This window comes from Mytilus trossulus, unplaced genomic scaffold (genome assembly GCF_036588685.1).
Source record: "Mytilus trossulus isolate FHL-02 unplaced genomic scaffold, PNRI_Mtr1.1.1.hap1 h1tg000146l___fragment_2___debris__unscaffolded, whole genome shotgun sequence".
NCBI classification, from domain to species: domain Eukaryota; kingdom Metazoa; phylum Mollusca; class Bivalvia; order Mytilida; family Mytilidae; genus Mytilus; species Mytilus trossulus.
This window is the reverse complement of record NW_026963303.1, coordinates 143,046-215,134: the sequence shown is the minus strand read 5'-3', so window position 1 is coordinate 215,134 and position 72,089 is coordinate 143,046. Positions and strand designations below refer to the sequence as shown.

Below are 72,089 nucleotides of genomic sequence, written 5' to 3'. Positions count from 1 at the left end.
AATGATAACAATTGTAACCATTTATATAACAATTAAAAACTTCAAAATACATACGTTATATATAATTCGAAAGATTTATAAATGTTTGGGGGTTTTTCATGATGCATTACATTTCTCAAGTTATGACCAAATATCAATCATCAACTCTATGAATTATCGAAGCAGGAAATATATGCAATGTGAAAATTAAGAGGAAAACAAACTATCTGTCTGTATGACACAATCTTAGTTTTTTTCTTAATGTTTTCCAGCCATAGTTATGTATTATTATTTATTTAGAAATTATGAGTCTAGTTGTAAATTTAGTTGTTCAAACGGATTATCGCGGTAAACACACCATAGAAACGTTTTATATAGAAAAAGAATTACCTAGTTGTATGTTAATTATTTCTGTCTAAAACCAAGCACTTGCAAATGGTTGACTATACATGTGCATTATGGCTGTACCGCATTTATAACCTGGCAATTGGTAACATATTTCGGGTTTCGGTGTTTTCGACGATAGATGTTAGATCTATCCCTTGTATTAATTTCTTGTTTTATAATGACACAAGTCAGCTTATGAAGGTTTCAATTGTAATGACTTCTAAAGAAGTAAATATTTCTACAAATTACCTGACTACACAGATTTCCGTTATGAAGTGTCGATCTTTATTTCAAGTTTGCTTCACTTAACTGAGAAAGTCTTCAAAACAAAAAACAAACAAAACAGTTTACAATAAATTTGGTAAAATGTGATACAAATAATAGGATATTTGGAATATAGCTGATATTGAGAATTGTACGTAGTCTATATTGGTTTCTATGTTTACCACCTACGAGTATAGAAATAAAACAATAAATGAAATAACTATGGGATTTTTACTGTTATGTTAACACGTTTAAAGTGTAATATCACACATGATACAATTCCTTTCAAGTATGATTGAGTTTAATTCCCAAATTTAAATAATCTTATTTTCCTCCTAAAGTCCATATACTTTTGAAAGATGAGCTCACGATTGATAAACCTATATGTGGTCCTGATATGTGTATCCTTTTGTTACATTTGGTCTTCTTTTTGCAGTTTTTGTTGTTGTTAGACCTGTAACAGTATGGCGACGGTAAATGTTTTGGATCAAGAACGCATTTTCAAGGGAACACCATATAAAGGGACAGCTGCTGCTGATGATGATTGTGATAATATACAAGTTAGAAATTAAATGTTATGCTTTTTACACCAGGTTGCAAATTAGAAAAAGGAAAAACAGATAGTTTTAAATGTTAGGACATAATAATAGCCAGAATTACACTCAAATGATATTTATAGAAAAATATTCTGTCCGGATATACTCAGAGACTCCAGTTTGTTTTTCGAAAAATCAAAGGATGAAGTAATTTCATCTCTTTGGTTGAATGTGATTTCTTTTGCTTTTGTTTGTGTCTCGTTTTTATTTACTGTTTCGATATTTCGTATACCTGTCTGGTCGTTCATTATTTTGAAGAAGAGTCTATTCCAAACTTTTTGGATTCGAGCGTCACTGATGAGTTTTTTTTAGACGAAACGCGCTTCTAACGTATATACTAAATTTAGTCCTGTTATCTATGATGAATTTATTTGACGAGGTATTGATACGTAGAGCAATGTCAATAGTTTGTTTGTGCATTAAAAGAAAACACATACATGTGCGACACATTTAGCTAATGGGCTTTCGTTTATCAACATTACGAGAATTGTGATCGTTATGGAACATCTGTCTCAAAAAATATTTTCCAATTTTATGAGAGGAATTAAGTGTGAGTGAGAAACGATAATCATACAAGATATATTTCAAATATTTTTTCAGAAGTTTGTTTTTACACCAGAAACATTTCAATCTGTATTCATATCACAACAATCTATCAAACAGTTTGAAGATTACCACGAGCTAATTGATCCAGGCGAAGAACATTTCAAAGAATGGGACGCAGTTGGAAGCTTGGTCGAGTCAATATTAATGGATCCGCACTTAATTGTAGCCAGCCGCGGCCGACATTTTGACGACATTGAATTCATCAAAGACAAACGATGTAATTTTTTGCCTATTGACAAAGACTATTTGGTATTTCAAAAGCTTTCTCACAGACCATATGCAGTAGTCATTCTTATTCCGATTTTGAAATTAGGAGGAGAGATTCGTATAAGTCAGCAGGTAAACAAAACACAATGAATTTTTTTTTATGACTCTAGAATATTGCGATTAAAATATCTACAAGTATGAATTAACTCATCAAAGATACTATTGTAGAAGTGACAAACTTATACAGTTTGAGGTTGTTCAAGTTAATTTGAAGATGTGGCATTACTTATGTGAAGCACTCCTTCCTTTAAGAAGCCTGATTTACTACACGAAATGTTTTATCTTTTACATATAACAATTACCCTCGACATGGTCAACAATTTCACTGAATACGTTTACAAATATTCATATTGATATTCATGTTCTGTGACAAGTAATCAGTATTATAGAGTATAAGTTTGACTCGAAAATCAAAAGCAATAAATCACTAGTAATGGTTTAGTACGCCCACAACTTACTCAATTAATCCCGACCTTAACAGTGAGGAAGTATTGTTTGGCATGTGCCTTGATTTTTTTTAAAGTAAAGTGAATTATCAAATCAGGTATAAAACAACAAAATGGTTGATTCGTGTTGCCTATCTTGTCTTTGATTTTCTGTGAAAATGTATTGTTGTGATTCCTGCTCTGCTAACTTTGTTCAAGTATGGGGTAGAAACACATTTTTATAGACTGTTTTATTATAGCAAATGATCGCATCAATTTCATTTTAATGTCGTAACATTGATATTTTGATATTAGGTTGGTCAACACTCAAATAGGAACTAGTGGTTTCATTTACTGAATTGCTTTAAAATACCAGTAGTCAATTTCATCATACAACCTCATCAACCATTCGCATAGCTAAACAGTTGAGGAATCAATTCAAATACACAGATGACAAGAGCACTGGAAACCAAATGTATTGACAAATTCGAGTCTAAAATTCATTACAATGTATAGCTATCTTTATGGTCTTTTAGAAATATTATTACTGTGTAAAATGGACAATAAACGAATCAATAAACATATAAGATTATTCGTTAGATTTCTTTTCGTATATTTCTTTCTATTCAACAGGACGCAAATTTAATGGAGGCATTAAAAAAACTCCAACCAGCATATGATTCGGTTGTATATGTGATACAAAACTCGCAACATCAGTATGATTATACCACGAATGACTTGTTGACCATTAGTACTGAAATAGAAAAGGTTTTTAAATTAGAAAAGAATAGCGCCTATAAAAGTATTTTCTTCGAGACGGATGTTGAATGGTTCATTCGTGTGGGATTGATCATGCAAAACAACATCCTGACAGGAATGAAATCCTTACAAGATGTCTTAAAAAAAGTAAATAATCAACACGAATATAGTCATCCCCATTTTATGCAGACCAGAGCTAGCAAAAAACTCAAAAACGGAAAGACCCGTCATGTAGAAAGTCTACCATGTCCTAATCAGAAAACAGCTTTACAAAATCTTTTGTTAGAAGAAATGAACACGATAACATTCAATGTTACACTTCACGTTTGGAAGATTCTATCTTTCAGGTACTATAATTAAAATTTAGATAGCTGATTTTCATTATAGTTATACGGTTAAACTATTAAAATGATCGTCATATACAATTGCCCACCCAGCTGGTACAACGAGCAATTTGGTGACTGTATGCCAGTTCTTTCATCTCATCTCTCTGATTGTCCAAAACACAACAATACTAAAAGACTATTGAAAACAGTTGCATACTAGGTTGGCTTTTTTGTCATCATATGCTGTTTTATCATATTAAAGGAAAATTGACTATTTTTTTCTAATATGAAATCTTTGAATTAAACTCCTTATTAATTCGTTAAAACTGAAACTTTGACATTTGTAACGGTCTCAAAAGGATATTTTTTGAATGTTGAAAGATGGCACTGACTAATTTCTTGACTAGTATTTTTTATTGACATGGTGTTTGTCATTGTTGTGGATTGTACGGTGACCTTTAGTTGCTAACTTCTTCGTCATCTTGTCTTTGGTAAAGAGTTGTCTCAGTGGCAATCATGTCACATCGTCTTATATTTATAGAAAACTATAGATATATAGTTTTTTTCAGTCTCTTTTATTTGCCCGATCCAACCTTGCAATCTACTCTCCTAGCAACTGTAGTGTTGAACATGCAAAAACGACGACATTACTAAGCAAATCTAGACAAGAAGGTTTAAGACAAAAGCACGGACGGACTTTTATAAAATTCTGTCGTATAAAAACTATTCTGTATTTTTCGTTATTCTTTATTTCTAAAAATTAAGAGTATAAGAAACTTGAAATGATAGACAGAATTTTGTTGTAACAATAAACTGGTACATCTTTATGGGATATCAAAAAGTACAAATAAGCAAGCTATATGTATGCTTAGACATTAAGAATTTTCATTCAAGCAGTAAGTAAAATCTGGAAAATGAAAACGTATAAAAAAAGCTTGCATTAACCATTAGATTGTGTTTTCAAAAAGTAAGCATGGTCGGTTTTTAATATTCGGCCATTTGGTTTCTGACAAAATCATTCAGAAATTTTTTAGTTATATAGATCGCATTACCTTTTATTCACACATTCAAGTATCGGTTGTTTTAATTTGGATAATCATGGAAGAATAATATAAATCATAGAAATTTTTTCCCTCAAAGGCAATTTTGATAACAATGACATCATTTTATCTGTTTTCTAATAAGATTTCTAATTCGTTGATTTATTCCTTCTAACATATTATTTTTTCAGGTAGCAACAATATATGCTAAGAATGAGATGGTCAACGTGTTGGTACCTTGCTTACTCCCTTTTCTCTTAAGCTACATGTATCAAATTATAATTGAAAACGGCAATTATTGCGGGGGAAAAGTCTTAAATCTTCTTGTCTAGATTTGCTTCGTAATGTCGTCGTCTAATACAGATATTAACACGTTGTTTTTTTTTCGTTCTAGCGACACTTAAACTTTGTTTTCTGTACAACATTTTACAATATATAATACTAAGTGGCCAAATACAAATGTTTGCTGTACATTTAAATTGATGTAACGGAAAACGGACTTACTATATCTGTTAAATATGGAATCATCAGTGGTATACCACTTAAATTATTCTCAATAAATGGACATTCACCAGCAGTGTTAAGTGCATTACATTGAATTCGAACACACACACGAACTATGAATGTATGCCTTAAAATTCCCATTATCAAATGCGTGTAAACAACAAATCGGATCACAAAGAATAAGAAAACCGTGATAAAACAAATAAGGCTTCTTTGTAAAACAAGTTAGTTTACCTATAGTTACCAAATGTTCCAACGCTATAATATGTTACGTTTGATAAATATTCCTTGTAAGTATATTATTTTTTACTACAGCTGCAATAGTGTTAATGCAATATTTACTCCTATTTACTAATAGAAAATGACTACTACTAATTATTAGAGACTGAAGTGTAGTTCCCTGCCAACACCGGTTGACATTGTGTTATATGTTTATATTGCAGAAATACCTCTATTCGTGCCTTTGGTTTTGTAAAAGGTGTTGTTCGAATCTACCTTAAAGACATATCACATGAAGCCGATGTAACGAAATATTTCAAGAAGTTTTTCAAGACAAACAGTCTCCACGTAACAATGCAAGTATGGCCTAGTAATCGTCAAATGACAAAATATTCGTTTGAACAAGGGAGTCGCATTGATGTTTCGAATGTGCCATTAGCAAAAAATAAAGAAATCAAATATGGTACTTTGGGAATGTTTCTTGAAAACAGAAATAAGGATTTATTTTTTACTACATGTGCTCATGTTATTGAAAAGGGTAAGTATGCATTTTGTCCAAAAGATCATTCGATTCTTGGAGAAAGTGTTTTCACCTGCGAAGGACCATCGTCAACCTCCAAACAGTGGCTCGATTTGTCATTGGTAAAAGTCCATAATAGGAACATTCACGAATGCAGATTTGGTCTTAAAGGTGAAAGTGACTGTTCTCATTTATCAGAATACACAATATTTCCGGGATTCCTAGATGATATTCGTTTAAGACCAGTTTATAAGTGGGGAGCGCGTACAAATTACACAAAAGGAACGATAGATGACTTTGTCATCTCAAAAGATGAGTCAGACCAGAAATACTTTCTTGAGATACGAGTGTCAGGTTGCGGTAAATTTGCGTTGCCTGCTGACAGTGGGTCCTTAATATGTATGAACTATCCATCACGTAATGATAATGATCCGACTGCAGCCTTTGTGATTATAGGTGCCGAACAAATACCAGTTGAAGATCAAAAGATCACTATGCTTTGCTGTTACAGCATTTCTGATGCTATTGAAGAAATAAGAACATGTGGAACCATTGGAGAAGGCATACAACCTCGTGCTGTAATAAGACAATCACGTCGAATCGCCTCAGTATCTGGATGTAATCCAGATTCAAAGTCATCTGTGAAAAGACAAAAGGTGTTACCACCGCGAGAGTAGTGGAAACGTATGCATGTTATGAGAATCAGTAATTTTCTTAATTTAGCTTATTATATCAAATTATGATCACTTTCCTGTAAATTCATTATTATATGTTATTGAACTATTTAAGCAACTTGTAGATTAAATAATGCAAACAAATATCACAAAAAATAAAACTCCATGTTTGATTGATATTTGATATTGGTTTTCATTTCATGTCCATATCTGACGATGTGCAGAAGTGAGGAAGTACGATCATATGATTTTCTGTCATTTTTTTAGCGTAGATTTTTGGGTAATTTGGATAACATGAGATGTCATTTTTATATAGATCAGTCAATGAAAATGATATAAACAAGGTGAGTCAATGAATCAAAATAAAACTTGCAGATACCATACATACAATAAAAAAAAATATAATAGCACTCATTTAAGGAACATATGTAACTGAATTTTATATGTTTTGTAAGTAAGTAAAGGTATTATTTTATTTGACCAAATATCCCCAAATTTCATTGTTCAAGAAATGTAAATAGTACTACCATTGAAACAAATTCACGACAATTGTACTTCAAGCATGGAGATGGATTCAGTTACTGCTACTGGTCCTTTGTTATTTATGTTTATTATTGCTATTTGCGCAGTTTCTTCTGTTACCTGTTCTAACATAGGACTCGGACTTCTTTTAAATTGAGTTTCTCCTGTTTATGTAGTTATGGTTATGTATTCCTCATTTGCTACAGAAATAGGGGCAGGTTGAGATCCTGTCAGTCATAAATTTTATAGCCTGTCCTAAAGCAGATAAATTTATTCTTTGTTTATATCCCGTGTGCTTTTGTGGTGTTTTTTTTTTTAATTTAAGTTCAAAAGCGTATTATGGTGTTCAGTGTATATAGATACCATTTCATTATTGTAAAGTGACAAAAAGAGGCCCGAACCATGTGCGGGATTTTCTTTCTAAGTAGAGGAGTCATTTTGAACTTATCAGGGCACCTGCATTCAACCCTGTTGTTTAACTGAGACAAGACCGTAACACCATCTAAAACCAAAAAGTGTGAAAAAACCAGAAGCAACATCAAACAACACGTCATGGTGTTTGGGCTAAGAATACCACCAGCTCTTTATTTAAAGAAATTGCAAAACGGAAATATGCGTCCGTACGGTGACCTATAATAGTTGGTTATGTCTGTGTCATTTTGGTCTTTTGTGGATAGTTGTCTTATTGGTAATCATACCACATCTTTTTTTTAATATGTCCAACAGGTATATCCAATACACTACAATTACTTTAACAAAAACCTTTAAAAATCGTTTATAAGTGTTTTTTTGGTATTATTAAGTATAGGTAGCATTCCATGAATATTTATTTAAGGTGGAAATGTCTGAATAGTTTTGCCAGTTACTACATTTTTCCGATTTTGTCTTCAATATGCATGTACTATATGCCAATGAAAATTTACATTAACTTACAATAATAAATTCTCCAACCATAATAACTCAAATATTATGAATTTAAAAACAAGATGTTCTTAAGAGAGTGTGTTTTTCGCCTAGGTCTATGTGTATCTCCGACAACATACACACGAGCACGTTAGACAAGAATAGCACTCGTGACTAAAACTTTTTTTAAAATTATTATTGCTGATTATTTCACAAAAAATGTATGTACTTGTTGATCATTATAATTTAGTTTATACAGATAGAAAGTTACTATTATACATAGCCACAATTTAAAATATATGTTGAATATAAAAGAAAGAAAATAATCATATAATTCGCATACATTTAACATATGTCTGTACATAATAGTACGGGATACGAAATTTTAAATATTGTAAGGGTAAATACACAAATAATTTGGTTTATAGATATAACGATAATGAATTATACACACATATTATAGGAATAACGTCTTGTCAACTATAGCATTAATTTTCTTTATTAGTTGAATAGTGGAATCAGTCATTTAAGAATGACATTGTTTAATGGGAGAGTCACTTTATGATTTCAACTTTTCTGAAATAAAAAGCCTGTTTCCAAAGGGGAATTAAAAAAACACATCTGTATCGAAAGTAGCAGTTAAAAACGTAAATTTACAAATAAAAATAGTTCCCGGGTGTAATTTAAATTAAAAATAATTTACTTCTTAAATGGAGTAAGATTTCTAACATTTATCCGACATAGGACACATCATCAAAGATGACTGGTGATGCTTTACAAACGTGATAATTTCTGCGACATGGTATATTCTGTATATGTAGTGATTTACTCTGACATGTTCGGGTATTCAGCGGAGGTACATGTATATTACCTATATAAAGTAAGCTACTCTCCAATGAAGTTCCACGTATATAATAGTTATTATTTATTTTGGTGTTAAGTTACTATTCGAGATAATAAGGTTCATTACATTCACCATTTTGAATGTTCTGTATTCCAATCACAATTTATTTTCAGACCAAATGTGAAAGAGGATATGTAATTTTTGAAGGAAACAATTTTGACTATCAAATTGAATTCGGTGTTGTTTAATACTTTGTATTAATTCATTGAAATAAAAAAAAAATGGCTTGTCCACTAAGAACTGAAGCCGATATTAAGGAGTATTCTATGAATTTCATTAATGTAATAAAAAAAATCAGTTCAGCGATATAAGTTCAGACCCCTCGTAAATCTTGAATGGTCATGCTTTAAAATCGGGAGACTTTCTTTGACATGGTACATTCGGTATAAGTAGTGATTCACTTTGATATTTCACATTTGTAGGTTGTTACAAAATATACAGAGCTACAAACATGTGTATTCCTATAATATAAAACTTTGCAGGTTCATATCATGCACATTCAACGTTGTAAATAAATGATAAATAATTTTCCAATTTAAAAATCTTCAGAAGAAATATTTTTTTCTATTTATTACAATGTGTATTTTTCAAAAGAAGAAATAAACTTGGAAACACCAACAATCAAGTTTTTCTGTTTACACGAGAGAAAAATAACTTAATGATTAAAAAAAGAAGATTTAAACTATTAATCTGAACTTCTATACAGCAGACCTCATGGGACGACATTTTATCCTCTACGGGTAACATATCTGTCTATAATATAAGACTGCAGGTTCATATCATTTTTTACTATCAATGCTGAACATCAGAGTCTTATAACAATCATTCTTTTTCTCGTAGCAAATTTTAAATTTAATAAGCCACTAAAAAAAAACTATTAAGACCAACCTGAATATTAATGAAAGTAACTACTTACCTCATTTAAAAAATAGTTTAAAATAACGTTCCTAATCGATCACTTTTATCCTGAGGTTCAACATTGAAAAAAACAAAACAACGATAAATAACGTTGAATGTACATGATATGACATGCAGAATCTTATATTATAGGACTAAACATGTTTGTAGCTCTGTACATTTTGTAACAACCTCCTAATGTGAAATATCAAAAACCTTCTATCTAATGGTCTATTATAAATGACAGTCAAACCTCACATGAGTGCCCTAGAGAAACGGCCAGAGAATAATACACACATCGCATTGTTAAAGATAGTAAACGGCCAATAAACGTACATCTATTTAGTGTATTGACAGTTCTATGTATGTGGTATAACTACCAATGAGACACCAATCCACAAAACTTTAAATGATATAGATATGAGCAATTATAACATGTATAGGTAACCATACAGTCTTCGTCAATGAGAAAAAATGATACAAAGCAATTGAGGTATATCTAAATCGACCTTAAAGGCATAATACATGAGTGTCAGCACAGGATCAGAGTTGATCTTTGATGATTTTTTTAAATTCTATCTTTGCTGTCAGTGACTTTTTAGCAGAAGGGTCCCAAGTATTGTCATATTAAACTAGTATGTCTGTTTGAATTGCTCATCCCATTATGTTCCTATAAATGTTATTTTGTATAGATTTTGTTTTTTTGAATGTTTACCTTAGAGTTCAGTATTTTGATTTTTCTTGTTTTGTCATACAACTCTTCATTTGTGGCGATCTAATTCATCGTCAACTTACTATTAGGACTTATAAGGGCTTAAACATTCTTGGTGACAGTTCGAATTCAGAATTCAGAAAATCCTTTCAGACATCCGAAATCATATAAGTGTTGTGTGTATCTTCTTTGCCTACCACTAGAGTAAAACATGAACGTGTCAACTCCGATAACTGATCAATTGTTATGGTCATTAGTATTTTATTTTCGACAATTATATTAAACACACACGATTTTTTTACGAAAAAAAAACTACAATCACTCCTTGACATACCCCTCATTGCTCATAGGACCAAAAAAACCGTCCAGATCTGACACATCTAGCTTTACATGGATTTGACTTCAATGATAGAAAGTATCTACAATCTGTCCATGTCAAATTCAAGCCACACTCTCATTCATTTGGTAAATAAGTAGGCGGAAAAGTTGATATATATTTGAATCCCTTTTAGTTTTTAATGGTTATTGCGCATTGACGCAATATTATCTGGTTTTTACAAGTTTATTATAAAGTTAAATGTGTATCATTTGAAGATGATAGACAGAAAAGAACAACTAAATGCATTTGAAAAATAAGAAATATAAAGTTGAATTACACTTACCAGTTGACAGGCAATGTCTCAGTAAAAGTATTCGATAGCGTGAATTTTTTAAACGAAATACAATATTTGTTTTGAAATCTAATTCAATATGTGTGTCACGCAAAATGGTAATTAACCTTTCGAAAAATAGAACTTATTTCTACGAGCGACACGTTAATAAAAGCTGACCGTGAGTAACGCGCAATTGATGGTCAATTTTATCAAACACATCCGTAGAAATTATTTAATTTTGTGAATAGAAGCTTTTTTAAAAATGTTTGCATCAATGTAATATGATATTTGTAACATACCTTCTATCATAATTGCTAACTATAACTTCTATCAAATTATGATTGGTATTTAGTGTTTTGTATAATTCTGCATAATTATGAGGATAATGTGTTATTACTTGACACCAGATCACTAATACTTTTTGATATTTCAAAATTTCAAAATTCGGAATCACCTTGCGTTTTGAATTAAGTCATTTGGTGGGGACTAGAAAAACAGCTTTGTTTTCATCTTTAAGCTTATTTTGCAACTTTCAAAATTTAACCAGGATGTCATTCAAAATAAAGCAATAAACCAGCAGCCAAGACATTTTTATAATATAGCAAAAATTAAAACATAAGGTATCTTATGACCGCCATGACGGTCACCACTACCATCTTCTCTACTGAGAACAATTTGGTCAACATTACATCTTAGTCAACTACATTCTAAAAACATATTAAACAAATGTAAACACTGACTTCGAGATCACCATTCAAGACTTGGAAAGAAATGTCAACACAAAATCAGAGTCAATAATTGTTACACCATGAAAATGCTGAGTACTTTTTGATAGGTGCAAAGAAGAAAAACCTTGAAATATATTCGTTATTTTATACTTCGCTAGAGATGTCACTATAACTTACAAATGTATGGTCAATGTCATAAAGCTGCAAATCCTTTAGTATAAAATAACAGGCAGCTGTGTCGAAAGCTTTTTCAAAATCTTCCTGATTCTTTCCTATCAGATCATAAATAGGTTTAGTACAATAATACAATAATAAAAATAGTGCATTTTTTTTTATACACCTACGTTTAAGATAACCTGATAATATAAACCAGCAACTTTTTGAGTCTATTTGCTAGACATGTTTTTGCCATCTACCGATATGTGATAGGTCGCGAGTTCTTTAGAAAACATTTTAAACTGTTTTTGAGCTTGCTTCATTGTTAAATTACAGACTTGAGAAAACAAGAAATATTCATTTTTGTACTTTTTATCACTTAAAAATACTTTGAAACCATATATTTTGTAATTTTGATACACTAACTTATCACTGGAGACTAGAAGTGACTTTTGATAAAGCGAACTTTGCCAATTATCTCCTGTATTATAGGCAAACTTATATAGACACTAATATTGGAATTAGTGTGAAGGAAGTTGTCATGTGAGACCGATAGTGACATTTACTTCACCGAAAGTCATACTTTATCACCCTTAATTCACTTAAAAGTATCTATAAACAAATATTTTATCGCATCAGTATGAAAAAAAACATTATTGGATGTCAATTTTAACTTTGAGGAAACCGGAACTATCTTCGTTTCAATAATTTTGGAAATTGGTGTGGGAAGAATTCAATTGTTCTCTGAACAAATGGTTTTTAATTATTTTGTTTTCGCGTACAACATGTACAAGTTCTGCAATATGTCAACAAGGCTCTTCTTATATAGTATCACACAGTTTATGCACTTTAAAATTTTAACACTACTAAATCGAACAAGTTTCCTTTAAAAAGTTATCCCCTTATTTACTGTTTATCAAGTTTTTGCGTCTTTTTCTCAACAAAAAAAGATTTCGACAAAATGATTTTTATACAAATTGTTCATTACATTCTAAGAAAGTTTTGGACAATTTAGATTGAAGAGATTCGATGCAATTGTATAGATGTTATATACCTTTGCGAAAATATGTGTGGGTTATTTTTTTTTAACTTATTAACAGTTGACCGTATTATATATAAAAAAAAAGATATGGTATAATTGCCAATACGACAACTCTCCATAAGAAACCAAAATGGCACAGAAATTAACAATTATAGGTAACCGTACAGCCTTCAACAATGAGGAATGCCCATACCTCATATTAGTCAGCTATAAAAGGCCCCGAAATGACAATGTAAAACAATACAAACGGGAAAAATCAAGGGCTAATGTGTATAAAAAAATTACCCAGGATACTTGTTATTTAAGGCCACTTAATAAGTTCTTTATAAGAAAATGAGGTCAAGGTCAAGAGTCGAGGTCAACTTTTCAATTTGAACAACTTTTGCCGACATTTTTAATGATATATATATATATATATATATATAACAAGTGCAAAAAGTGTGTGTCATTATAATGAAGATATATTTCAATGAGATTAAAACGATTTAATGGCATCTTATATGACCTACATTTTGTAGTGCACCTTAATATATAATTTTAATTGATTATTACTTCATTTTGGTTCATTGATAAGCCATATGACCTTTAACAAAAGGTTGAGTGACTTATGATTTTGAAAAATATCAACATGATCAACAGGAAGAGACTTTTTTAAAACGGAAAAGCCATTTTTACACTTTTTTCATGAAAAAGTTCTCAGAATCCATATGTTTTGTAATATACATGCATAAATATATCACTTAAAACCAGAAATTACATTTGATGAACCGGAAATGTTCAAATATTCCATGTTTTATAGTGAAAAGTATATTGAAACAATATATTTCTTAAATCAATGTGAAGGAAGTTATCATAAATAACCAGCAGTGATGTTTTCTTCACCGAAATAGCACTTTATCTCCCTCATTTCACTGAAAACTTTATAGAAACCATTTATTCCATGTCTTAGTATGAAAGAAAAATTTTAGTAAACCGGAACTGGTTTTATTAATGACTTTGAAAATTGATATGAAAAGACCTTCTTTAATTTCTTTTTGAGTGCGATTTTCTGCAAATGATCAAATTGTAATAACTAGTGAGAACATTTGTGTTGACCGTTGGCCGAGTTGTCAAAAAAGTCAAGAAACACGCGGGATAGCGGCTTTAGACTTACTGTAATGTTAATTGTTTAGCACAGCACAACACTTCATCATGTTGTTGGGTTTTTGTTTCTCAGAAAAAAATATTTGTGCACTGATACATGATTCTGATAGTAATTATGAGTTTGTCAGTTGGTCTTGGATCAGATACAGAACCATTTCCCACTTACAAAACTTAGATGCTAAGAAACCAGCTACGGAGCTTTATCTTTTCGGGTTCAATTAATCAAGCTGTTTCATTTATCAATATATGAACATATAAAGTATAGTACATTCATTAACTAGTTATTATTATATATTGCCTCAAATAGAAACCGACTAAAATATTTAATAAATTTATTATTAACTATTTGTGAAGTGATATAATAGTGGATATAAGTTTTTTTATCGTGAGCTGGTTTTTTGCAGTCAATATCTAGTCAAAGTCATCGTTCCGAAACAATACTACATGCATACAAGTGTACGTTTATCCTAATATAACCTAAGTCATTCAATGTATTTATAGAGTCTACCTCATACGTTTCCAGTTCTTTATTTTGTCACTACGCAATCAACAAGGAAGTTTTTAAGTATAATCCGAAAAAGGAAGGAAGTAAACAAAAACAAATGAAAAAGCAATGATGTAAGTGATGTTTGTTTTATTATCCAGTAATACTTTTTTAAACGTTAAAATAGCTTAAAATATATTAACTTAGAATATAAAGATTTATAGTGTATGTTAATACACTAGCATGTTCCTCCGTGCGAAGAACAATTGTGTACAGTATATCATATATGGAAACCAAAACGCGTGTAATCCTTCCTGATGAATGATTTAAAAAAATTCAACATATTATTCGCAAATATTTTAGCTCTATCAGTTACATCAATCGTTATTAAACTATATATATAAATTTGTATTGTTTAGTGATGAAAATGTTTACTTTTATACTGCAAAAATCGCTATGATATTTTACTGAAAAGAGCATGATTATTATATTCTTCAAATTTGTATACTTATTTTGTTTTGTGTTTTGTATTTTAAGTGCAGATATATATGTAAATGAAATGTCACGATATCACAGTAGCATGGGTTCGAATCCCGGCGAGGGAAGAACACAGATCTAACATTGTTGGGTTGATGTTTAGACGAGTTGTATATATGTAAATGTATATATCATTTTTTATAGTCTCTCATAACTCTTTTGGGCTTTTGTTTTATATTGGAAATTGTAATATTATGTAAATGTTTTGTAATAGGGGAGACTAAAAAAACAGTGTCTTGCCTATATTTTATTCGGAAGAACCTGTGTTGATACAATGACATACAGAAACACTTTGGGATACATTTTTTTATTATAAGACATATTGTGAGGTAAAATTCAAGTTAGAGTCATCCAAATTGTGTAGATGTTTCCATTAAAATTAAAATGTCATAATCATTTTAAGCTCAAATATATCAACAGATTGTACATTCATTTTCAATGATCATATGTAACTAACTCTTTTTAGAGAACAAAGGCAGAAAAATCGATAAGAAGAAACTTTCAATTAAAGAGTGTCTTTTTTATTTACTGTTATTTCAGTTTTGTCTTTGCTTTTTTAACGGGGTTGGAATTTTCATTTTTCAGTATAATGACACATTTCCTAAACTTAAATATGAATAATATGTACAAAAAAAAACATATTTAAAGATTTTTCTCCTATATATTCAAAAAATTGTCAACAGTTTATTTGTGACATTTTGTTCTTTCATTTTATTTATTTTTTTATCTAATATTGCGTACACCTACATCCGAATGTGCAGGGCCACAACGTACAAGGCTTTGTCATTCTTTTATCGAAATGTCAACTAAAAAAAACTTGTGAAATGCAAATCAACGTGAATGTGACTAATTTATTTTAAACCTGGCTATTTTAGTGATACATCATGTACATAGAGGATAATATGAAACATTGATTCTCCGTACCTTGACCTAAAATAGTTTACCTTTATAAATTTGTGTTTGGATGGAGAGTTGTCTCATTGACACTCATACCACATCTTCCTATATCTACTTATAATTATAATGCCTAAAGACAAACTGCAATTCATCGTATTATGAAAACGTACATTTGAAGGGTACAAAAAATAAAGGCCGTCAAACATTAACTTTCGGTTAACCGGTTAATTGGTCGACCGATTTTTAGAGTAACCGGTTCGACAAAACTGTACGATTTGACAACACTAGTTTGTTCCAGTATTCTTTTCAACCCAGCCAAAACACAGTTACCTTTACAATACATGTGATTTTCTTTCACATGAAAACAATGCAAAAACACAGACACTTACTTACTTACTTACTAACTTAATCCTCTTCGTCCTTTGATGTACACAAGTCCGACACTAGCTCTCTCTATAACACTCTGTCTTGTGCTTTCTTCTCTACAAGATATCCCAACCTCCTTCATCTCGCTTTCTACTGTTCTTCTCCCTGTTCTTCTCCATGTTTTTAGGTCTCCCCCTTTTCCTCCTGCCAGTTGCAGTCCACCTCAGTGACACTTCAGCTATGTTTGCTGGTTCCTCTCTTAAGACATTGCCTATTCATTTCCATCTTCTTGTTTTTATTTATCCCTTATGTCTCTTTGTGCTGTCAGTTTGAATAGTTCCTGGTTGGATATTTTTCTTTCAAATGAAAACAATGCAAGAACACAGACACACATGTACATTTAAACTACACATATCATGTTTATTTTGCTCTTTTTTGTTCTCATACAAATATTGGATTTCAATAGGGTATATAGATAGGCAACAGTAGTATACCGCTGTTAGACAAAATCAAACGAAAATAACAAACATTACTTTAAAACTAAATACATGAATTTGGGATAGAAAAGTAACTTGACACGTCTTACAGTAATGGAATAAGAGGCAACAAACAATACAACAGAAACACAACGTTAAAATGTAACACACACAGAAACGAACTATAATATAACGATGGCCATATAACTGACTTTTTACAGGACATTTTTTAAAGAAAAACATAGTTGGTTGAACTTGGTTTTGTGGCATGTCAAACCTCCCTCTTTAATGACAATGTTAAATATAACATTACAAATACATCACATTACAGGACTACAATACAAATAAATAGAAGAACATATTGGACAAAGAAACACACGAATAATAGCTAACACAAGGCATTAGTTTTAAAATTTAATACGCCAGAAGTGTGTTTCGTCCACACATAACTTACCAGTGACACTCAGATACAAAGGTTCGAAGGCCAAAACAAGTTCAAAGTTGAACAATACTGAGGACCAAAAGTTCAAAAAAGTCGTGCCAAATACGGCTAGGGTTTCTGCTTGGGATAAGAACATCCTTATTATTTAGAATAATCTATACTTTTGTAAACAGTAAATTTTATAAAATAACTACTAGTATATGGGAATGAAGCTTTTTGGGAATTAATTGTAATATAACATAGGATTAAAATTATCATTACATATTATAATGGGAATAGAATAGTTTAACTAAATTAGGATTTTACCTTTTTCAATGCTTTTTTATAATGATACATTTGTAGTGACGTGCATAATTACAACATGTCAAATATAGTACATGGTTTTTTACAGTGTAAAAATAGTGAAAAGATGTGATCAGTCGATATCATTATATATATATAAAGAATTATGGTTATTCATAGTTGTATAAAACATTAATTATTCTCTATTTCTGATGTTCATGGTTTCCTTTCGTTTTCCAGAAACACAGGTGTGTAGTTTTACAGAGATTTGAACTAGAACAGGCAGTTTTCCATTTTAAGATTGGAGAATGGCATAGATTTATCCTATAGTTACAAAAGAAAGTGATCAAGTACATTTTGGAAAACTCAGCAATTTACGCCACTTTATATTTTACGCAAAAAAGCAGCAAAAGGTGAGATAAATGCATCATATCTTATATACTAACCATCAATTAATGTAACCACTTTTTATCCTGCTATATTAGAAGTAATATGACGCAACAGTCAGATATGAGATAGGCAAAAGATAGTAGGGGGACATTCAAACTCATAAGTCGAAAATAAACTAACAACGACATGGCTAAAAAACAAACAAAAGACACACTAATTCGCAAATTACAGCATACGAATCTGAGGTCTAAGCAGCAGCACGAACCCAACCAAAATCTTGGTGTGATATCAAATTATCAGAAAGGGAAATCAGAATATGCCCTACATGTTGCACTCGTCGTTTTTCTAATGTTAGTGAAACCAGGTGATAAGTCTAATTCGGTTGGTCAGATTCCTGAATATGAGGGATGGGATTGTTGAGACAACATTAATAACATAACCGCTATTATATGTGAAATGGATAATCAATAACGGTCAACTTATTCTTAATGGCATTCGTAAGATTAACAAAGGTTTAATTTCAACTTCACAACTTAAATCTTTTAGTTTAACAGCTTTCGTGATTAACCCTCATCAAGGAAATAATAATAGGAAGTACAAACCCAGGAAATGATATCAACTTGAAATATATATATTGTATGCAGGCGTTACTGCCATGTAGCTACATATAATTAAAAAGTTCACAATTGTGAAGCTGAAACAATCTCTGTTCTTAAGTTTTGTTTTTAATTAACTCTCATGGTCAATTTCTAGATGTAGGTTTAAAATAAAGATGAAATAGTCTTAGATTGAATGTACTTCTTAAAGTTCTATGGAACTTGTAAGTATCCACATCTTATATAAGCCATCTTTAGAATATGTAGTTTTCCAATAAATAAACTTTGATTGGTGCATCATAACATTGATGTTTATAATTGAAGAAGGTTTCGCGGATTACTTGCAAGACCCAGCAAAATATCATAGTTTGTAAGGACACTTTTTAGTTTAGGTATCAAACACAGTAACTGAAAATCCAGTTATCTTTCCATTTTGGAATTTCCAAATGAACATGCATTGTAGAACAGAACTATAACTATCAAGCATTTCCCCTTTTACTCATTGGGGTATTTGTGACCGTCCAATTCTCAAAATATTTCATGCTATCTCATGTAACCGGCGACTAATGAAAACAGCAAACAAATCCCAGTGTATTTGTAGGTTCAAACGCTGTATAAAACAAAACAAATATTATATTTTTATTGGCTTAATCAAAAAATGAAAACATATTTATCATTGTATATCCTGATTAAAAACCTTTGTTTTCACAGAATTCTTACTTTTGATGTGTTTAGCGCAAAGAAAATGACAGAAGAACAAGAAAATTTCTACAGACATTGTACTGTCATCGTCGATGTTTTAAAATACCTCTTTCTACAATTGATCGAATTTTATTTGAATGTTCAAGGCATCACATTCGAAGATTTCATACAAAGTTATCAACATGAAATATATCATCTATGCATTAATATGTACCCGTGTTGCAAGTGTCCTACTGGTACACCTCACGGTTATAGAGGTAGTAAAGTTTTACATGATCAACAAATGAATATATTACTGAATAAATCTGGTGCTAAACTTCCATGTCACAACCCGAGAAGTAGATCCAGTCCTAAATGTTGCTGTCCGGTAAAAGCTGGCATATCCGCGCAAAGTCTTGATGTAAGCCTTGCCCGCGTTCTGTTGATAAATTTTCTAGTCCCTCCAGCGTCGCAAGAAAGAAAAGCTATCGATGATCTTGTAAATATCAGAAATAATTCTTATGGCCATGCTACAACAGGGATTTTGAAAAACGATGAATATAGACGGTCCATCGACGAGATAAAAAAAAACCTTCTTATTATTGCTAAAATATGCAAAAAAGAAACAGAAATAAAACAAATGTTAAACGACGCTCTCGAGAAACCATTTAACATCGAAATGTGTATACAGCTCCAGGTTGTCCTATTACAGCAAATTGAGAGAGACGATAGAATCGAGCAGGTAAATAAGATAAAATTTATTACTGTTATCAATAAATGAAGATGCAAAATTATCGTCGATAAATCTGAATCTGATCAAAACAGAGTGAAAAACAGTTTGCAAGAGAGACGTGTGCAAACATACGTTAGTGAAATAATTGAAATAAGATTTTACCAAAATTAAAGTTGATTCTTAATGTTTTTTGTTTCGATTTGAGACCCAAATGATACCTTATCAAATAAAAGGAAAAGTCTGAGTAGGACTTTCCTAGCATTTTTTTAAAAGAGGCATATCAATACTTTTTACTTATTTTGTTCCTTTACCCATGATCTTAACATGCTTACAGTATCATATCAAACTTCTTTATCATTTGAATTTCACTTTAAAACAGGAGTACAGCAGTGAACATTCAGTTATAATCTTAATCACTATAAAATCAAACAAATATGTAACAAAGAAGCACATTTGAAATATAGGACAAGAATACAAAAATTTACATAAGCACCATAACACAATAACGGTACAATGCACGTCATGTGTATCAAAGAAACACAAAAAAAAGTGTGGAGATGATGCGCACTAGTAAATTTGAAAACTCCTTAAACTATTATATTTTGGTTCAACATAAATAAAAAAAAAGTATTTTACACATTGTGCAGCTCATTAACCTGGTTCAAAATTACATATGCAGTAATATTTCAAAGTTCTTATATGAGTATATATCTAAATTGTAAAAGGCTACAATTTAAAAAAAACTTGACAAAATTAAAGTAGTACTTAACCAAGAGCTATGTATTGACCATAAACAAGTCTTAACATACATGTTGCATTGATGGCAATACCAGAGTATGCAGAAATAAGAAGTTAGAACAAGTCTGAATGGCATGCAAGTTGTACGACAAAAAAAAGAGGCTACAATACCATTTTGTGTCATTTTGAGAGCGTAAATTCACCATAAATAGAATCATTCATCCAAAATTTTGAATAAAAGAATATATAATTCAACCGAATTAGTTATATGACGCCATCACACATGTTCCAACCTATTTCTGTATCGTGATTATAAGGAAAAAAGAGAAAATAACTGCCAATTGATTATACCAATATGACCAAAATGATCAAGGATTTTAATTTGTGTTTAAGTAAAACATCACTCGACTGATGTGTGTAAAGTAAAGAAGGAGGTGATGAAAAACTTCCATAGTGTTTACCGCATTTAATCAATATAATCTTTAATGTTTCAGGCAATAGAAAAACTCACAATTGCAATTGAAGACAAAAATTTGCAAACAGATCTACTCCTTTCTCTTGCAGGTAAGAGTTATTAATAATATTCAATGCTAGGGAAACGTTGTATATAATTTGTTTAAATAATATACAAAAAGGAAAAAGGTAAATACTCAGTCTCAAGTGTTTGTACATATTCTCATAATATCCGATTTCAATGTAACCATTTGCTTATTTCGACTTAGATAAATTGAAATGCAACAGACCAAAAACACATTTTGATCGTATGACCAAGAATGAATTCAACAAAGTTTGCTTTGTTTTGGTTGTTCTTAATAGGCAGAAAAAGACTGTATCACTAATTTATTGTGTAGACGTCTTACCAACTATTTTGTATGTCAAAAGTCGGCACATGACAATAACATGTAATTACACAAACACATTGAATTCGAATGTGTACATACTTATCAGCATTTACAAATGTAACCATTGTGACGGGTTGTACATTGTAGTTTTGGTTGAGGGGTTTCTTTTTTGTCGGTCTTGTTTATTCATCAGTTTGTTAACATTATTGTTTTTCTCCTTTGTTATTTGCATATGTTATTATGATTTTTTAAAGTTAAAAAGTTATTTTGAAGGGGTGCCTGTCTCTTAAAAAAATCCAGCGGGACTCGGAGTTACTTTTAATGATATATTTGTGACGAATCCGGCGAAAAAAATCATATTTGAAAAGAAGGCTGATACACTAAATCCATTGTATGTTGGATGTGTACAGATTGAGTGTTTAGTCTTAGAGGCATGATTTTTTTTATTAGTTGTTAGTGGTTTTGAATTAGCTGTCAGATAACTGCGAGTACTCTCAGATCGGTTCATTGTGTCTGTTTGTGTCGGGATGTATAAGTACCCGGCCACGTCCACTTATATTTTTTGTCTATCTGATAAGTTAAGCCTTTTTCAACTGATTTTTATAGTTCGTTCTTATGTTGTACTGTTATACCACTGTCCCAGGTTAGGGGGAGGGTTGGGATCCCGCTAACATGTTTAACCCCGCCACATTATTTATGTATGTGCCTGTCCCAAGTCAGGAGCCTGTAATTCAGTGGTTGTCGTGTGTTTATGTGTTCATTTTTGTTTTTCGTTAATTTTTTTTACATAAATGAGGCTGTTAGTTTTCTCGTTGGAATTGTTTGACATTGTCTTATCGGGGCCTTTTATAGCTGACTGTGCGGTTTGGGCTTTGCACATTGTTGAAGGCCGTACGGTGACCTATAGTTGTTAATGTTTGTGTCATTTTGGTCTTTTGTGGATAGTTGTCTCATTGGCAATCATACCACATCTTCTTTTTTATATGATAACCTTTTGAAATCTTTACATGAAATACTAAAGTAACGAGGTCCAATGTGTCATGCGTCATGGGGTAAAAACGACAAATCAAAGAATTCAACCTTATATATAGCTAATATAGGACAATGGTGTAGATTAAAATAACACCACTCCAGACCCTTTTGTTTCTCATATAATTAATATTGCCAATAATTAACAAGTTCCGGGTCCAATCCGATACTGATACCAATAGAAAATTCGACAGTTACCTATAACCTTATATGTACGTTCCCCATTTGACAGGCACACAACCTAACGGTAGATTTAGGATTTTGCTATATATACGGGTTATAATCACAGAGTTGACACTACTTAATTCGATCATTGTCAAATTGTTCCCTATTTTTATTATTTCAATAACTCAAGATAAGACTTTCTAAGACAACAAAACGAATAATAAATCTGAACTTACAATAATGCGTATAATAGATATAGGAAGATGTGGTGTGAGTGCCAATGATACAACTCTCCATCCAAATAACAATTTAAAAAGTTAACCATAATAGGTTAAAGTACGGCCTTCAACTTGGAGCCTTGGCTCACACCGAACAACAAGCTATAAAGGGCCCCAAAATTACTAGTATAAAACCATTCAAACGGGAAAACCAACGGTCTAATCTATATTAAACAAAACGAGAAACGTACAGTTTCCAATTTGTTGGCGGAGATGACGTTAAACAGCGAATGAAAGAATTCAACTCCATTTATAATTAGTATAGGATAATGCTGTTGATTAAAAAATACTCCATTTCAAGACCTTGTTCTCCAAATAATTAATAGTACCAACAATTGATAAGTTTTTGGTCGACGGGTTAAAACAGAAAGATTTGAAAGCATTTGTGTATCTTATACATTTTTGTAATCGGCATGACTTTATCACTGATTTGTAAATATTACTTCACATTTAGCTCGCTGAACATGAATTAAAGTGAAAAACACACGTTTTGATCATTTCTCAATTATATTAATGACTTAAATATGTTTTAATATAAATTATCTTTATAGAAAACTTATATCGGCAGAAATGTTGAAATTTGTCTTGCAATATTTAAATCTCGATTAAAGCACAGATTTTTTTTTTATAAAACATATATATGTTGTTAACGCAAAAATATCGTCCAGATTTCGCTTTTCGTAAAAATCCAATTACTATTTTCATATGACAGCTTTATTAACCGGATCCGCATTTATATGGTTTCTAAATACTGTTTCCTGTAGTGCATTCAAGAAAATGCAATTCTTGTATTCTGCCTTAAATGAACTGGTGGAGAAGAAAATGAAATTGAATTTGCAATCTTCTAGAAATGATTCTCTATGTTTATCTGTTCAAAATTTATATATTTAACTATAATATGCAATTACAACATGTCTTATATTTGTATTTTTGTATTTTTGTATTGAAATAAGCTATAAAAAATATTCCCAGTATTGCCGAGTATTACTCGATTCTGTGAGTAATTTCAGGCTCAGAAAAACTGGGTTTTCGGACTTGGGATTTAATCAGGCGGGTGATACTTTGTCCTTCCTGTTTATAAACATACAACTATAACAAATAGAAATAAGAAAACGTGATATAAATGCCAACGAGACAACTCTTCGTCGAAGTCACAATTTGTAAAAAGTAAATAATTAGAGAGCAAAATACGGCCATCAACTCGGAGCCAAGGCTCACACTACACAGGAACATATGAAAGGCCAAAGCATGACTAGTGTAAACAATTCAAACAGGAAAACAAACGGTCTATTATATATGCAAGTGTCAAATTGAGAATGGGAATGTGGAATGTGTCTAAGAGACACAAACAAAGCCAGACGAGACACGAACTTGGCCAAAGAGCAGAAAGCAGTCGAAGGCCAACAATGGGTCGTCAACACAGAGAGAAATCCCGCATCTGAAGACGTATATCAGAAATATGCTTTTTAAGATTATACAAACATGTCCCTCCATTTTTTCGACATATCAAGTAAGTTCAAGTTATAATAACGGTGCGGCAGATCTCATATCAACTGAGCATTGTCTCACTTTCTATTACAGAGACGTTTTCTAGACCATTAGATAATAAAACGGTATATGAAGGACACGATGTTCAGTTTGAATGTGAAGTTACAAGAAGTGATTTTGAAGGAAAATGGCTTAAAAAGGGCATTGAAATTCAAAATTCTCACAATATGAGTATTGAAAAAAATGGAAGAATACTTAGGCTTGACATTTATGGATCAAGTCTACAAGACAGGGGAGAATACTCTTGCATAGTAAATGATACCGAATCGAAAGCATTACTTGACGTCAGAGGTAATACTGTTTAGAGTAAAACATGTAGTAATATTGTGTTGCCTATTATGTCAAACAGTTAAATAAATCTCTACTGTGGATTCATTAATATTCGTTGGATATCAATTTTCGTGGATTTCGTGGGTGCAGGAGAACCACGAATTCAAATGTTCAACGAAAAACAATTTTTCTTAAGGAATGAGTGCAGACTTTGCCAAAACCACGAAAATAAATATCCACGAATATGTAAATTTTCCTCAAACCACGAAAATTGGTACCCAGGAAAATAAATGAATCCTCAGTATATGATATAATAACAGAAGAAATAAGTGATTGTAAAAAAAAATGAGAATGGAAATGAGGAATGTGTCAAAGTGACAAAAACCCGACGATGCAACAGACAATAGCAGAACGTCACCAACAGGTCGTCAATGCAGCGGGAAATTCCCGCAACCAAAAGCGTCCTTCAGCTTGTCCATAAAAAGATATTTACTAGTTTATACTAAACTCCAAATTGTACACAAGAAACTAAAATAAAAAATGATGAAAGACTAACAAAGGCTAGAACCTCCTGACTTGGGACAGGTGCAAAAATCCGGCGGGTTTAAACATGTTAATTAGATCTCAAACCTCTCCCCCCTTTATACCTCAAGCAATGTAGAGAAGTACAAATTGAGAAATACGCACAGTAAAATTCATTTCAAGGGAAGTCAGAGTCTGGTGTCAGAAAATGTATCCAAAGAAAATAAACCAAATAACATTAATACATAAATAACAACGGACTACTAGCAGTAACTGACATGCCAGCTCCAGACTTCAATTAAACTGATCATCATATTAATTTCAGGCACAATCCTTCCCGTTAGAGGTTTAGTATCATACCATCACAACATATATGCAGTACTCAAATATATGGCGGGTTCCAAATCTATGGCAGATTCCAAATCTATGGCAAATATAACGTCACATAGTTTACGTCAAATCTATAGTAGATTTTTGTTTTCACCTTATCTATGGCAGATTTATGATTTACGTATTTTTAAGTAAATAAGTAAATAAATAAGTAATACGACTAGCAAACTATTTGATATCAGAAAATGAAATTACAGGATACCACCAAGTTGATTCAAATCGTCACCAGTTAAAAAAGGTTGATTAACGCTTAGATAGATATTCTGCGAAAAGTCAAACTGTTTATTATTTTTTTAGACTGCTTTCTTGTTTGTTAATGGATTTTTGTTTCTACTAGTTGTTTTAATAAATGGATTAAACTGGTACAATACACAGATTAAGACATACTTATTTTGCCAGGAAAGATCAATTTACTCCTTATTTGGGTACTATGGTATATCACTTTTATACTTTTTTCTATGTTTGACATCACGATTTGGTTGACCATTATGTAATTTCTATTTCACAAATGATTTAGACATGCTCCTGTTGTTGTACATGTTAACTTATTTTAGTTAGTGATCGTATTGTATACACTGCCTTGTTCTTCATTTACACAACATTGGCCATAGATTTAAAAACAACAAAAATCCGCCATAGATTAGCAAAGTACAAAACTTGCCATAGATTAGGGTTGTAAAAAGCTGCCATAGATTTGGGTGGCATTACGTCACATTACCAAAGATTAGGAATCTGCCATAGATTTGTAACCCACCATAGATTTGAGTCCTGCATATATGAGAGGAAAATAACCCATGTCATGCCAACAACTGGTTTTTGAATAATTGTGTTAAGTTCCGATGCAAAGACACTATACGTGATTCAGTATTAATGCCAAAATATGCAATCTTTAATGACCTGACAATAGTATCTTAACTATATTCCTTCTTATTAAGTATATTCAAAGGTTTTCTGAGGTGACTACTGACATTTTTGTACTTTATAAAGAATATTTCAATAAAAAAATTGATGTGAAATACCTGAACGTATTAGAAGACCGCATGTTGAGCTATACAAACGAATGATGTTCTCATACCGAGGATCAAATTTAGTAAATATTTTGACAAGTTTGTGAGATCGAAAACAATGGTGAAATATTTTTTTTTCAGTAATACATAAAGGAGTGGGGCTATAATGGCCCAAAATGGCCCCAGATTTACAAGATAATACAAATTATAACAGAGATTTTTCTCTATAAATTATTAGATTATGAGTAAATTATTAAAACAAATCTGTTTTATTCAACAAAACATGGTTCAATGACGTCACAATGATAGGTGCTTATGGCGGCGTAATTGGGGAAATAAGCAAAAATACAGAAATTTTTATGGTTTTCTAAATTTTGACAACCACACCATGCTTGAACCAATTAGAAATTTTAACATTTTGTAATGTTCATACATATCAAACTTTGAATAACAAATCTTTTTTGTGCGAGGTTGGTGCGAAAGTTTATTTTATATTTTAAAAAGCCAAGCGGAGCAATAAAAAGCTGAAATTTGCCATCCAAATTGGACCTATTCATTTGACAAAGTTTAGTTTATACATTATCATGCCTATAGAAACTATATTTTTTGTTGATGAATGTAACGTGTATTCCAAACATTATTTCCGTCAGTATATCTAGTTAAACATCCTAAAAAAAATCCGAAGCCAATTAACTACATGTGTAAGGGAGTCAATAACAACTTTGAGGACATTTTGTTTTTAATTATGAAAATTAAGATAGACATGCACATGATGCAGAATAACAAAATCTGTGCATTTCTTATGTTCCGGCTAATCATCAATTCAAAATCTAGTGTTTTAAAGGGGCAATATTCTCTCTTTAGTATTAGAGTCAGATCCTCATGATGATTTATTTTAGGAAAAGGGGGGACGAAGTATACTGAATTTAAAAGATTATTTTGCTTTAATTTACATAGTTGGTGCATGTGGTGAGAAACCTGAAATTTGTTTTGAATATGAAACTACCTTTATTCCAAATGAATGTGTCTCTGTTGGAAATAAGCATTGAGAACAAGTTTTATAAAATTAAGTGGGAAGAGAACGAAATCGGCAAAAGGTAGACTCTCCATATATCCTTATATATATATATATTGATATTCGACCTCCCCATGCATAGAAACAAGTGCCTGAATTCTGTAAGCATCCTATACGTTTGTTAACTTTTTAAAGGTTATGTTTTGAAAAGTTTTTTAATCATGTGTAAAAAAAAAATCGGTTTTATTGTATAGTGGTTGATAAAGACATAACAGGAACACAAAACAAGTTGACAGTCGAAGAAGTAATGGGAACTTAATTGTCCTTACCATATATATCTGATTGTTTTTCGAACTTTTCACTTATTTTAAGCTTGAAAAGGTGACCTATTTCAGAGGCACGTCATATTACATTGTAAAATAGAAGTCATCCCTATTACCCCAACCCCTACCTGAAACATATTAAGTACTGTAATGGGAATACACCTATATTTAAAAAAAAGTTTTATGCATGTGTCTGTACCTATTTATGTTAGATAATTAATATTAAGATTTTTTTAGTGTTTTATATTATTCTTCCTTTAGCAGATAAGTGAGAACGCTCTCAGCATTAGATGCGTGACAATCTGTATATATAAGCAATACCCAGTGTTTTGTTTTGTTTGTTGATGTTTCAATATTGCTTTTCCACATAACATTTACTTTGAAGTTTGTAAGTTTTTACAATTTTCACCTTTAATTGCCTTTCTGTTGCAACATATTTTAAATTAAATTTGTAAAATAGAAAACAAATTGCCGTTGCCATGGGCGCAGATGTGTTGCTAGAGAAACAACAGTGAATATGGCAAAAATGTGCATTTAATTTTGTTATATTTAAATAGTGTACAAGTGTAAAGTTCATTACATGCAGATCAGGTTTAATTTCAAATATAGATATATTCAATATCTTTTTATGAGTTTAACTCCGCCTTTATATTCTTTTCTAGGCAACAGAAGAAACAAGCTAGACCTAAAATTCAATTATTTTCAGAAGGCCTATGGTATAGACTTACAACATGACAAATTAAATAAAATTTGGAGGTGGGGTCAAAAATGTTTCTTATAGCCCCTTGTCCTTTCTCTCGTTTAAATCTAAAACATTGTTACATATACGAGCTAATCGTACGAGTTGAGATATATAAACACAGTAAGATGGTGACAAGGGAAAAAATGTATAATTAACGATAGGAATTGAAAAATCATCTCTTTTGTTATACATCTTAGTATAAAGCTTTCCGATACTGACAAAGAAATCAAGATAGAAGAAAGGACAGTGGTAATTTTAGTATTAGCTTTATTTCAAATAGGTTCAACAGGATATATTCTTTTAGTACTGTTATGATATTGTAATTATTATGTTTATTTATGTTGGCCTAATTTGTGTTGTATGGCCTGATAGTTGTTTACCAAATAATCTTATAACTGTGCAGTTTAGGAATCACTGGAACATTCACAGAATGATTGGAACTTTCTAGAATGATCCTTATAAAAGATGCGTAATTTAAACTTCTACGTTATTCCAGAAACTTCCGTTGTAACTTTCCAGGATTTTCCACAATGTTCCATTATAGAGTGTTCTAGAATTTTCCATGACAACACTATATATACAGACACTAAAGTTAAACTCTCATAATTAAACTTGGACATAGACTTTGATAGACATTAGTATTCACAGCATTTGGATTGACACTTTTATTCTACAAACAACATCATACTGGATTGTGACATTAGTAGTGAACGTAATATTCAAATTGGATTCCGAAAGATTTCTGGATACAGATAAAGATAACAGATTGGACTCATATTTTGACAGTTAAGTTAACAGTAATATTTGTGTAATACCTTTTGTAAACTTTTGTATATTAAATATTGTTAAATTTTATTATTGATTTGTGTCTTTTGTTGGCTACAATTTAAAGGCGATTTCTGGCCGTAACAAGTACACATACTGAAGTCGTCATTATAGAGAGGCAAAATATCAGCCAAATGTCTCAAGTATTATTAGATTTGTGTATCAGATGTTGATTCGATGGGTATATAGTATACCTATATCATATATGCATGTGCACTCTATCTGTCTGTATGTTGTGTTGTACACATGCATCTGCTGTTGATACAAATATATAACATAGATATAGGAAGATGTGGTGTGAGTGCCAATGAGACAACTCTCCATCCAAATAACAATTTAAAAAGTAAACCATTATAGGTTAAAGTACGGCCTTCAACACGGAGCCTTGACTCACACCGAACAACAAGCTATAAAGGGCCCCAAAATTACTAGTGTAAAAACATTAGGTATAAGAAGATGTTTTGATTCTAAATAGAAGTGGTTTGTATATATTTTAAGGGCTCACATGCTTTGTTATTATGTAAATAAGCAATTATCCTTCAAATAAAGATACTTTACTGTACTTCACTTAGAGAATAATCGGCCTCGGCTGATTCCAGAAGAGTAAATATAGAAGAAAGTAAATATATAATATTACTTATCCTAAACAAAGCCAACAGTAATACCAATACAAGAGATTCAGTTGCATATCCTTAAAAGGTGCTGACGTATATCTGTATATTCTTTATCCGTTGCGTGTCCTCGAATCTCCATGCTGTTCCTCTTTTCCTGCTGCAGTAGTTTTGATTACTATAATTGTCTTCTGTACTATGTAAGAGTTGCCATACGTGTTGTTAAATTAGTGTTGATCGTGCTTGGATAGACTTGCGTAATTCTATATAGTTGCACCAAAGACAAAATTTAGAACTACTGAATTGGCACTGATTACTGTAATGAGTGTATGACGACATCTAGATTTTAAATAAAGTCATTGGGTTTGCTGCTTTTATAATTGTCTAAGTGCAATCGATTACTCAAATTTTAGTATGTAATCGATTACAATCGATTACTTTATCAAAAGTAATTACATTACTTTTCGATTACTGTCAATTACATGCTCAACATTTCACCAAACAAATAACATGAATAAACACAATTATATTGCTGAACATTTGTATAGTGGAAATTAAGAACTTTACCAAATGCATCATTTAAAGCATTGTTTCTAAATTATAAGTTAATAGCTTTTTTTTTTTAGTTCAAATCTCTTAATGTAGATTAGAAATATTTGAAAAATCTTTAACTTTCAACATAAATGAAAGATGTCATCGCATTGCAACAATCACATATTCATAACTAATTGTTTTTAAAAAAAGTTGCTTTCTTACAGACTTCAGTTAGTATTTTGTTTTTACTCTTTAAAAAAAATCATATTTTAGCATAGTTAATCATAATGTTTAAGGAAATATAAAAAAAAGTAGAATAATTAATTAGTTCAGCTAATTTTTAAGATCATAATTTATATTTTTGATGACATGCATAATTTAAACCTTTTGTTTGGATAACCACCCTACAATTTATAACCTGGGGCTAAATACTGTAAATTTCCTGCTTAATTAGACTTAAGATAATTGAAATAAAACAAGCTATGTTTGTTATTGATTAGTAGACTTTGATCATCTTATTAGGAAAGGCAAGAATGTTGTTAAGATTTGTTGACTTCTCCAACCAAATTATTTACAAAATATATTTATAGTGTCAAAGGGATACATGTATCTATTTCTAAAAAGAATTGCAATGCATTGCCATTGGTTCATTAATGTTAAAAGGATTTTTTATTCTTTTTTAATTCAATTTATATACATGTATATCATAACATTTAAGAAATCAACTGATTATCTATTCTAAGTTCTAATTTCAACTCTGATTGAAATGTTTTCAGGAAATATAATACAAATACACTTACTACTTTTTTTAAATGTAGTACAGAACTTAACGAAAGACAGACACATTTCTTATTTAAGATCTATTTTATTATTTCAAATCTATTTTATTATTTTAATATTAAAGCTCTTTAATTATTGACAAGCACATACATCCATTTGTTTTAAAAAGCTAGATATAAAGTAAATTTAGGTAGGAGATCTGGTTGCTCATAATGCAGCTTGAGACAATAGATAAAAATAAGGCAGTTGCTTAACTCTCAAGTATTGTTGATGCATTATAATTTATCTGTACTTCAAAGTGATAACATACATATTTTCCTCTGAAATTAGTTGTTTTTCATCAAATTATTTTACTAAAGTAATCGAAATGGAATCGAAAAGTAATCGATGATTACATCCAATTTTTTGCTGTAATCGATTAAATTACGATTACATGTAATTGAAAATGTCTTCGATTACAGATCACTGGCGACTACTTGAAAAAATGTAATTATTACAATCGATTACGATTACAGATTACGATTACCCCATTCCTGATAGCTGCAAGGTTAAATCATCTTTTTTTCCCTTTCCCTTCTTTCTTTAGGGCGATTAAACCCGGGACGAACACGTCATCAGAGCGAACTGATTCGATACCGTTAAAATTGGCGGTCTTAAAAAGGGTCGGACTTGTAATAATTGCCATTTTCTGTTAACATTGTTGACAACACAGTTGCTCATTATTCAAAGCTGTAGATTTAAACATTACATTGATTGTCTACTAAATTGCCTTCTTTCTCCGTATGTTGTTACTGCTTACATTATGCGGTGCATTGTGGGATCGAGCACTCGTCTCCTGTGATGTAACATCTAACAAGCTAAAATGGCCGCCGTTTACATCATCGACACACGAAGATTTTAAAAGTATCATACTAAAGCCAATAAGCAATTCTCCTTGCGTTAATAGTGAAATTAAAGTTTTACAGTCATAGATTTGAACAAAATCTAGTTTAATTCCAGTTTTCAAAATCCTGGATTAATTAAAAAAAAAGGTTCCGTTTACGACGTTATCGATGGCCGTCACCTGAAAATGAGATAATCAATATTCAATCAAATAAATCATATCAAATCACTTTTTTACAGAAATTTAGATCCAATTCAAATAATTGTTATCATAGGAAAGTAATTAAATTTCGAATATGGTTCGAAAACAGTTAATAATAGCGAATTAACATATTTATGATACACGTGTAGGTAAGTTTGTCAATCTGATTATGAGGTCATCAAAGCACATACCCCCTCTAGACGTAAATAGTAGCGAATCTAAAAAACGATTGACTGAGGTTTCTTAACTCTAAGATAGAAGATACATTGTATTGTGTATAAACAATAAATATAATATAATATAATTGTAAATCAACTTTCCTTTGAACGTTGTTTTCAATTGAGATGGCCAGGTGTTACCTTTCCGCGTCAGTTTTGATCTAGCATCGTTTTGCAATACCTTATCCATAAGTCATGAAGATGGTATTGTAATAGATGAGCTGTTTCAACTATTGTAAAATATCTTACATATAAATGACAGAAACAGTCACAGAAATAATAATGTTTATAAGTACGTCGCAACCCGTGACACATCTACAACAGATGTATCCATCGGATCACCAGCAGTGATGGTAAAACACGCTGTGTACATTTTTAGCTCACCTGGCCCACAGGGCCAAGTGAGCTTTTCTCATCACTTGGCGTCCGTCGTCCGCCGTCTGTAAACTTTTAGAAAAATCTTCTCCTCTGAACCTTCTAGGCCAAATTTAACCAAACTTAGCCAAAATCATCATTGGGGTATCTAATTTTAAAATTGTGTCCAGTGACCCGGCAAACTAACCAAGATGGCCGCCATGGCTAAAAATAGAACATTGGGGTAAAATGCAGTTTTTAGCTTGTTACTCAGAAACCAAAGCATTTAAAGCAAGGAAAAAGTGTTTATAAGGTCAAGATCTATCTGCCCTGAAATTTTCAGATGAATCAGACAACCCGTTTTTAGGTTGCTGCCCTTGAATTGATAATTTTAAGGAAATTTTGCTGTTTTGGGTTATTATCTTGAATATTATTATAGATATAGATAAACTGTAATCAGCAAAAATGTTCAGCAAAATAAGATATACAAATACATGTAAGTCAGCATGACTAAAATGGTCAATTGACCCTCTATGGAGTTAAAGCCCTTTTAAGTCAATTTTTAACAAATTTTAGTAAAATTTGTAAATTTTCACTTACATTTCCACTGAAGTTATTGGGCCAAGTTCATTATAGATAGAGATAATTGTAAGCAGCAAGAATGTTTAGAAAAGTACGATCTACAAACACATCTCCATCACCAAAACACAATTTTGTCATAAATCTATCAGTCTCTTTTGTTTAATATTCACCAAGACCAAGGTGAGCGACACAGGCTCTTTGGAGCCTCTAGTTTATATACAACTCGTCTAAACATCAGCACAACAATGCTAGATCTGTACATATGCTTTTGCAAATGTTTTGTTATTCCCTTGCCGGGATTCGAACTGATGCTACTGTGTGACACCAATTCGCATGCACAGTATCCGACAGTTTAATTTAGCGTCGTAATACAGTACATGATATATAAGACATGGAGTTGTCATTGTTACAGCTCATGTATATATCGGTTTTAACTATTCCTAACTGTAGGTCATTTAAAGAATGATACGCATAAGTTATGTGCGAGTTATGTCATTAATTACATTGTTTATCAATATATATATATATATATAGATGATTATGAACAGATTTTTTACATGCCTTTGATAACTATAAAACTGGCTTAACATTTTTGCAGATATAAAATCGTTGATTTAATTTCTGTCAACGATCTATGCGTGCTTTTATTATGTTTGGATATGTATTTTGTTTTTAAGTTTAACTTAATGTAAAACGGTACATGATTCCGTTGGTACTATTTCAGCTTATTTTACTAGAACTCTCAGGAATATCAGTTGCTATGAAGGTGACACTGTAAATTTGGTATGTGAGGTAACAGAAACGGATACATCAGCACAATGGTATAAGGACGGGGCTAACATCGAAATAAATAGATATATTATCAAGCAAACGGGAAAGACACATCAATTGACAATAGCATGTGCTAGTCCTAATGATAATGGTCTTTTCAAGGTTGATATCAACAGCAGAGTAAGAGAAGCGTCATTAAAAGTAAAAGGTAATGTTTAATGTTTAATGCACTGTAGAATCATATACAAATATCCGCTAGATGATCTGAAAAATGTCTTCAAATCATACCATCACGACATTTATACAATGCACGTCGAGCTTGACACCAGTAAAGATAAAGGTTTAGTCCGGTTACCTCTCTGTGAAGTGGCACTGAAATAGTATGTTTTACGTGCTTCGTTTCAAACTAAAATTTGGACCGCATTATACACTGCTGAATCCCCTATTATGTCGCCTTGTGCATCCGGTAAATGCTTCAATACAACATGTGTAGTTTAAAAGGCACATGTCAGCAGAATTCTTGCAGTATCTTGTGTTTTCATATAAAGGGAAATATCCATTTAGAAAGTCATGTGTTTGTTCACACCTAAATCTTACATGACTCCTGTATAGGGTCAGAATTATGTAGAAATTTCCAATTATGTTCCATGACAGATGAACCAGAAGATACTCCTGTCTTAATTCTGTTGTGTTGATCTCTTTGGTTTTATTTGAAAATTGTAATTGTTTTCTAGATATTGAGTGGTTTTAAATTTAAATGAATGAGTTTTTACAAAATATGCCTTCATGATAGAAGGATTCAGGTAAAACAAACATTTGCCATTTGTTGCTGAGGTTGAAAGTCAGCCAGTACGGTAACTACTGTAACTTTAACAGAATATGTGTAGATCTTGTATAATAAATAAGTTTTAAAAAAAGCCAATTTTCAAAATAACCGACTTTCTAATTCCTTGTTTTTAACATTTTCGAAAAATGTCTGTACGTAAATTAAATCTATATTGTTGCATATATCTTAAATTTTTGAAAATATGGCAGAAAAAAAAACAGAATTTGATCTTTGACCTTTGAGCAAAACTGTTTCTTTTTGACGACATCAGTATTTCAAAAGTACTCTTTTTTTAATCCACCGATAAATAATATAGCCATATATTATATTTGACGATTAAATCTAACAGAAAGTGTGTCTGGTCACCGTTCAAATGCGTTGATACTATGATCAGACCGTCTCATAGTTAAAATTTACTCAAACTCACCAATAGAGCGGAATGAATTTCATATTGGCTGAATTTTTATTGACAGTTGATTTTTTTATATTGAAATGAAGACACATGCAATGAACACCTACAATGTATGTGACATTTCATATTTTCAAATTGAATCACGGATAGGGAACGGTATGGACAGGGAAATACGGACTGCCAAATAAGGAAATGGCATATAAAAAAATACTAAAAACAATCAAAATGTTCATATAGACCCAATTAGAAGGCTATATTGTTCTTCCATTATCTAAAAATCAATTTCATTGTGAAAAAAACCCTTTAGTATTTGAAAAATTCACCATGGCCGTAATGCAAAACATAACGTTTAACTGTGTATTGCTACCTTAAGAATACTAATTTTTTTTCAATTCCACTTTCAATGGATGACTGTGTTCTGCTAGCTTAAACGAGTAAATTAGCCTGCAAGTTGTGAACATTTAATGCAAAAAACAGTGATTTGGTGAAACATGCCATGTCAAAGTATAAAATTCCTCTTTTATGGTCAATTTTATAAAGCTATACCTTCTGTGCTTGTCTTTTCTTATTTCAAAACTTAAATAAACCTGAATAGCAGACCGATTTTACAAGTTAAAGATAATCTAAAGCTCTAGAATGTCAATTTTGTTGTGTATTCGCATACCAATACCTTGGTTAAAATTTAGCAAGTACTTATAATTTATCTTATAGTTATACTTATAACAGCGGGAACAAATTTTGACTTAAATCTTGCTACCTTGTGAATTTATACTTACTAAAATGATAAATTTGATTTAGTCGCAAAAAAGATATATCCCTTTTAATGTTTCTACCTAACGTGCATTCTTTATTTTCATATGGGTAGCCAATAACGTATCCACTTATGATTAAACCAAGTCTTTGTGTCAAAATGTCTATATTGGTTGCTAAGGAAAATAAACAACAAAACGTACATATATTGTCGTACTAAAAGATGATTCTCCCTCAGAATTGGATCAATAATCTAATTAGCAATAAATTTGTGGTATGATTTGTCCAACAATAATCAATTCTGTATTTTGTCAAAAGCTATAAGGTAGCAATACACAGTAAAGGAAAAATCTTTAAATTGACACTAATAACTTTTTCTTCCTTTCTAATATAAATAAGGCTAACTATTTGTCTTATGTATCTGTATATTTCTAGAAAGAAAATTTTCCATAGATATCATTTTTAATAGTTAAAAAAGTAAAATATATAAACTTTTTGGTATAACCATGGCAACAATCTGCATTTTTTTTCAAACATATTGCAAAAAGTGTCTGTGTGTGAGGAGGGAGGTGTAATATGTCACAAATGTCACAAAAATTTGGTCCGAAGGAAAATTTCAAACAATTAGTGTAATGCTTTTCCTGCAATCCTAACTATCAAGATGTCCAAAATAATCATATGCATTTTTGGTTGTTGTTCCATAAAATTGAATAGAAAATATCGAGCGATAAATCTTTGATGAAAAACACTACAATAATTTCTAGATCTAGGGCTGATATTCGTAATTAGCATTTTTATGTCAATAATGTCTATGATATATCGAATAGTTTTCTAGTTACAATATTGTTTCATTCTTCAAAGAAGATAGAACACATTAAAAAATATAAAAATGTTGTATACATTTAAAACAATTTAAATTGTTGTGTCTATATCTTTTTTATTTGTAAATAATCAATTTTCTTTAGTCTAGAATTTTAGATTATTTAAGGATCTTTTGTCTGATTGTTAAGATATACTTTTCATTGTAAAATATTCGAATTAGCTCTCGCCGCGATAAAGCCTTTTTGTGCTAATGCGGCGTAAGGCAAACAATCAACTCATCAATCAAATCAGTTTAATCGTGCATTTCTCTTTGTTTGCGTTTAATTGTGCTGTACTTCTGTCCCGTAGTATTGTCGAGACCAAAACTTGCACCTTTTCCTTCGTTTTTAGTTGTTTATTTGGATTTGATTAATGAATTTCGAACAGCGATATACTACTGTTGCCGTTATGTATGGTTAAGAGTTGAGTATAATTCAGTTATAGGAGTCTTTTTTCTAGACTTATTACGGCAATGAAAAGGTTGACAAATCGATTATTACTAGTTAATTACAGGTCGATAAAAACATGTAATATCGAGTATAATCCCGATAAATCTAGAGCGGTCAAATTAAAATGTATACAGCCGAGTAGAAAAAGTGTCCATTTCAGACTTTTACTTGATTATAGTGATAATAAACATATATATACATTAACAGCTTTCCTTTAACATGGGATTAAAATAAAACACGTTTAAATATCTTAAAATCGTGAAATACTAAATATATATATTTGTTTTTTTTCAGCATGTTTCATAAAAGACATTAAACGCATTTCTTGCATAGAAGGCGAGCATGTCAATTTTTCTTGTGACGTTCATCAAGAAAATGCAGTTTTACGATGGTTCAAGGGAAATAAGGAAATCAAGTCTTCTGACAAATATGTTGTACAATCTCATAACAGGAGACACAAGCTCGAAATAAAAAATGTCAATATCGGTGATAGTGGCGAAATTACTGTTAAAGTTAAAAACTGCACAAGGACAAGTACACTGGAAGTTCGTAGTAAGTATTTGTCAAGCATGAAGCAAACTTAAATATTGTAAGAAATAAGTATCATCCAGATAATATGAGGCAGGCATTACATTGTACCTGTGAAATGGAACAAAGTCTGTATGATTTTTTTTTAATTCAAACAGGGAAAAAAAAGGATCGGAAATACCGTAACGTTTCCGATTTTGATTCTGTTGTTATGGACTTTAGTTGTGACGTCATTTTCAAAGTAAACAAAGAAACACTGTCATCAGGTAACGTTTTTTCATAATAAACAATTATTCAAAATCATCGAAATTGGTATTGAATTCCTACCTATAGTCGCCGTCAGCTGAAATTCGTAAGGGTTATCGGTAAAATAATCTAAAATATCAACCACGTTCACTCGTGATATAGTTTTTCACTATCCATTCATAAATTGCAAAATGAAAAACCACTACTGACCTACCTTTTAAGTGATTGCACTGTGATAATCCTGACCTTCACATTTTCCAAGACGATTTTAAATGGTGGAATCCGCCACTGTCTTTACCAGAAGTGATTTCGCGGAGTTCAATTTCATTAAATTTGCATAAAGGGCGGGAAACTTTATCCAATCAATGAAAAGAACATAACAGGAAACTCCAAAAGTGACACGGGTCATATGTTAACAAATGATCCTCATAGAAACAAATATTGCGGAATTACAATGGAAAACCTCCTGGAAAATGTGAAGGTCATGATTATAACGGTGCGATCACTTAAAAGGTAGGTCAGTAGTGGTTTTTCTTTTGACAATTTATGAATGGAATGTGAAAAACTATATCTCGAGTGAACGCTGTCGTTAAAAATACTCCATTAGAATATAAAAAAACACATTGTGGCTTCCGTCTCAAGCGTTGGATTTTAGAGTACATGAAGATTGTGTAACAGGAAAGAATTAACCCGAACATGATAATATTTAGTAAATTCACAGTTTTGTTTAATAAAAAAAGGTGAAGCAGTTTCAGTAATTCTAGCATCGAACAAATGTTCAGCTAATTTAGGTATATCCTTTTATTTATTTTTTTAGAACATTTGAAATTAGTTTAAAAATGTCCCCAAAATCAAGGTTTTTGATAAATTAGAGTATGACTAAAAGCATTAAATGAAACCTTGATGAATATATATATTGATAGATATATGGTTGTTATCTAATGGTATAAGTATTTCATTCACCAAAAAGATTTTTTTGTTTGGTAATGTCTTACATGCATACAGGGGGAAAATTTCAAACCTGATTTTTCTGTGTCTTAAACAATATATTTATAATACAAGATATTTTCAGAAAATTTTATCAATTCATTTTGTGAAGAAAGTACTAAAAGATCTATATAATTTAGAGAAGTGTAAAGCAGTAAGAAACAATAAACTTGAGAGTTTTAATAAAATTGTGGATTCAATTTACTCATTTTTTTATTGTAATTAAAGTCCTATTAAATTCATATGTGAAAAACATGATAGAATGTTAATTTTTGAACTATCAAAAAAATTACATCAAAAATATTCATCACAATATTATATTTTTTTTTTCTTATTTTAAATTTTGATTAATTTAACTTATTTTTTCCTCAAATTTTCCATTCTTAAAAAAAACTATAGAAACTTGAATATCTGTATGTTTGTTAAAATGATTATTCTAATATTGTGAATACATGTATTTGTGGTCCTTATTTTTTAAATTTTATTAAGTTATGTTTATGCCCCACCTACGATAGTAGAGGGGCATTATGTTTTCTGGTCTGTGCGTCCATTCATGCGTCGTACCGTCCGTCCGTCTGTCCGGTCGTCCGTCTGTCCCGTTAAAGTTAAAGTTTTTGTTCAAGGTAGTTTTTGATGAAGTTGAAGTCCAATCGACTTCAAACTTGGTACACATGTTCCCTATGATATGATCTTTCTAATTTTAATGCATAATTAGATATTTTACCCCAATTTCACGGTCCACTAAACATAGAAATTGATAGTGCGAGTGGGGAATTCGTGTACTGAGGACACATTCTTGTTTATTGCAAATTAAAAAATGTGGTATTATATTGTAATTAAAGCTGATATATTATTTTGTAAAATGAACTAACAAATACTAACACTTAATATTTGCATGATATATTGCTAACATTAATGAGGCCGGGATAAGGTACCGGTATTCGATGTTTTCATTACTAACAAATGTACAGATTTCAATAAAAATTAAAATTAAAAAAAAGAAACCTTGATGGAGTGATAATTCTTCTGAGACGCTTTGAGACTAACATTCCAGTTTTGTATATTGTTTTAAAAACTAAAAATTAAATAAAAAGAAAAGAACTATTTCTCATTTTTTTGTACTAACTATCTCCATAGTTATATGTGTCAGATTCTCGTAACCTTTTTATAAATGAAGTTTTTTGTACATATTTTTGAAACAAATGAGTACTTCACAAAAAGCAGAGTAAATAGTTTTGTCTCAGTCCGGGACGTTTTTTTCATACAGTGATTAAAACAACCATTAAGCGTATCATGCTAATAATAAATAAATATTTTAATTTCTAGAGTTTTTTTATTTCTTTAAATTCTTTCTTTTAAAATGTATAGTGTTTGAGAATATAGTTTGATGGGACACGTTGGGTCGTCTCAAAAGCACATATTATGATAACTTTAGGACACTGATTTATCAAAGAACGTTTTGTTAACCTTGAAATAAAGTCAAAATTCAATTGCTGGCTTTTGTTATTCGCACAAACAGCTTCCTTTAAGCTAAGCTCAACTGCAAATCGTCATAAAAGTCAATAAATTGCTACACGAGATAATAAAATAAAAGCGTTGCATGTTTCTTTCATTTTTTTTATAGCAAAATGTTGAGACATCTACATTTGGTACAAATATATATGCCAATGTGTTACGTCAAGGTTGTAACGAATTCTTGATCTCAGGTTTACAATTAAAGGTGACTTTTAGATTTCTGGATGCACAAGTATTGTATTACATAAGTAAAAATGCCTGTTAACCAAAATTGTCTCGATAATGAATAGTTATTTCTATCGTATTTCATCAAAAAAGCATTCTGAGAATGATTTATTTACCTACATTCTTAGGTTTGTATATTTTAAACATATTAAACACAATATATACTATCATTAATTGTTGAGTAATAGGATTTGCTGTTTTCCAATTAAAAAGTCATCAACTTTTTTTAGAATGCTTTAATCAACACTTACAAAGTCAACAAGTAATTGAAGGATACAGCGTTCAATTTGAATGCGAGCTAAGTTGTCCGGATGATGTTGGAGTATGGTACAAAGACGATTTGAAAATTGAAAGTTCTAATAAATCTATAATAACAAAGTCAGGAAAACAGAATCGGCTGGTTGTAAAAAACACATCTTTAGATGACAAAGGGGAGTATTCTTTCAAAGTTCAAAACATATCGACAAAAGCAACACTTATTGTTGAAGGTATGTATATAATGAGTAAGTTAAAGCTACTCTCATAAAATTGTCAGTACCCCAAGAAAGCGTTTCGTTCGAAATGCCGTATAATTTATTGTCAACTTGTTCTCGTTCTGAATATGCATGAAATATTTACCACTGGACGTTCAGCAAACAACAATCAATCAATATAATTAGTTATCAAAAGTACCAGGATTATAATTTTATACGCCAGACGCGCGTTTCATCTTCATAAGACTCATCAGTGACGCTCAGATCAAAATAGTTAAAAAGCCAAATAAATACAAAGTTGAAGAGCATTGAGGATCCAAAATTCCAAAAAGTTGTGCCAAATGGCTAAGGTAATCTACTCCTGGGGTAAGAAAATCCTTAGTTTTTCGAAAAATTCAAAGTTTTGTAAACAGAAAATTTATAAAAGTGACCATATAATTGATATTCATGTCAACACCGAAGTGCTGACTACTGGGCTGGTGATACCCTCGGGGACGAAACGTCCACCAGCAGTAGCATCGACCCAGTGGTGTAAATAGTTATCAAAAGTACCAGGATTATAATTTTATACGCCAGACGCGCGTTTCGTCTACATAAGACTCATCAGTGACGCTCAGATCAAAATAGTTAAAAATATAAACGACGAATTATGTTAATTTCATTAAATTTTTATTCCACTGTTTGTTATTATCGAAAAAAAGTATTGACACCTTATATATCAATGCCAATAACTCTTAAAACCCCAAAAAGCATACATCTCAAGCACGGGGAAACTTTCACACAGCACAAGAGACACACCAATTACAGACGATAAACAATTATATAATAGTTAATTATTTTTTTTGTTCAAACATCAAAAGAGGCAACCACAGTCAATGAAATATATCTAAAATTGTATCAGTATCGAAAAAATTATAAACACATCTTTTTAAGATTACTTTGAGATAAATCCCTTAAACACTACTTGTAAAGAAGGAGACACTGTTCATCTAACGTGTGAAGCTATCGAAAACAGCCTTCCAGCACAATGGCGTAAAGATGGTTTAGATATCGATACCAATGGTGGTAAATTTTCCAAACATCAAACCCAAAACGCATCCCAGCTGATTATACGATCAGTTAATCAGATGGATAGTGGATGCTACTCAGTAGATATCAGTGGTAGAATAAGGAACGCCTATGTTACCGTAACAGGTAAGAAAGATACCTAATAATACCTATATTAAACCAGATTTTTTCTCAAGTTCGCAAGTAACAGTTTTAAATGGAGTTTGGACAGTTACTGGGATTCTTCAAGCACTCCTAAGTTATTTTTTATCGTACTCGAGATATTTTGTTTGATTTTATTTTCATTTACGCCTAATTATCGTAGTTTCAATGTAAATACTCCCTTTCAAACGTGTATATTTTCATCGAATGTAATTGTCAACCAAATACTTTTCTAAAAATTGATTTATTGAAACAAAAGTATGAAAAGCTAAATAACATTAAGCTCTTCGAAGTTTGATCACAAAAGGCTTTATAAGAACAACAAACATGTTAGGGTTTAAATTTGCACGAGAAAGGTGCCATTTCAGTTTTTATACACTTGCATAATCAAAATAAACTCTTAATTCAAAAAATGTTCAGCATCTAAAATATGTCATCAGGGATTTGCAGTCTACTAACGGCATTACCTAGAATGTCTTGAAATCATGATTTCATTATTTTTGCACAGATACTGACATTTAAATTCCGACAAGAACTGTCCACTTCATTAAACTGTGTAAATATATTAACACCAAAAATAAGTTTACAAATGTGTATAGAGTATAGAATTGCATATAAACCGTTTCTTCTTTTATTTAACATGTTTAGAACTTTTTCGCAACGTTTGACGATTTTTTCGAGCATCTCCTCTGTAACACAAAACAAAGGAACTAACAGAATTCTATTATTTCTGAATTGTATGTCTAATCTCTAGTTATAACCGAACCGATCAGAATAATTCGTCCATTGTTGTGTTAAAATACTTAATCTTGCAGTTACTCCTTAATTATTAATCTACATGTAGATACTAATTTTAGGGAACTCATATTTGATTTTCTTGAATCAGAATAATAATATACGAGATCAACATGATCAACAGCAAAGGCCGTGGTCATGTTCTTTGTTTTAATATTTAAATAATTATGCTTCTTCTCAGAATTAAATAGTGGTATTGACAAGCATTTCGTTTATTAAGAAATTAAATCACAAAGGTCACCTTTAACAATTTTTTTCTCTCTGTGAAATCTGATTAATGTCAAACATTTTAAACAGACATCGACCCTGCAGAAACATGCTCTCATTCGTATATTTTCTGTAAATTTTACAATGAACGAAAGGATAAAACATCAGTGTATAGGTACGTGAACGAAAATAATAAATCAGTGAATAATGTTTTAACTCTTGTCTGGTTTTGACGACGTCATAAGGAAGACATTAAATACACAGTATTTTTTATTTAATCTACTACGTGATGTCACATTTAAATCATAATTAACGCGTGCTAATGCAAAAAAGATAGTGTACTCAATATTTAAATAGAATAAAAAATATTTTGAGTAAGAACTCATACAGTTGATGTTTTTGTTTTGTTTTGCAAAACAGTAAATTATTATATTCATCATCTCTTCTTACACGTATGATTTGGTTGGTGAAACATAGGACATAAAAGATATCGAGAGAAATCTTTTTTTATCCGATGGCTATTTAGAAAAAAATATTTTTCACTAACTCGAATCATCTTTTTAAGAATTACTGTAAATAATAAGGATCCACGATCTTTTATCAATAAATCCATTTATGGTGATTGGTCATCAATTGAAAATTAATGTTGTGTTTAAAAAAAAAAAAAAAAAATTCTACCACTACATCTGCTCATTGATATGCTTGAATTTCATGATTCCAAATAAAAATTGTGCTATACTGGATTAAAATAAAGCCATGCTTTTCTTTAACTAATAGTGAAGTTACATATAACCTTGACAAAATAATCTGTGGGGTACTGGTTTGCAGACCAGATTTTCTCTTTTTTGTATCAGTACTGACTTGACTTAAAAAATTGAAAAGTATTTAATAATCATACATTTTAGAATCGGTATATAGTAAATTTCAAATGACTTGGAGTGACCTTATGTAAAAAGGACAAAGAAACTGTGCATATTTTTCACAATAGCATACATGAATATTTTTTATGACCTTATAAACACATTTGAAACCGGGGGCATCTCCTTTTAGTGCAAGTAAAAGCACAAAAAACTTTTTTTTTTAATTTTTAATTGATGGTTATCTCATATGTTTTGTCACAAGTTAGGAATGTATTTATATCGTTTTATCTGTTTTACACCAAAACGCTTATTTCATCGTTAAATGAAGGCATGTACAGTTTGTCTTGTAATTATCTTCTTTTTTTCATATTGTTGTTTTTTTAATTAAATTACAGATTACTTTATTAAACCACTAAAAGATATTGAGTGTAGAGAAGGCGAAACTGCTGAGTTTAGATGCAAATCCATAGAATCTCCTTCGACGGTAGAGTGGAGCAAAAATGGGAATTTAATAGATCACAACAGATGCATAAAGAAACAAGTTAAACATACCAATAAGCTTAGAATTCAGTATGCACAACCTGGAGATAGTGGATGCTACCGCATAAGTGTCAACGCGAGGACTAGTGAAGCCTTCCTAAAAGTCAAAGGTAAGTTACTAAAGATTGGTTCGAAAAAGAACAGAAACACACACATTCGCTGTCAATTTTGGAAAATGATGTGCGTTTTAAATCTTTAATATATTTGTTGGCGAAAACTGTTATGAAATTTGTATAGACTAGACAATATACTTCCCTTTCCATTATACAATTTTCCTCATTGTAAACTTTCTTTCATACAAAATAAAGACATTATTGAATGCTAATATGTTATAATAAAGAAGGATAAATCCTACTGTGTGCATAACAACAACTCGATTCATAAAGAAAGTTCTCTGATCCTGAAATAATCAAGAGAATTTCCTTAAGATTGACAACATATTCTTAATGTTTTGAGCATGTGTTAACAACATTCAAGCGCATTAATAAATTTTTATTTTTTGGTTTCATTTTTTTGTGAGAAGACATGACACTATTAGTGTTACTATAGTATGAACAAAATGATGTGCACCTATCGGTTTCTATTGGTGTTTTTCAATTACAACACCTCATTTTTTAAATAATTATCGGTGTCTTAAAAATAATGTTAAAGGTAGTTAAAGTAATTTTTCTTTTTTTTTCTATTTCTTGTTAATTTTAAAGGTGTTAAAGGGAACAAATGAAATAAATGGCTAAAGTGTTGTTTATTTTGTATTGAAATGAGTTTTATATACAAAGAGAAATGAGGTTAGGTGCAAAAAGGTCATACGTAAAGATTTGGGAACATTGTGTGTCTTATGCGATATGCCTGTGCAGGCAGGCTAATACAGTTTAAAAAAAAAGAATTTCGGTGTTTGCATCGCAATTTGAATTTGACGCGTGATTGGCTAGAATGTTTCGTCGACGTCAATTTTGAGCTTGTCGTGAACAGCTGATCGGGAATTTGTTATGATAGAAGTCAGTGTAATCAGTTCGTCAAAAACACGTTAATATAGAGGCGTGTTGCTTATATTTTGAGGTATGTTTATTATAAATTAGTTTAGCCTTCTGCCGAGGATCGTGGATATTCATTTCATTCACAAAATTCAAAATGAATGTAGTCTGGAGAGAAAGCTGCATGTTTACTTTAAAAAGGGGTTGTTTACACGTTTCACTGTCAACATGATGTGGAAAAGTCTGTAGAAACTTCCTTTGGTCAGAATTAATTTTTCACGTTACAGTTCATCATAAGGAAATGAAACATATGGCCGAAAAACTAAGGATTTTCTTATCCCAGGCATAGATTACCTTAGCCGTATTTGGCACAACTTTTTGGAATTTTGGATCCTCAATGCTTTTCAACTTTGTACTTGTTTGGTTTTATAAATATTTTGATTTGAGCGTCACTGATGAGTCTTATGTAGACGAAACGCGCGTCTGGCGTACTAAATTATAATCCTGATACCTTTGATAACTATCTACACCTCAAACTTTACTATAAGTACAGGCAAACTGGTACATCTAGGGAAGTTTTAATGCATGGCAGGTACTAGATATATGAATTTTATATGTAATATACGTTTCAGAAAATTTAAAATATTCCTGGATTTTGATGTCCATTTTTTCCAATCTGTAGAAGATAAAAAAAAATTAAAAAAACACCCGAGTTTCATTTGATACGGTCCACTCATTTACACAGTGTAAATAACCTATCGTTTGCAGATGTCAATCCATCTATTGTCCATTTAAATCAATACTACTCACAACATGTTTAATACGAAGGGGAGATTCTCAAACTTCTTTCCAAACTTAGTGTATTTTGGCACCTTCTGCAGGAACGAATAAAACTGGATAGCAAAATTTAGAAAAGTTTATCATTTTCTAAAACATAAAATGCATTTAAATTTTATATGTATCTAGTTCCTGCTATCCCTTGAAACTTTTGCAGGTGCATAGGTTTGTATGTACTCACAGTAAAATTTGTGGTGTAAATACGTCCATTTTAGCCAGAAGGTTATGAGAAACCTTAACAGTATTTTACTTAAGAATTGAATGCTTTTTTTGTAACTTTATTGGGTTGTAAAAGCGTTGACCGAAGTACAATTGTATGAAGCGCAGAAGCGCTTCATTTGAAATATGTGCGCACGGTCACACTTTTACAACCCGATGAAGTGACAAAAAGAAGCATTCAATACTAATAATTGCATTTTTTAGCTAGGATAATGAAAACACGAATTTTATCAATGTTTTATTTAATTCACCTGTGCACTTTATTGTAAGATCTCGTGTTATCATGAACGTTTAATTGCACATGTGTAATGCAATTGCTTACGGACGTGATGTGCAGTTAGCCAGTCAGAATATCGTTTTATAATGATACATATCTCTAATGTTATTATTTGCTTATAAACAATCTGATCTACATTGACTGATGACTTAATAACTTTATGTCGACATTTTGCCGACTGACCAGGGATGCACATATGCGAGTCAAATATAAAATAAACAATCATGAATCGTAATGAGAATAATTTGTTACAATGTCCGACAACCATGCCCGCCTGAGGCCCGCCACCTTTCCCCTAGGTCTTAATTATCTTTCCCCTTCAATTTGTCTCGTATGCTTGTCATTTAATTATAATCTATGTTTGAGGCAATTATAAAACACCTTAATCAACATTTTTTTTAAAGATAAAGATCTAAAAGTTATATTTTAACATGAATTTTTATATCGATCTGTTTACACATGCATCATTTCTTATTCCAATTTATAAGATATAATTAAAATTAAACAAAGCCAGAATTATTTAAAATTTATGAATACATGACACTCTGTACAGCATATAAATGGATATGGCTTGCCTGTATTTAATAAAATTGTGTAAGCAGGCACATGTGATGTTATGATATATGAGAAATGTTATTTACTATCATGGCCATAATTGACAAGCAACTTTTCATTTATAGTTTTAAATCTGATAGTCATTATAATATCATTTTAAATCATCTCTTTAAATGTACATAGTAAGATCAATCTTTATCGTGTTTATTTACAATCTTCAGTAATTATTGTAACCTCTTTTGCAGATTGGATTTCACCTGGCACAGCTAAGTTGTGAAACAATTTTGTAACCATATATGGGGATAGAAATAAACTCATCATATATACCAGTACTTAATTTAGTATATACGCAAGACGCGCGTTTCGTCTACAAAAGACTCAATAGTGACACTCAAATCCAAAAAAGTTTAAAAGAATGTTATAATGATAAATGCTTGAGGACATATAACAACACTATAATAGTTCTGAATGTGAACACCCAATACCATGTGACATATAACTTTTGGAATGCAGCAATTTTCAGTATGACAACAAAATGAAGGGTTATATTACTGTTAAAACTGACTCTGGAACATTGAAGACAAAGACATAAAAGAAGTACATCAGAGGAAATGACTGTGCACTTCTTTCTTGAAGGATCAACACACGGAAGGAAATGTTCATATCAATATGCATTACGTGCAGTAGTTAATAGAATTTTGGATGTATACATACAACTATGAACTGAGCGAGAGTTATAATTCGAACATCATATGTGGTACCTACATGTACTTACTGGTATATACAGAAGTATATTGTAAATCACAACATTTTTCATGAATATAGGACTTTTCTTTGCATGTTTATTTATACATATGAAATTAAAAAAAAGACAAGTAAAGGAATAAAGAATTTTCTAGTACAACATTAACATATAAAAACCAGCAGAATGATATATGTCTACATTTGTTTTGGATCATGGAAACCTACAAAAAAGTAGTGTATGCATTGTAATTAGAATTATCAGTTTAATGTGACATATGCAATGATTTTTGTTTTGATATTGAGAAAACTATTCAAAATGAATGAAAAATAATCATAATTCCATTGAAACTTTTGAATAGACATATATGTATTTAATAGGCAATACAACTCATAATGAACTTAAGGTTTTTGCATGCATATACATTTATTGAATAAACAAATAGTTTTATCTCAAGCAAGGAAAGTTCTTTTTTTATGTTTTTTCTATAACAATTTACTATTTTATACTGAAAAGACTGCATTAAATGAAGGATTTATGTTCAACAAATGAATATAACTCTAGAAATTCTTGTTTACAGCTGATATCGTTTTAAAAAGACCCAATAACACATGTTATATGACAGTTATAGATCCTAATAATTCAGTGAAATAATTAAACACGTTTTTAAATAACAACACTGAAAAAAGCTTTAAAATGGGTGAGAAGATTGATATTTTTGCATGATAGATAAGTTTGATAGATGGGTCTTTATACTGTTACGAACCCTCATTTAAACCAATACAAACTCTAACTATAATTTCCGATATTGCAAGTTACAGACGTTTCAAGCCAGCAAGCATTGGAAAAGATGAAAAAGAGAAAAGATCTTTCCACAATCTTTCTTTTGCCAAAAAGGTTCTCGATGAAGTCAACTTAGGCAATATCCCTCATCATAAATTAGTTCAATCGAAAATACCTCCTTATTTCAAAGATCAGTCTGTACCAATCATTTCTTATACCTATACCAAACCTATTGCAACTATTGCAACTAAAATTTTCAATTCCAAACAGGTTTTGCAGGGTCTTAATATTGACGACTTCAAGTCTAAACCTGATGGATTCAGTCGAGGATTATGCCAGGCAATGGGCTAAGCGCGAGAAGGAAGGCGTAGACACTCTTTCAAAATGAATTAAGGCAGTGAGGTCGTTGATACAAATCAGAATTAAGAAACTGAATGGGTCTATCAATGCCCATGCTACGTCAGTCTTTAAAGACCCAAATGTTGCAGAACACTTATCCATCTCCATGACAAATATGTTGTTGTCCACGCAGATAAAGCCCCAAACAACATCGTTTTTGTGTGTTAAACTCATGACATTAACTAATTGATAAACGTATTAGGTATTGACAATTAACTTGGAAACTCAACATATACCCTCATGACACTTACCAAAGTGGAAATCCTGGATAATCATAGGTCTGTTCCATGTTTCTTTGGAATTTCAACCAAAGATAAAAAAAAAAAAAGGATCTTCCATAACTGTATTGGATACCTAAACTACATAAATGTCCTTACAAACAGCGGTATATTGCTGGGTCTTCCAAGTGCTCCACGAAACCTCTTTCTAAATTATTAACATCTAATTTATCAGCAATCAAAGACGGGCTTCAAAGGTATTGCAAAATCTTCTACTCTAGAGGTGGCGTGAGTCAGATGTGGATACTTAAAAATTCCAACTTGATACAAGTATCTGATCATAGGGAGGGATAAATCCTTCTTTGTAATGGATTACTCTGATTCAAACAAAAAAATTCTCTGAAACTGACATTATCAAGATGCTTTATTTCTTGATTGACAACGTATTTGTTACGTTCGGAGGACGTGCTTTTCAAGGGACTATCGGTATTCCAATGCGAACAAACTGTGCCCCTCCTCTTGCCGACTTGTTTCTTTATTACCATGAGGCTTAATTCATACAGGAACTTCTTAGGAAGAAAGATTAGAATCTTTAACTCTACTTTCCGCTATATACAGTCCGTGTAACGTAATAGTTAACAATACGAACGATGCCCGAACCATGTACGGACGTTGCCATTTATACTCATAAACTCAGAAATCGATAATAAACTGACGACACCATGGCTGAAAATGAAACAAACAAACAGAAAAGCAATAGAACACATGACACAACACAGAAAACTAAGTAAAAGCAACATGAACCCAACCAAAAACTAGGGGTAATCTCAGATGCGCCGGCTGGGTAAGCAGATTCTGTAATTCTCTCCCCTCGCCGACAAGAACATGTATTTTTTCTCAAAACGGACGTAAATTTGCAACACAACGAAAATTGCAATTATGATAAATTTATTAAAATTCAAAATGAAATTTTTCAATGACAACTCTTTTTCAATACATATTCAAACTAAATAGATTATTTATAGTGCTATAGCCATTTGCAACATAAGTTCTTACTAACGATATTAAGGCGCAATTTTCTGCGCATTAACAGTGAAAATTTAAACCCTCGAGCAGGCTTTAATTGAAAGCTGAGCAGAGCCAACCTTATCCATTTAATTGACGATACCTTGAACGTCCGACAAATATAGATTTGTTTGGAATATGAATGCAGTATATGCCACTGCAACGAATAAACTATTAATCAAAATATGCAATAAGCACAAAGTATACTGACAGTTAATGTGAATAAAACATTTCGTCGTGAAACTTTCCTGAAATATAAAAACGCCTCATCTGTAGTACCTTCTTAATATTCTGAATAAATAGAGCTAATTTGTGCAGTTGTTGTGTACTAATATAACTGTCATTTGTTGTATATACTCCATCTAGAGTTATAAAATGTAATGGTATATGATACCGCCATTTTATTTAGAATATTGTCAGTTTTGGTTGATTTTGGCTGACATTTTTATTTTACAAAGCATCCTGAGATTTAAAATCACTTATTTTTAATACTATCTCTGTGTTTGTAAATATACAGCAAATATCGGCACTTCAAATGTCTTCAAGAAAACATTTTAATAATTTTGTAACAAATTGGCTACCCTTTGTATAATACATATAAAGGCAACAGTAGAATACCGCTGTTCGAAACTCATAAATCGATAGAAAAAAAACGCAAATCCGGGTTACAAACTAAAACTGAGGAAAACGCATCGAATATAAGAGAACATCGACACATCAGAAACACATTAAAATTTATTATACTTCACGTTAAAATGTCATATTTTGATTGGCTAATTCGAGGGCCTAAATTTACTTTACCATATCGCTGAGCAGGTGAAATTTTTTTTGAATGTAACCCTCTCGTCCAGACCAATCAAAAATCGATAAGTTAACGGACACTGGATTGAAGTTACATCTACTAATTAAATACCATGCTAAAGTTTTACGTTTTGGTAAAGATTTTAATATTTGACTGTCGAAATAAAAAGAAAAACATCTTGCTTAATTTTTTTGGTTTTTTTTTTAATACCAGTAACGATGTTAACGTACGTACCGTCACATCAAATACTTTGAAAATAAAATATTTTTTTATGTTAAACAGATTATTTTACAATGAGCTTCAATGATATTACTTGCAAGGAGGGTGAAACAGCTCGATTTAAATGTGTAGCAATAGAAAACGGTATGGTAGTTAAGTGGTACAAAGATAATAAAGAAATACAATCTGATAAATATATAGTAGAACAAAAAGGACAAGTGTATCAACTGACTATAAATAATGGTGATCCAATGGATACTGGATATTACTCCATAAGAGTAAATGGCAGGACTAGAACAGCATTTCTTATGATTGAAGGTAAACTTTTGTAAATAAAGGCAAATAAAAACTTTTTTTTTCAAAATAAAACGTTTCAAATAAAAAGTGTAAAATCTGAAAACTTATTACTTACTACTGGGTATCCGTTTTCCGTTAATTTTCAAGAACTTGCTCTCTTGAACCTACTAACTGAATGCGATGTAGCACTTATCTTGGCAACATTCATCATATGGGTATCTTCTTTTTGAAATATGTCAAACGATACCACCAATGCAACCTTCAGACATGGCCTTCATAGCTAAATATAGAACACAGGGTTCAATTAAGTTTCATCTATAGTGCTTTGACATGTTTTGATATGACTGTGGTAGACCTATGGTTTTATATCTATAATCAAAGACGACTTCTTATGTGAGTTTTTAACTTTACGTAACGAATATTGATATTTGTTGGCATATTGCCTTTTTCAAGGAAACAATAGTTGATACAGAAATTTTGTATCTCAAACATGATAAGCAAGATAATGTCAGCAATTATGTAACATGGCTAAAATCGTAAGATTAGTCCTATTTGCAGTCATTGCACTGAAATGAAAATCTAACACATTCCTGTTATTGAAAAAAAACATATGTTAACATGACTAAATTCAATGATGTAGATTTTCAAGTAATACTTGCTAACAAATGCCATTGACAATTATGAAGCATCTCATATAGTACAATATGTAGTAATAATGATCATAAAACTGTAAATACTTCCTCCATGCTTCCAGTTTTGAAATTTTCAAGTTTCAAATTGCCTATTTTTAAAATGGTGCCATAATTCACATGGAGGAAGTGATGCTACTGTTGGACAATTATAGTGTATTTGTTAACTTCTTTACGCAGTTTTTTGAGTCTTTACGTTATTTCGTTTGTTTATTTTCCTTACATAAAACCATTGTCGGAAGTATGTGATAAAGTGATAAACACATGGTATTTTCCATATCGGCCCAGAAATCATCCCTCGACCCATATCAGCACCTTGACTACGTCTCGGGATGATGATATTTGGAAATTCAAAACTCGATTTCTTACGAAAAAACAGCTTATTGAACAAAAATTTCATTTGATTTTCGTAAACTTGTAACATTACAAATGATTGTACTTTAAAATAATTAATTTTCTATGTATGATACTTACATTCATTTGATGTATATTTTTTTACAATGAATCCTGATGATATTATCTGTATGGAGGGGCAAACAGCTATATTCAAATGTGCAACAGTGGAAATTGGTAAGGAGGTAAAGTGGTACAAAGATAAAGAAGAAATAGAACCTGGGAAATATATAATAGAGCAACATGGGCACGTTTATCAACTGACAATTAACAATGTTGATTCAAAGGATTGTGGATGCTACTCCATAAATGTAAATGGAAGGTCCAGGACATCGGTTCTCAGGATTCAAGGTAATATTCGTGATATTACATATACATCGGACACGAACTTCGTTTACACTGCGTTTTACTATGCGTATTGCTGTGTGTTTGTTTAATCTCAATTAGCTAGAAGTATTACTAAACATGTTTAACCTCGTCGCATTTTTGCGTCCGTCTCTATTCAGGAACATTTACCATTTTCTTTCTCTCTTTTACTCATAATAACAATTTAAAGAGTACATAATGCCAATTTAAAGAATGCATCTGTCAATCACTGCTTTTTGTCTTTTTAATATGCGTAGCAACCATTGCACCAAATTTTTTCCTATTTTTCTATATATATCCCTGTTTTTGATTTTTGGGTTAAGTGATCTATTGGAAATTTATTACAAAAAACCATTTTAATAATAAGTCTTGTATTATTTTAGGTAGCTTTCCATCCTGTTCGAGCAAATACTTTCAGGTAATAAATCATACAAAAACAAATATTTGTTGAAAAAGATGAGTGGAAGTTACTGAAGGGATATTTAGGCTTATAAGTCAAAAACCATCTGTCATGGCAAAAATATTTTTTTATTTTTAAAATGACAAAATGCTAGTCTTAACAAAAAAGACTGAACACAACAAACAGAACATATATATTATAAGATATGTCATTATCATTATAATGTTAAAGAGAAAAAAAGAGTTTCATTTTTTTATTTCAAAGTAAGGGATTCTCTATGCTTTTTTGTATTATATATGTATGCACGCAATTGTGTTAGTTCAATTAGAAGTAAATGTGAAATTATATATTTCAAAATATTAATCTTTCTTCCAATGGTGTATAACGTTATATAACTATCCGAAAGAATGATAATAGTGTCTTGCCATTGCATGCGTTTGTAGCAGCAGTTCTTGCCAATAAACGGTTCACTGACCTAGTTAAACAAAAATGCATAATTACAGTCTCTGCAAACAAACCTTGTAGGTGTTTTTGAATCACCATGTCCGTCTGTTGGATATGTATCCGTTCGTCTATTTGTCAGTCCGTTGTCTGTCCTCCATGTGGCTTCTTATGAGGCAGATGTCTTTTGTACTGTTACATTTAGGTTAACCAAATATGATATGTTGTTGCATCATGGGCTGGCGATGTGTCATATATGAACAGATACAAGTAACTTGGACCTTTGCCCCATGTGTAATAAAATCAGATGTCAAACTCTTGTCTCGCTAATATCTTTCGTAGTGTAAACATTACATGTAGATTAACTAAACTGGTATAAATTTGCTTCATGGGCATGGATTGTGGCATATAACAGGTCACTATAACCTTTGGTACTTGTGGTTGTACTTTGTTTTTTGTATGTCTTGCTCATAACTTATGTACCCTACAACTAAGATTTAACAAATCTTTTTTTGCTAAAACAAAATGGAAAGAGAATGGCTGACACCAAATCCATGCCACACTGATCTGAATTTAAAAACTAAAATGTAAGGGATATAAACTCCATTATGTGCACAATTACATTTAATTTGCATACTATAGTAGTACTAACACGAAATTATTAGAAACTCTATGTATATAAATTATTGTAGGGAGATTCTGGACCTTGGAAAACTGATGAAATATCTATCGGCCATGAATCACAACAAAATCAGAGTGAAGAAACGAATACATACCAACAGCGTACCAATTGTTTAAGTGCAAATCTACAAAATATTTACAAAACACAGAAATTTCATTCTAGAAATGATTTTTTTAAGCAGATGTCGAAATGTAAAGAGTCTGAAGAAGTAAACATTCTTTCACCAGGCCAAACTGGATCATCTAATTCGAATATTAGAACTACATCTCCAAATAATCGAAAAAACAATTGGATTCCAACGACTAGAACAAAAATGAAGAATGCTAAAGTGAAAAACGATTCGTCATATAAACCTCCAAAATCAAAGATCTTCACTACAAGAGATGAAAACATAACAGATATGGTTGACGATTTAATCGGAGAGGACATAGTAAGACACGCAGTATATGGGTTTTTTAGCAACAAAATGCAAATGCATTCCGAAAGACCCTCGGTCACATGGCAACCAATGCCTCCATCATTGCCATACAAAGTAAGATATTTAGATGAACACTTTCGGGATCGTAGAGCATTACCCACTACATTATCAGCACCTGACCATTCAGAAATAGACAGCAGGGTAAACAACTATGAATTGGAAAAAAACTAAGTCTGACAGAATATGATTTATGTATGAATTGTTTGGGCTTTAAACTATAATTCATTATTTACGAGTAAGTTAGAACTGTATATTGTTTTTTGTTTTGTTTATATGCTTGTTTGTTTGTGCTTCAGGTAAAAAAAAAAGGGTTTATAGACATTTCATTATAGTTTATTATTATGTTGTGTTGTTGCTCTATTTCAAATGTTTTACATTTGAGCTTACCTGGTGAAGCAAATCCAAAAAAATGATGAAAACATACGAGATAAAATAAGAAAACCATATTTTCAAATTGTCTAAAGGCTAAGGGGAGTGTTGAGCGATCACACACATGTTTCATTATTACAACGTTTTAAATGTGCAAACCAATCAAAAGAGTATGTTATTTAGTGGTTATCGTTGGTCATCGTCTGATATGCCTATTTTTGCATGTTTTGGTTTATTGGATTATCCGATAATGGTTTCATTGGAAATGATAACATAGACGATAAGAATCTTGTTCCTGGCATAGAACATTCATATACTATTGATGAAAACATAAAAATGATACTGCTGTTGTTCTTTGAATTTTTGCAAGGTGGATTGAAAATACTTCCATAGTCGTTAAAAATTTGAAAAACAAATCCATCAGATAAAACAAGAATTGCTTTTTCTTTAAAATATGTTTTTGAGTGGGTATTTCATACATTTAAGTGTGTCATGACCAGTGTTTTGGAAAACGGATTTCATGTACTAGATATTCGGTAAAATTTGAAGTAGTTTGACGTATTCAAATTAGTAGGAATATTACCTATGCATAGTTGTAGACGCATTGGCCAAATGATATACAGTTATCATTGATCATACAGGAAATGAAAAATAAAATCACAAAAATACTGAACTCAGAGGAAAATCAATACGGAAAGTCCATAATCACATGGCAAAATCAAATAACAAAACGCATCGAAAACGAATAGACAAGAACTGTTATATTCCTGACTTGGTACAGACATTTTCAAATATAGAAAATGGTGGATTAAACCTGGTTCTATAGCGCTAACTCTCTCTCTTTAATAACAGTTTCATCAAATTCCGTTATATTTACATGATGCGTTAAATAAACAGTCACAATTAATAAAAAAAGTCAAAATATGGGTACATCAGGCATCATCGCATAACAATTTTGAAAGGGACAATTTAACAGAACACAAAAACATCTATCTACGAACACATGGATTGACTTGAGTGTCTGACGTCATAAAATTTGTATACGTCACATACATTTGTCGTTCAATGTGCATACAAACAGTTTTAAAATTTATATAGGCAATGTAAGCATACAGCGTTAAAAAATCAAAAGTATGTAAGAACAAATTGCAGAAATAGACCGAGATTTTAACTAGTCCAAAAGTTATAGGTAGAATTTATGAGAATCCAAAAATAGTTAATTCCACTACGCGATTGAATGATTTTGACGTTTGTGGTTCAACGTATATAGTAATTCAAAATAATACTGACGGGATCTTTTAAAGTACAGAGTCACGTAATAAGAACAAAAGAAATACAAAGAGTCGCATATACAAAACAAACCACCAAAAAATGAAAGCCAATACACACACATTGACGATATGTATAAGTACCGAGCCACGTCAAATGGATATCACATAAAACCATTCAACAGTAAAAGTAATATTAATAAGAGAACAAAGACAAATGAAAGAACAATAAAACATGTTGTTAAGATGATAAACAACATCAGTACGCATAATCTATACATCAAGACCATGTGTATCATTTGAGAAGTTGATACGGAATATTTATCAACAAGGTCGTGGTACCTTCCGATGAACTTTTTTAGAAATAGGACGAGACGTTCTTTGACATACCCCTGGTTCATCAACTTTCTACTCAGACACTGATGACGTTTTACAAAGTCTGAGTAGGAGCTGCAAGCTCTTAAATATCGAATAAGTTGGGAAATATATATCCCATATGCAGGTGAAGTTGGTATGTTGCTACTAAGGTGGGGGAAATTTATAATTTCAAAATTAAAATCGTCTCGTTTGTCATAGATTCTGGTACTGAGATGACTGTGTAAGTCAAATTCGAGATATAAGTCTAAAAATGAGGTGGAGGAAGCGGTGTCTGTTGTTTCTTTAATCTCTAGTTCTGGGGGATATATCAATGGAACCCAATCAGGAAAGTTCGGACTGTTTATGGAAAGAACATCATCAATATATCTGAAAGTGAAATTAAATAATCTGGCTTCTTTGATCCTCTTGTTTTTGACAAGTGTCTGGAGGAACTCCGATTCATATGAAAATAAGAAAAGGTCGGCAAGAAGAGGCGCACAGTTTGTTCCCATAGGAATGCCGACAATTTGTTGGAAAAGTCTACCTCCAAACTCAACAAATATGTTGTCGATAAGAAACTCCAGCATACTGACCACTTGTTCTTCTGTGTAGCATATTTTACTTTTTTGTTTTTCACTATTAACAAAATATGCCTTATGACATCCCAAAGTAATAAATTTCTAGCGTATGCTACCATTTTTATGTTGAAAGGCATTGTGGATAATTTCTTTTAGGCGATTTTTCCATTTTACATGGGGAATGGTGGTATACAGGGTTGAAACATCAAAAGTTTTGATGGAACTAATTTCAGAAAAAAGACCTAGATTTAAAATTGTCTAGAAGTTCTTTAAAAATTTTAAGATTCCACATATGGTTAATACCACTACGCGAGTAAACAGATTCACAGTATTTCTGAAGACCCTCTTTCACTGCGAACAGAATCTTAGTCAATCTAATGGACAATTCTTTAGTGGAACATGAAGATGAGCCAGCAATATACCGTTGTTTGTACGGAATTTTATGAAGTTTTGGTATCCAATACAAACAAGGTTAGTCCTCCGATTTGGTCTTCAATGTAATGTTTATTGAAGCCATGAAGGACTTATGATTTGCTAAAATCTCATCCTTGTCAAATGATATGTCTTTGTATGTGGGATTACCTGAGTGCTCCGTTATACCCAATTCTTTTACAAGACATTCGTAGTTATACGATTTAAATACAAAGACAATATTATTTGAAGCTTTGTCCGCAGAAACAACAACATACTTATCATAAAGAGTTGATAGACATTTCATGGCCTCTTTGTCTCTGAAAACGGACTTTGGTCGATCGTTCACACAGTTTTTCAACTTGTGCATGCGATGTTTTATCAGAGACCGTGTAGTTTTAACCCATTCTGACAAAGTCTCCAGTTTAACTTCTTCTCGCTTAGCCCATGCTCTGGCGTAGTTCTCAATAGAATCCATAATTATTTTGAAGTTATGGTTCCAATTGATGTGTTGGGGTTCTCTAAACTTAGGACCATGAGAAATCACCTTTCGGAGATTTTCATGTTGAATTATGTTTAGATCCCCAGTTAAAACATGACCAGATTTTGCTCATATAGCACCTTCAAAACTTGGTTATAGTTGTGGGTGGATCTTTATCATTTTTTCTGCAGTGTTGTATCTGGTATTTATTTTAAGAACCAATAACAATGAATTATTCATACTGTTTTGTTGTATAGAAAATAGCATAATCGAAAAAAAAACTTATGTTAGTTTCGATGTTCACTATCTTTTTTGTTTTTAAAATTTTGCTTCGCCAAGAAGATGACAAAATTGAACCGATCAAATGATTGATAACAAAAATGTGTCCACAGTACACGGATGCCCCACTCGCACTATCATTTTCTATGTTTAGTAGACCGTGAAATTGGAATAAATTCTCTAATTTGGCATTAAAATAAAAATGATGTTATTAAAGGCAACATGTACAAAAAATTTCAAGTTGATTGGACTTTTACTTTATCAAAAACTACCTTGACCAAAAGCTTTAACCTGAAATTTGCACTATCATTTTCTATGTTCAGAGAACCGTAAAATTGGGGTCAAAACTGTAATTTGGCATTTAAATTAGAAAGATCATATCATAGGGCACATGTATATTAAGTTTCAAGTTGATTGGACTTCAACTGCATCAAAAACTAACTTTACCAAAAACTTTAACCTGAAGCGGGACAGACGGACGGACGCACATATGGACGGACGAACGAACGGAGGCACAGACCAGAAAACTTAATGCCCCTCTACTATCGTAGGTGGGGCATAAAAATCATTTTTGAGCCGAGATGAACCATTTGAACCATTTGAATTGATTGGTGTATACTCTTTTTCAAAATCCCTTAAATTTTGACCATAACATTTAGTGATTCATGCATACGTTTGCTTATAAAAAGGTGTTCGACAGAAAATCCATTGTCTTTATTAAAGATCAAGAACTCTAAAAATGTTTTACACAGATAATTTCTATCACAATGATATTCGAGTATTTATATGCAGGGTGTCACGCAAGAGTAGAATGCAGTTTTTGTTGAAACATTGTTGTTAATATAATGTAATTGTATTCGACTGTAATATAAATGTTATGTTTAGGTAGACACAAAACCAGGTGTCATCCATCATTGTTTACATAAGGAAATGCAGGCGTCAAGTCAGGAATATGATAGTTGTTATTCATTCGTTTGATGTATTTTAGCTTGCGATAATGTTATTTAATGAAGCACTTTTCGTTTTAAAAAATCCTTGGAATTCGGTATTTTTGTTAAAGTTGTAGATTTTAGCTTACGCAAACATCGCATCATCTGACTATGAATGATAACAATGAGTGATGGAAAGCTGCAAGACAATTTTTAAAAATGCTCTGCAATAAATTATATATGTTGGTATCTCAAACATTTTGATGATGTAGTGTGTTTGCTATTTGTTAAATTGACGACTCCTTGGTATCTTCCTGGTACGTATTAAAGAAAATTACCCATATGCTTTATACACATTTTACTTTTGTAGGGAATGGCTGAACCACATAATAAGTATTCACACTAAATGGTAATATGGCGTGTAAAGGGACTGGTGATCATTTTAAGCTGATAGATTTATTCCAAAGGCATGGATTATTTGGTTGACATTCAAAATACTTTCTATCAAAAATTAATGTCTCTTGATAAATGGACCTCTTTTTTCCAATCTGGAATAGACAAGATTTTTAAAATAGTATATATTCGTTTGCACGGTCAAAAATGATAATCTGCGTTGAAACTAATTGACATAACAATCAACAATCAAAAAGACGGCCATGTTAATCGCCAAGTCGTCGATTATATCATATGCAAGAAAAAAGAGTGATAAGGTATCAAAAGTTTAACATGTTTAAGAATAAATGTATATTCAAAACGATGTTTGTATTATTTTTTAAAGATTATTAGTATACAGCATTACTATTCAGAAAAGCGAAAGTGACATAATGTTATAGCTGCACTTTTGTTGTGGCCATTTCATGTTTCGTTTAAAAAAAGTGAAAAATGGGTATTCTAAAATTGTTCTTGACCCATCTGAACAAATTATGCAGGAAGTTATAAGTATCCCCGTCAATATATCGTAATAAAGAAACATCAAGAAAAACTCTTCATAGTTCAACAAAAATAACAAGTACAAGAAATCTGTACAAAAAAACAAAACAATGGCATATACATGATATATAGGCGAGTGATATGAGAGCCAAATTTACAATTTTAATGCGCCTACCTAACGGTTAGTGTTGGTTATTCTTTAGTTTCTATGTTGTGTCATGTGTATTATTGTTTTTTTTTGTTAGTCTTTTTCATTTTTAGCCATGGCGTTGTCAGTTTGTTTTAAATTTATGAGTTTGACTGTCCCTTTGGTATCTTTCGTCCCTCTTTTAACACACGGCTAAATTATATATCACTGGAAAGCTAAGAATGTGTACTTTCTAAATATCCCGGTCGTCAAAAAAAATTATGGTGCATTTTTTTTTTAATCGAGGTCAAAGGTCATGGGTGCAATTTCAATTCACGGATACTTCCAGTAGAATAATCGATTCAAAACAAATGCAAGAACGAAACAATTTTATAAGAATGCTGTATTACTGTTAGGAAAATATAATTCTATCATAGTATTAACTAATTTTAGTTGATTTTAACGGTAACGCATGTTGCGTAACGTTTTCTCTCGGAATCTTTGAAAACCAACCCGTAAGTCACACAAATGTATCTGTAGTTGCATTTGCATTAACTTAATCTTATAATACCTCCATATCATTTGATTGCACGTATTTACAAACATTTATCTTCAAATTAGATATAAATAATCCGAAACAAAATATTTGAAGCAAGGGGGAAATATAACATATGACGTATTTTTAATTGTTTAGAAAAGTCCCATGATGAACTGTACATTAAAATTGATGAAGCGTATGGTCTCCTCTTAGTTTGAAAGCCTGCCAACTGCTTGAAGATCAGACAACCATAGAGCAGATTTTTTTTATTATTGTAGTGCAATATGTTGAGTCTAGATCATACTGTATTTTCATTTACATCACTAAATCAGATATGATAAGAGTACTAACTAACATTACTAAAATGAGTAAAGCACTATGTATACTATATTTATATCAACAAATTGACCATTCTGATTTAAAACATCACAAGGAAAATATGATCACTCATTGTATGTCAAGTACTTTAGTCGGCCGCCGTGTATCTTGAGATATCTAATTAATCAAACAACACTTGACAAAGTATTTTTTTTTAAATTACGCTAGTGATGACGTTCGGCTACTTTGGCACTAAGTATTACTTTTTTATATCTTGTTTCACCGGTTCAAACGGAGGACAAGGCTATCCTAATATTGAACTTTTTATTTGGCTTTCTTATATTAAAATCCCGTTAGCGTATTTATGCAACCTAAATGATCGAAACGTAGGACCAATGGGATGTTGGACCATTTAGGTATCGGAATATTGCGATATCGGAATATTATAGCTTCTTTTTAACTTGTAATCTCATCATTCTTATCGGTCAACATATCAATACAAAGCCAACTTCCTTGGAATGGGCATATATCATTATCAGTACAGCAGAGGTTTTGTTCAAAGCGGACACAAGATCTACTATATACAGATTGAATTAAAAATTGGGAATGGACATGATGAATTTGTCAAAGAGACACCAACCCGTTCAAAAAGCAGGCAACGGCCGAAGACCACCAATGAGTCATCAATGAAACTCCAAACCGTAAGGCGTTCTTCAGCTCGCCCCTAAACAAAAATGTTCTAGTTTGAAATGATAATTGACGTCATACTAAGCTTCGAAATATACTCAAAAAAATAAAATACAAAATCATACAAAACAAAGAAAGGCCAGAGGCTCCTGACTTGGGACAGTCTCCATAGTCTCTAATCTCCATAGCAGTCAAACTTGTTAATAGTTATCAAAGGTGTGTCCATAAATACAGTGCATTTGTAATGATAAACCTAAATGAAAAAAAGTAAATAAAAATATTGATAGATAATATACATTCTACTAAAACCATACATCTAAGAACTTTGTCAATAGAAATATCGTACGCTTTATTAACTGCCGCAGATGCGCCATCATCCAAAAGACAATACATAAATGTTCTTAAAGCAGGTGGCATAATTTCAATTGAATAATTCAGTGAAATGTTTGTAGATAATGGATATTCATCTGATTGGATTACAACTTTACCCTATTTCTGCTAATTCTATTAGCTGCATAAAGTGCTTGCAACCAGTTTCGCAGTCACTGCTCACATCTTTAAATTCGACAAACTGTATATCACAGTCATTTTAAACGGGTAATTCTCCGTCATTACGGCATAAGACAAAATTATAGAGCTACTGTATACAATATTGGATATTGTACCTTGGCCTTGTTGACATGTAACTATAAATTGGCCATATATTTTTTTAGTTTTTGTTGAAGCTGATAATATTTTGTGTAGTTTTCTCGGCGGCGATCCTCGGGCAGAAATGAAGCCCGGTTATAACTGATCAAGTTATTAGGGTTGTTAACCAGAATACTTCCTTGTGTACAGGCACGTCATGCATATTTAATCGTCGAAATGTTAGTAAAAGCTGTTTTATGTTCAAAATTAAATAGCTCTTTATATAATATATACTTTCTGATTTCAAATTTTGTAGCAAATATTTAGCGATGCAAGCTCGATGCTATAAAGATTTAATAGTAAAATTATCATGAGTTCTTTTGTAAATCAGATCATTGTAGGAGATACATATGTCACACTCAATACAGCTTGAGTTTGCTCCTCAGAGAATACCTTATGAAGTTGTGTTACTTGCTTATAGGCTTTATACATTTGCAAAATATACAAACAGACAAATCTGAATGAGTTGTAGATCTACTGCCCTCGTTGATATATGAGAAGAGGCTGGTCGGTAGAATTGGTACATGTAGTACAAAGTCTTTGTACAAACAAACAGAAGATAATAGGTTGTGCTTACTTTTGAAATATTTATAGCAACTCTTGTAATATTTTATATTTTCAAATGGGATGTTTTCATTTTTTTCATATTCATCGACTGCCAGTCTTCTGTAAACTTCGTCATTTCGCCGGTTTTCCACTGCGGCAATACAACTGCATCTTTATTTAAGTGTTGAACCAAATAGTTTCTATGTAGTAGATACCTGACAGACCATGCATCTGTGTCAATCAATGGATAGGTTTTTGCTTTTTAGCATAGAAAGGGTTTCATTGTGAACTGGACTGTGAAACTTTAACAAGACTCGGAAGATTTTCTACAATTTTCCGATACGATTCCTTATTTAGAAAGGGGTGAATTCTACAGAACTCAAAAACTATGTTTTACTTTGATTTGATCTTAATTTAGGACGATTTTATATCTATTAAAGCTACACTGAAGTTAAAGATAGAAATAGAACCGTTTAAATATGATTTATTGTACTGATAGCACTATTAGGTACACGGAAATTGACTAATATATTCAGTAAAAAAACGATAACAAAATAAATAAGGGATTCCGGAAACTATAGTGATTTTACCCAACATCATAAAATTGCAGTAATTCGTGGTTTTAAGAAATGTTGAGATAAAGTCTTGATTTGAATGAAAAAACGATAACTGATGAGTGTTTTAAAACTGATAGAGTGCAAAAGCATTAATTAAAAATTTAATTGTAGATCTGAAAAGGTCAGGATTATGAAAATTTTCGTACAAAATGTCAAATATTTAGAAGGAATGCAAAAGCATGCGGACTTACAGTTGTAAATATTGTTTTTCATTATTTTAAGAATATAATTCACTTAATTATTCTGTCTAAAAGAAGAGGTACGACTACTTTCCTTTGCTTAAAAAAATGTCGTAATTTTATAATTTTCAACATTTTTTTTAAATAAACGTCAATTTTACAAAAACTGCACCGTACGATTTTGTGACGACCGGCAAAAATCAAAGTTAAATCATTATTCTTTCATTTGAAAAAAAAAATAACCGTTTGTTAGGTGGGTGCATTATAGTCCTTAACTAGACGTCTTTTTTCAAATATTACACTCGCCTAATAGTAAGGAAGATACTATGAACGGGTTTCGCCACTTCTGGTAGAAAAAACACCATATATGAGTTTTCACTGATACATGTAAGTGTAACTAACTAAAATTAACAAAAAGGTTTGATGGAGATACATTGAAATACATTTTTAGTATTTTTAGAAATTATATTAAAACTTCAACCCTTTATCCATGTAAAAAAAGGGTTTTCCGTTATATCAAGACTGTACATGTACCCGTTGATATCTGTTCAAACCTAGTTGGCAACACATCATTTGACATTAATTAGTAATCTTTTAGACGTGAAAATAACAGGACGAATACATCGAAAAACAATGATAAATTCGATAATTTAGATCTATTTTGAAACCATATCATTTTTTCAGTTTAATTCGAAAGGGGGATAGCTAGAGATTTTCATATACTCTACTGCACCGAGAAAAGAAATTATCAGTCAGTAAGATCAAAGGAAATATTTCGTAAAATAAGGATCACCGTCTTTATAATGAGAAATGTGAAGTCGTAGGCTTTTGTCGATTACTTTACTTGTCTGTTTTACAACTACATGCATGTATACAACAACACTAAAAAGACAGTAGTAATACACGAGTGAGTTCATATGATCTAATGTATAAAAACAATCAGAGAAGTAACGGTATGTACACCATCGATGTATGTTCCATACATATTGTTAATATCTTCAGTCGTCAGAACATTAACTTTATATGATAATAAGGAGGTATGACAATCATGATGACAACTAAATAATTATTCACTGACTGATTTTCTTTACTTATACATGTTATACCCTATCACACAGGGAATACATATTTTTGTTTAAGTGTATATGTTAGTTACGATACTGTTGTAATGACATTTAAGATTGCAAATGTTTTAATTAATACTGTTTAAGAAGGTTAGTATCAAGCCATATATAAAGTTCTGACAAGTTGTGAACTTAGAAACCTACTTCTTTTATGGTCAACACTTTCATTGTGATGAATTACAAATTCAGTGAATCATGCATTTATCTTTTCCACATACCATTATGATATCATACATGTCATATATATGTCCACTTTCAATATCAGACATTTAAAACTTGTTGTGCACTTTAGAAAGTAAAAACTATAGACAAATTGAAGATAGTAAGTTGAAAAGCGTTTCAGTGAGGTTTTTGCGTTATCGGAGAAATCCTATGTTTGTGTTTCCACAGAAGAAATGTACAATATTAACTTTTGACAGTTATCAATAACCTAATGAGTAGCCAACGTAGTCAACGTCGTTATATTGTGGCATGTTGCTGAATAAGTCAATTCAATAAACATATTTCATATCTATTTTTTGTACCACACTATAAATACAGTGTGATACGGGAAAAGTCTCTTCATGCAAGAAATTGATAACAGGCCAAAACCACAAAACAAATTCAGTTATCCGATTTAACAATAATTGACCTTTTTAATTATTTGGACATTGTACTTACCACATATATCAAAATAACCAGAAAAATCAATATTCAGCTAAGGTAATGGAACCATCACTTTGTACATTTAATAAACCTAAGTGAGACAAAAGGGAGAGGCATTTATTATTCATATTTATACATGGGTTTTTTATGTTGTGATTTAACATATTGTTATGATATACAAAAATCCCCGACCCCTTATCATGTTACAAGAGTTTGTGTGAGTTAATTTACACATTATCATAACTTATACTAACATAACATATGTTACAGTAAATGGGATTGTATATATTTAACATATACATGTATGAGTTTGGAAAAAGCACATGTGGACGAGTCAATATGCATATTTTTCATTTAAAAAGTAGGACGTCTCATGGTTTGACAAAAGTTTGAGTATTTAATCACATGACAGTTATTTCAGGAGTTACGTCTGATTAGATTTAATCTGGTCTCACCTTTTAAGCACATCAATATTTTATTTTGTTTTAAAATGTTGTCTTATTGGTCAATGTTTACAAACTCCTGATGTTCACAATTCCAATGAGGATGTGTATTCGTAAGTTGACTTTGCGCACCTGCGTACATGGTGAAAATAGAAAAACAACTTTCAGGGGCTTGAAATTAGGAAAATTCGCCTGATTTATATTTGTTGATGAAATAAAGTTTATTTGAGATTAAATTTACTGAAGTTAACTAATTCTATAGTTCAAAGAAGTACATGTAACACTTCTTTGAGATGAAAATACAAAATTCTAATGGTAACCTGATAGATGGTGAAATTGCGCCACTCTTAGCTGTGACTCAAGCTAAGAACGTGGTCATAGTTTGAAGGATAACATACAATATTGTCTTAAATGACTGCCATGCTTAAATAGATTTCCAGAAGATGTGTGCTAATTGCATAGATGTAAATCTTACGGTCATATGTCCGATTCTTAAAATAAATACAATGTTCAAATCAGGGCTCACGCTAGCAGGCGACATCATGCAGTGTTAGAGTTGCTTTCAAATCACTTCGCTTTGCCCAACCATTAAAAGAGAAATATAATCACTCTGTTGTTTACACCTGACCATTCTCTATTTAGTTGCTTTTGTCATTCTACATTTTCAGTTTTTATCAAGTCGATGAAATATCATTTTTTTTATAATTAAAGAAATTCAGACTTATATTGTATACTCATATATGAATTGAACAATATAATCAGAACATTATTTACATATATGACCCTTTATTCTATAGTAAAAACAAAACATTGAAGAGCAGCAAGCAAAGGATCATTTCTCTTTCAAATCTCCACTTCTCCCTATATGTTTCAAAAAAAGAAGTCACTTCTCTTTATGAATCTGAAGAAGTTTGAGCCCTCTCTCCATGCCAGATATTAAATTTTATGAGTGTGTTCAAACTAATGGTCAGAAGATATCTAGTATGATTTACAATATGACAATGCCATCACAGACCAACGGACGTTGAAGTAAAGGTGAATAGAATACAACCATAAAAAAGCAAACTTGAATATATATGTACATCTTTTGTTCATCTTTCTACAATCTTCTATTATAGTTACTAACAGTGTTTTCCCCAGGGCCTTTTAAATTCATGGTAATGTGCTGCTATAATCTTAAATGTGATGCTATCTGAAGTTTTGTTCTTATGAGTTATGTTATGGACGTGTTGCTATACATATTCAAAACAAGAATTTTGATGGTATTTCAATTTCCCCTGTTTACCAGGAAAACACTATACATATAAAATCATGTAAATTGCTTTGACTATGGTCATGGCAATTACTTTCCTGAATGACCACCCTACACCTATCTCCAGTAGTCAAAATTTTAGGTCTTACAATGACAACGTTTGTCTCTCGTCTTCAATAGCTAAATAGCCAGCTTATTAACACTAAAGATGTGGTACATGTATGATTACCATTGATACAAATCTTCCTCAGAAAGCATATTTTGTAGCAGTAAGCAACTATAGGTGAACAGCCTTCAACAATGAGCATATATACACTTACCATGTAGCAAGCGATACACTATTTTTCTTTATTGAAACTACAGGTATGGATTGCTGTTGTGTATTAATGCAATACTTTATATAACGACAAACTAATGGCCGAAATTGTGTAAAAAAAATGAACGAAAAACATATTTACATGTAACACAGCAACAAATGACAACCGCTAAATTACGGGCTCCTGACCTTGCACAAGCACATACATACAAACAGAATGCGGCGGGGTTAAACCTGAAAGCAGGATTCTAACCATTCCTTTAATCATAGGTCAATGTGATACATTAAACCTACAAACCACTTAAATTTTAAATTTTGAGAAAATCTTGCTACTAAATCATCAATGCATGAACATATATATCAACAATACCGTATAGCGGGTTTTTTTCGCGGATGTAAATTTTCACGATTGAGGGGCAACAAGGTATACGAAAAATTTTGGCGGATTTAATATAATTCCCAATAAAATATTTTGGCGGTACCTAAAATCATTGCAATTACAAAAAGTTGTACAAATTGACAGGAAGAAAACATTTGAAACATCTGTATTGTAGTATTGTATAAATACAAGAAATTAAAAGAAATAATGATTTTAATAGTTAAAATAAAAACATTTGGTAATTGGAAACACTATTTTAGTTAAAACACATGTGTTGAATAGTCCAATATTTACAGATATATCTTTGATTTACTTGTCTCGTGACATTTTTGATAGCGAAAGTTCGTCTTCAATATAATCATCCAAGGCGCCACTAATACCTGTTTCACGGAATCCACTACGGACAATATCCGGATTGTTTTTTATGTGTTGGAACATCTGTACTAACCATTTTTCTGATAATGATTTAAGTCTTGTTAGAGATAAATCAACCGGCACAATAGGTTCATTTTCGAAATCAACAATTTCTTTTCCATCCAACTAATTAACGATTTCATTAGAATACCATAGTTCAAATAAGTTACGCATTTTATTTTTTACTGCTTTTTGTACACTAACATCTAGCGGTCGTAATCTGTCTGTGCAACATGGTGGGACAAACACGACTTTAATGTTTTTTTCGTCCGAGAAAGCTTGAAAATCTTCTCCCATCTGAGCTCTAAAGACATCAAATATGCATAGTGCTTTTTTTATCTTTATTAAGTTATGCGGAACGTTTGATTTTTCTAATGTATGGTAAAATTATGTTTTTAACATACTCCATTTGTGTATCAGTATTTGCCCAATGGTTCTCCGAATGCGTAATGTCCCAGTCAGAAGGAAATTTATAAGTATGGTGGCATTTGTCAGTTTTTCCGCCATAGATTATCTGAGGAGGAAGAAATTCTCCTAAAAAAATATTATTATAAGTGAGTTTCTTTATTGTTATTAAGTACAGCTCTTTGTAAAATGCAGGCAGAGGGTGATTCATGACCCTTTCAAAAAGACATGAAATTTTATCACAGTAGTAGGATTAACCCCTGGAAAAAAAATTTGGAACTTTTTTTCCAAAAATTGTACTGGTTGCCATGGTAACCAGGGCAGTATTTTTACCTAAAATGGCGGGCTAAATATGTCAAAAATCAACAAATTTCAAATGTCAATATATTTTATTAGGATTGACAATAAAAATAAAACAAAATATGTTTTGAGCAAACCAATTCATACATTTTCATATTATATTATCAACATTTAAGTAATCGATATCAATAAAATGAAATAATAGATGTGAAAATGTGAAAAAAATGCAAATTTGCTATTTCTCAAAAACTGTGATTTTTTAGGCTTAAGATCGTTTAATTTCTTCAGTTACCAGATTCAATTACTTAATTGATGCTGTGCATGATACTATCCAAAGTATACTTGTTTAACAAAAACTTTTAAAATTTTGGGATCTGCGCCCATTTTTTGTTGCAATGGCAACAAAAATCTCTTATTTTTGAAAATCTCAAAAAATGTGAATTTCACTACTTTTCCAAGAAAACCTATATTTTGTCACAAAATAATAGTATAAAAATAAGAAGTGTGCCTAATAATAATTTAAATATAGATATCACAGAAAGCTCTTAAAAAATGTGATATATTAAAAATTTCTGTTGCCGTGGCAACAAAAAATTCATATTTGAAATAATTGTAAAAAAGTGAAATTCCCTTCTGTTTTCAGTAAGATTATATTTTGTCATTAGATAATATTATGCAATTGGTGGTGTTCATAATAATGATTTAAGTAGAGACACTATTTAAAATTTAATTAGAAAAAATTTTTTTTAGAAACATTTCAGTTTCCATGGCAACAAAATCTATGTTATCAAATGTTGAAAGACACATGAATAACACTTCTTTTCCCGGTAAGATTTTACTTTGTCACAAAATCATAACATGAAATTGGTGTTGTGCCTTAAATTGATTAAAGTTTAAGACATATATGAACCCACTACAAAAGGTAGAATATAAAACCTGTTTTTTGTTGTCATGGCAACAAAAACCTTAAATTTTGAAAATGCAAATGAAATGAATTTAACTGCTATTTCAAGTCAATAATATTTAAAAATATGCTTAATGACAATCAATGTAATA

General features: G+C 31.3%; 2 protein-coding genes across 2 annotated transcripts; both read left to right on the top strand.

Moving 5' to 3' along the window:
* The first annotated feature begins 1,829 nt into the window (after positions 1-1,829).
* On the top strand, positions 1,830-6,688 carry LOC134700459 (uncharacterized). Its single transcript, XM_063561855.1, has 3 exons — positions 1,830-2,171; positions 2,840-3,630; positions 5,597-6,688. The coding sequence occupies exons 2-3, from the start codon at positions 3,170-3,172 to the stop codon at positions 6,567-6,569; spliced, it is 1,434 nt and encodes a 477-aa protein (XP_063417925.1). The 5' UTR covers positions 1,830-2,171; positions 2,840-3,169; the 3' UTR covers positions 6,570-6,688.
* A 27,670-nt stretch (positions 6,689-34,358) lies between these two features.
* LOC134700461 (obscurin-like) lies at positions 34,359-53,040 on the top strand. Its single transcript, XM_063561857.1, has 7 exons — positions 34,359-34,413; positions 34,692-34,946; positions 38,331-38,588; positions 41,768-42,025; positions 42,944-43,204; positions 45,477-45,731; positions 52,772-53,040. Exons 1-7 carry the CDS (start codon positions 34,359-34,361, stop codon positions 53,038-53,040), a joined length of 1,611 nt encoding a protein of 536 aa, XP_063417927.1.
* Positions 53,041-72,089: the final 19,049 nt, after the last annotated feature.

What these genes read in the sequence shown, in the direction of transcription:
- LOC134700459 (XM_063561855.1), top strand. Translation starts at nt 3,170, where the DNA reads ATGGAGGCATTAAAAAAACTCCAACCAGCATATGATTCGGTTGTATAT. An exon ending in TGGAAGATTCTATCTTTCAG is followed by an intron (nt 3,631 to 5,596) that starts GTACTATAATTA and finishes TTTATATTGCAG; the next exon opens with AAATACCTCTATTCGTGCCT.
- LOC134700461 (XM_063561857.1), top strand. Translation starts at nt 34,359, where the DNA reads ATGGAGTTGTCATTGTTACAGCTCATGTATATATCGGTTTTAACTATT. An exon ending in AGCAACACTTATTGTTGAAG is followed by an intron (nt 42,026 to 42,943) that starts GTATGTATATAA and finishes CATCTTTTTAAG; the next exon opens with ATTACTTTGAGATAAATCCC. An exon ending in CGCCTATGTTACCGTAACAG is followed by an intron (nt 43,205 to 45,476) that starts GTAAGAAAGATA and finishes ATTAAATTACAG; the next exon opens with ATTACTTTATTAAACCACTA.